Source organism: Protomyctophum bolini (assembly GCF_963924005.1).
Source record: "Protomyctophum bolini genome assembly, chromosome: 1".
NCBI classification, from domain to species: domain Eukaryota; kingdom Metazoa; phylum Chordata; class Actinopteri; order Myctophiformes; family Myctophidae; genus Protomyctophum; species Protomyctophum bolini.
Window position 1 is genome coordinate 25448530 of NC_137862.1, and position 62500 is coordinate 25511029.

At 42.4% G+C, this 62500-nt stretch overlaps 2 protein-coding genes across 5 annotated transcripts; one reads left to right on the plus strand and one right to left on the minus strand.

The window, feature by feature from the left end:
* Nucleotides 1-8633: 8633 nt before the first annotated feature.
* Nucleotides 8634-9152, minus strand: LOC308319792 (achaete-scute homolog 1b-like; the record flags this gene model as incomplete). Its single annotated transcript, XM_080769978.1, has 1 exon — nt 8634-9152. One exon carries the CDS (start codon nt 9150-9152, stop codon nt 8634-8636), a length of 519 nt encoding a protein of 172 aa, XP_080626104.1.
* A 2902-nt stretch (nt 9153-12054) lies between these two features.
* Nucleotides 12055-45244, plus strand: ttc17 (tetratricopeptide repeat domain 17). Of its 4 annotated transcripts, none has more exons than XM_080762968.1 (25): nt 12055-12290; nt 14345-14434; nt 15218-15387; nt 16412-16523; nt 18431-18562; nt 22334-22443; nt 24132-24279; nt 24451-24590; nt 26995-27155; nt 27689-27801; nt 28777-28920; nt 29661-29776; nt 31203-31365; nt 32175-32246; nt 33080-33304; nt 35659-35878; nt 36245-36388; nt 37244-37533; nt 37973-38117; nt 38944-39064; nt 39791-39950; nt 40527-40610; nt 41518-41637; nt 42960-43103; nt 43673-45244. In XM_080762968.1, exons 1-25 carry the CDS (start codon nt 12090-12092, stop codon nt 43814-43816), a joined length of 3669 nt encoding a protein of 1222 aa, XP_080619094.1. In that variant the 5' UTR covers nt 12055-12089; the 3' UTR covers nt 43817-45244. The 4 variants fall into 4 exon arrangements, with proteins under 4 accessions (XP_080619094.1, XP_080619095.1, XP_080619096.1 ...); XM_080762969.1 differs by having other exon boundaries at nt 36248-36388; XM_080762970.1 differs by having other exon boundaries at nt 18440-18562.
* Nucleotides 45245-62500: the final 17256 nt, after the last annotated feature.

Consider the following 62500-nt stretch of genomic DNA (forward strand, 5'->3'; position numbering starts at 1 on the left):
GAAATCAGCTGAATTTTCGGCAAAATGTATTCTTTTAAATCCCCGCTGGCGCTGATACGCATGCACGCACACGTTCCATTTTATATCATCACATCAGCTCACAAATCTTGCTGCTGTGTTTGCACAGAGCATATATGGAAGTTTTTTTTGTCGTTTGTCATGTTTTCAAACTCCTTGGGTGATCTGTGGGAAGTATGTGACTCTGATTGGTACAGTGGACAGATGGTTAGGAAATGTAGCTCAGTTTCCAATTAATCTTGTGTGCAGTGGCCTAAACAGTGTCCTACACGACACACACACGCACGCACAACCCGTGCTATAGAAAATTATATGCATGGTGCACAACCTGAATCTCTGTGCTTGTGCATGGATATACTGTACTAATACATAATGTAGACTACTTTTCTAGAAATGGCCAATGGGTCTTATATCACAACAAACAATTGGCCCGGTTTCCCAAAGGACACATAGTGTAAGCTGTATGGTGTTGGACATGCATGCTCATGCCCTCTAGGCCGCACACAGATCGAAGCCTGTGAACATAGACATTTCGTGCATAGATGTGCCACGTAATCAGGTCTCAGGTCTAGCATTCTGAAATTTAATAATATTTGGACTGCTGGACAGCTGACAATATATATATATATATATATATATATATGTGAGACAAAAAAGGGAGTCCTGCACATCCAAAAAGACCCGTAGGAGGTCCAAGTCTAGTTAGCTGTGTGTATATATATATATGTATATATATGTACAGCTGACAGTATATATATACTGACAGCGTGGCAGCCTGCCATTGCGTGGCACATCTATGCACAAAATGTCTATGTTCACAGGCTTCTGTGTGCGGCCTAGAGGGCATCTGAGCATGTGCAACACCATACCTCTTACGTCCTTTGGGAAACATGGGACAATAAAGGCAGGCACTGAATTGAAGGGAACTGAATTGAGGTAGATGTTCCTTGGCTTACATGTGCTTGCAAATGTTCATGCTGATTGGTACATCATGCTGCATGCCAGAGGTACCTTTTCACAGACTCACAGACACTGTCTGTGTGGAATAACGGGGTTCCACTGTGCCTCAAGCCTAGTTTAGGCTGGTCCGGGGCATCTCAGGAACAGGAAGGAAGCCACACGAGCAATCTTGGGCAATTAAAGCCTTTATTTGCAGGGTGCAGGCAAAACAACAACATTTCGATGTCAATACATTTTTTTCAGGTTATAGCCCGAAGAGGCTACAAAAAAATGGTTTAAATACAAATGAGAATAGGCCCTTCAATTAGCCAATGTCACACAGCTAGTGATAATGATACATCTTTTTACACGTGGAGAACTCAAGTGGAGGAGTTCTCCAATAGTGAACTAGGACCTGCAATTTAGACTATAAATATTCAATTATATAAATTGCAAATATCAACATTACAAAGAGTTAAAGGCATATATCAAATTCACATTTTTTCTCTCCACAGAAATGGTCATGATTCACCATGGGACTGGATTCTAGTCTTGAAATAATAGATTTAATATGTTTGGAATCTCTATGGGTATCCTATGCCCTTGAGTTGCCTGCAGCTAGCCCTCTAGCCAGTAGGCTACTGTATCTCTTTGCTATGAATGATGAAAAGAAGCACCTGCTTGTAAATGCATTTCCTGCCAGGCTGCCACTTATGTGAACTGTTCATGTATTTTGGAACTGTATACCCATACTAACAAGTTTTGAAAGGATGTATCTAGTGTTGATAATATTGACTCTGACTTCTATCTGTATTGGCAAAATGTGCTGTTTGGCTTCAGTAATGGTAATAAGAAGAAATATAAAGTATACATAATTAATTTGATAGTTTTTCTAGCTAAATTTCATATCCATAAATCAAAATGTAGTCATTCTAAACCTTCATTCATTGTCTCCACCAGGCCGAAGGCATGGGGAGAGAGTATCAATCAATCAATCAATCAATCAATCAATCAATCAATCAATCTTTATTTGTCACATATAATCAGGCAATTGTTTCAAAGCGGTAAGGCTAACATCTTAAGTTTCTCTGAAACAAAACTAGATGAGTCCACCAAGGACCCTGATTGAAATGGAGAACTATCATCAGAAACGACAGAAACAGGCATGGTGGTGGTGTGTGCATGTACATTCACAAAGACACTGAATATGTTACTCATACTGACTTACAGCATGATGAAATTGAAACCGTGTGGGTTGAATTAATTTTCAAAAATGTATACGTTTCTTTTCCCTTTTTACCTGAATGATGAATGATGAATTGAACATGGTGGACCCTCTTGTAAACAAGTGTAATGCTTAATTGGGTCGTCCACTCACAGTTAACAGTCTTTGTATTGAGTTTGTGCTTGAAACCAACAGGTGAATTTTTGCAAAACACATTTTTGGAACAAAATGCCTAGCTGTAAGAAGAAATGGCACCCTTTTCACTTTGGCTTATTATAGCGCCACAACCTGACCTGCCCTGGTGGACCTGTGCCCCGAGGGGCACTTTTTCTAGTTGAGATTGAGGCCAAGCAGTACATTAAAACAATGTATTAACTCAAAAAATAAGAAAGCTGCGAGAACTGTTGCTTTGTTAACTCTTTAATGTTTTCTTTTAGTAATCACCCCCCCTGGCTCTGATGTTGTATTGTTGTATTAATAACTTTGTTGTTTGTGTTTGTTTGTCTTGTTTTGTAATATATTGCACGTCATGACTGTTATTTGTTAATTAAACAAAACAAAAGCTGAACCTGATGCAGTGATATTCTGGGTCATGGCAGGTTCAAACTTCAAAGATTGACAGTGAACCTGCTGCCATCTGCTGGTGGCACCTTTTCATTACAGACTCAAGCATGGGGGGAAGGGGGTGGGATTCAATTAAATTCACCTCAAAGGGTATTTGTTTTTAGTGAAGCGTTATGTGAAATAATTTGAACGAAAACCTTTTTAAAATAAAATAAAATATTGTACATTGCATCATTCTTTAGATCATTTAGATCTAATTAACACATTCAATGTCACATTCAACTGGCAACTGGTGGGAACAAATCACAAAAGACCAATTTACATTATGGGACAAACTGCAGTTAAACTAATTAAGTTACTGTTTAAAGGGATATTTCACTTAAAAAAACCTGTTTCTTTATTTTATCATCTACTCAGGCTTATGTGAACACCCCAGACAGTTTTTATGTTGCACGATTGAGTATTTAGACATGTGATATTAATTTTACCTGCCCCGACCCCTTCCCATTGTAACTTCAAACTAAACTCCATTTTAACCATGATAGATTCATGTCTGTTTCACATAAGTCTGAGGATCAGGCTGAAATGACCCAAAGTTTTTTTTTTTTAAATAGTGCCAACAGTATTAAAAAATAAAAATAATGTGAGATCTAAAGGTCAGAGGTCAAAAGTCAGAGCACGAAAGTTGTTCGGTATGAGGAGACTCATATGTGTATCGAAGTTTTATTGCTGATGGTCAAGCGCAAGAAAAACATACAAAACAATAATGGACCATAGGCCCTTCAGGCTTGGCCAAAAAAGAGAAAAAAACTAACAAAACTAAAAACACAATGGTTAATTTGCTACAGTAAATGGTGTATGTTCCACAAAGTTTGTGGCTGGCCACAAGGGTGAGTTGATGAAAAGGTTGTAGCCTAAGACTTTGTTCAAAGACTGTATTAGTAATGGTATATCTTGTGGAGATTCAATCAAAGGGTACACCTTGCATATCTATTCTTTGGAACAAAAAAAATCGTCAGCATGAAAGATGAAACACGCAAGGAGCCTACCAGAGTGAAATATAATTTACAGCTCTGTTGTGGAGTATTGTTGTTGGGGGGCCCTGTGTTGGGGGCCCCTGTGTTGGGGGGCCCTGTGTCCCCTTCATTTCGACAAGCACAATAGACTCTGCAGCCACAGAGATGCAATTGATTGGCCAGCCGGGAAGGACTATTTGGTGTCTTTCACAGGAGATGTGATTGTCCTTCATACAGCAATTCACCACACTACAGCAGCTGGCCTTGTGCGAACACACACACACACACACACACACACACACACACACACACACACACACACACACACACACACGGACTCTGAAAGAAAGAAAGGAAGAAAGAAACTATACTGCCATATAATAATTTGGTTGAGAAAACATCAAAAGAAAAGTAAAGAGAAAGCGTCAAAAGGTGACATTCATGTTTGTTATCCGTTGCAATGAGGCAAAGGTTACTGGATTAGACTCCCTGCCTGAGAAAAGGCAGGTTGAAATACAAGCCAATAACGCAGAGGGGCTGAGATGGCCTTAGCTTTCACTGTGGCTCAAAGGCTCCTCGGCATGGCAGCTATAAGATAGATGAGGGGAAGATGATCGTGTTATTTCATTAACTATTATCACCCAGAGAGACCAGGGCCACTGCCTTTGACCTCTATGCCCTCCCGCTGGACGGGGAGTCACAGGGCCACTGCCATTCCTTAACTCCCAGGGTAATTTGATTGTGTCTACGGTCCATATGGTGGAAGACTTTGGCCGCTCTTCCAGGCCCATGGCCACCAACCAAGGAACCTCGTCGTCACAATGGCAGCCAGGCCCTCCCACCACCACCACCACCACCAAAACAAACAAACTGAATCTAGTTAGGAGGGAGAATGTCCAGACAATGACCTGCTGCTAACATATAGCCAAACACAGAACACTCTTCACTGGTCCATCTTGATGTGGCCTGTCAAGAGAAAGTCCTGGGAGTTGGAGATAAGAGTGTCAGCTTGAGGAAGGGAGGTGCCGTTTCATTCAGTATTAATCCCATGGCTTGTCCTTGTCCCCCTGATATCAATAGCAAGTCTGATCTTCTCTTAACTGTGCAGCACAAGGTGCATTCATCTTTACGGACTCTGGAGTTTCAGCAATGAATAGAGATTACTGAGACGTGTGTGTGTGTGTGTGTGTGTGTGTGTGTGTGTGCCTGCCTGTGTGCGTGTGTGCGTGCGTGTGTGTGTGTGTGTGTAAACAGTGATGTTCTCTGAGATAAGGCTGATATGAATATGTAACTAATATGTCCCTTGACCTGGGGCCAGCTGCATTAATACCCACACTAACTAAAGCACATATAGTTAGTTAGTTAGTTTCATTTATTGTCTATTTATTTGTCTTCGGTCTCAACAACAGTAAAAAAACAAACTGTTACAACAACAGCAACAACACTTACAGAATTATTTTTTTTCATGGCAAAAAAGTGCAGGACAACAGTGGCAAATACATTGAAAAACAACAAATCTAGCGAGTATCATTTAGTGCCTTAATAGCATTTGGGATGAAAAATTAATTACGGTTAGCTTTTGGTACTTTGTACCGTCTACCAGAGGGAAGTAGTTCGAACTCCCTGCAGTGGATGAGAGGGGTCATTTGCTATCTTGACAGCTTTTTCCTGAAGTACTTCCTTGTAGATACAACTTAATTGTTTCTGTCTCTTCCCAATGATTTTTGAGGCTATAGGTTCACTATTCGCTGCAGCTTGCTTCTTCCTTTTACATTAAGATTGCCATACCACATAACACATTGCCATGTTAAATAGCTTCAATCTAGTCTAGTGTTTTAGCACTGGACTATTAAAGACATTTTATGTTTACATGATAGAAAGTTACACTCCTGTTGAAAAGATCTGATCTACTGCAACTTTATTTACTACAGCTCCTGAATCCTTTATGCCTACTTGAATATTGTATACGGCATGTTGCCTAGTATTTCATCTGAACTGATCAATTCAATCTTTCAGTGAAAGCAAATAAGGAAACCGTTAGAGGGTGCTCCAAGTCATTAGGGCGGTCTTTAAAAGTACAGACAGGGGAGTCTGCATTAGCCCTGTTCAGAGTGAAAGAGGCTTAATTGTATAGTGGTCATGTTTTAAATAATGGGAACCCAAAGTCTGAATGCACACAGAGATAAAGGATCAAATTACCGTAACAACTTTTTCGTCCGGTCTAATGAATTGCATCTGTTTATTGTTTAAATATATAAGATAACCTTAAAGGACAACAACAACATGAAATTGAACTTGAATGTGAAACCATTAGTATAGGCTTACGTACACTCCTCTAGGAGAACACTATACTGGTTTTCTATTGTATTATTACCTGCTTTTTTGTATCATTATCTACTTCTCCTTTAGTTTGTCTGTTATTTGTTAACTTAATTGCTAGTTGAAACAGCCATATAAAGCTATACGGTGTCGGTATATATGAACATATTGTAGGAAGGTTATCCTGTAACCTATAATCCTGTATTATAGTGACATGTAGATGACGTCTATGATAATGTATAGTCTCACTGTTAGCATGCTGACACCAGACTAGAGGCTACCCCACAAAGGTGTGTTATAATGAGGTCAGCTTTATAAAATAACTTCAAACTTGCCTCATTGCAGTGTCATTCAAATGTTGTTTCTTCTTCTTCCTTTTTTTTGCACTCCTAGGAGATTCCATAATGCCTGTATTTATTGGGCCCCATGGTCATTAACACCCACGCTCATGTCCATGTTTGGGGTTATCCCCTTCCTAGTTGACAGCCCAGGTCTGCTTCATAATTGTGTGTGTGTGTGTGTGTGTGTGTGTGTGTGTGTGTGTGTGTGGGGGGAGGGGGTCTTTTGTTCCCTTTGACATCCAGGGGTTCCCCAATATGGCCCACTCAGGGATCAATCAAAACCCCAAGGTATACTGTATAGGTTTTCAATAACATTGATCCCACTGGAATAGTGGATTCAGAGTTGATTTGGAAAATTGTTGTGTAATAAATTGTGATTTGGTGAGGATTTGGTGGAAATCCCAACAGCACAGATTAATAGGCTATTAACATGTTTAGGTTATGCTGTTCAGTAATTGTGAAATTCACTTGTGAACCTGATTTCCAGGTGACATTAATATTACAGATCCTGCCAGCTGTTTGAATCCTTGAGTCCAAGAATAATAATATTGAAAAGGTGAAAAAGGTGTTTTCACCTTGCTTTTATTTTTTCTCTTTTAAAATACAAAAGAACGTCAAAGACTTACAGACAAATTTACCTTTTATATTCTACCTTTTCTATGTCAGGACTATCTGCAGTACATTTAGAAAACGGGGTGTTGGAGAGTAATGAGATTATCTTTTTAATTTACCTGACAACAACGACAAGTACCCCCTTAATATTAATAAATTAGACGATAAAATAGGTTTTATTGATCTATTTAGATCAATTCCACCCCCCTCCCCCTTTAAAATGCAACATCATCATGTTGGCTGGAAAATAAATAGAAGTTAAGTCTGTTTGTTGCAGGGTTTCACAATCATGTTACAAAGATTCTTATGGTGGCTGTCAATCACAACACCTGTATCAAAGTGTCTGCCTGGTGAGATGCATTCTGGTTGGTAGGGGCTGTATAACTATATATAAAAAGAGGATTTGTGCAGAGTGCTCGCCAGGCCATTCACTGACCCTTACCGATGAGAAGAGGTAGAGAGGCTCTGCAGAACTGTACAATAGTATTATGCAAATTGAATGCATGGCATATGAACAGTGGAACAGTGGAAGCAGCTTTACCCTGAGGCCACACCACACAAGGCTGAGGCCCAGCATTCACAGGGTAAATGGAGTATAAGCCTAAAACACACACGCACGCACGCACGCACACACACACACACACACACACACACACACACACACACACACACACACACACACACACACACACACACACACACACACACACACACACACACACACACACGCACGCACACACACACACACACACACACACACACTTGTCAAATTAAAAATAATGTCATTTATAAACAGCTATACAAATAAAAGTGTTTATTATCAATTGCGTCATACAAAATTCCACAGCTTATAGCCTACACATTTTAGACTATGGGCTATATCTTGTGACACCCCTTATCCTTAAACTTATTTGCCATTTTTTACTAATTAAAAAAATACTTTTATAGTAGTTAAATAGTTCAAATATAACATATATCTGATCTACAAGCTCACAACGTGTAGATGTAGATCGGATAGTTGAACTAGTAGTACTAGTGAAAAAATGACAAATACGTTTAGGGATAAGGGATAAGGGTGGCGCAAGATGGAGCCCTATAGCCCTTGCACAGTATTCATACATTTAAAAAAAAGCTGTTGTTGGTAACAAGAGTATACGGTATAAAAGGTAAATCCCAGAAGGTCCTTACAGGTCCCAGCATGGCTCTCTGTAGCCTTGATGCGAGACTGTCTTGACCGTCTTGATCCAAGGCTATAGGCTCTGTGTTGCTTTTGCAATTAATTAATTCATGGCCACTCCACTTATGCCGTTCAGGACTCAAAATCCAAATGGTCGACTTCAATTATCTTTTCAGTATCTGGTTAATGAAAATGAACAAAGCACTATTTAGAGAAATGGCACAAGTGCGCCACAGATTTGTTGTTTTACAGTGTTTACAGTATATCTAGGCATAAAGCCTCTAATAACCAACAGGTTCAAAAACTTGACAGTAACCTATATATATATAGATATAGTACACAGTACACCAACAAGTCGGCATAGTTGAGATTTCAGGTATAGGCCTTTAGACTATGAATAGGCCTTTAGACTATTTCACAACCTACCTGTGGAACCAGGTTGTGAAATCTATAATATCTTGTTCCTCTGGGCTCCAGTGTTCGTAGATGGCCCCCTCCTCCAAAGAAGATGAACAGGTGGAGTGCAGGGGTGACCCACTGGAGCCTGGGGATGGCACTCCACTGCTCTGAAACCCTGCTGACACCGCGTTGCTCTCGTCCAGGAGCAGCTGCAGGGCTCGGATATACTCCACGGCCGACCGGAGAGTCTCCACCTTACTGAGCTTCCCATTGGCGGCTCCGTTTGGCACATGTTGGCGCAGGGTCTGGAAGCCTGCATTCACCTGCCTCACACGGTTCCTCTCCCGCTCGTTTCTGCGCGTCACCGATGCCACTGGCTGCTGCCGAGGGACAAAAGTGAGAACTGCCCCGATTTGGTTTGAACTCTTTTTGCATCGCAGCTGCAGTGGAGACGCGGAGCGCTGTCCTTTCAGCACCATGGGTCTGGACGGGTGATGCGCTTTTGATCTGGGTGCGCAGCTTTCTCTGTGGGAACCAGGCATGGAAGGCTGGCTTTCTGTTATCATCAGAAGCGTACATTGTGCAAAATGTTGATTCAAAGTGTCCTTTGATGAAGCCATCTCCATTAGGCCTATACTCAGTCGAAGTTTGAAAAGCCTTTCTATTTCAGTTCTTCAACAAATTAAGTAGAGCAGTGGGGATCGAATGTCCAGCATGAGTCACTCCAGACGCAATGACAGTGGACCTAAAGTGCCCGACTGGTAGAAACAGCCTTCTTTTATATGAGATTCCTCACCCCTCCCCGCCCAGCCGTTTGGCAGAGCAGCAGAGTCGTGGGCCAGACGCGTGTCCTCCGGCGTTCTAGGGGCCACTCATTACCATCTCAATAGAGGTCCCCCTGAAAGCCAATTGGCTCATTCAAATTATGCCAAAGAGTGTAACTATGATGTAGCCTATAAACATCTTTGAAGGGTTCTTTATTGTCTCAGATAGCCAACAAAGTTTTGACAAACCACAAAATTGAACACCGGGCATTTGTATCCTGACTATAGGGCCCAGTTTTTGTTTTTTCTGCTCAGTAAGAAGGCCTATATTATATTCTTTGTTGTCCTATACTTTCCTTATCTATTGTTTTTATATGTTTTTTTGCTTGGATCTATAAGCCCAGGGGTTTCTTACCATTACCAACAACTATAACATGTTCTTCCCATGGAACATTTAGTTCTTCCCATGGAAAGAACTAACATACCGGTATTAATATGCATATATACCGGTTTACATTGCGTAAACTGCAATGTTCAGTAGCAGATCGATGTACACCAACCACACGTCATCCAACAATACACCATTATATCTACTGAACATTTTAGCTAATGCATTTTTGCATGATTGTATACTCATTTCTTATCTCATTCTTGTCTCATTTGTGTCATTCTTTATAGTGTAAATAGGCAAGTCTGAAATACAAATGTACCATGAGGCGTCAATTACAATTTTGATATTAGTACATTAATATATGATAACTTATAATATATTAATTTATTTATATTGACCCTATAAACAATTTATAGGCTTGGCTTTTCCCACTCATTTCGTAATGAAATCTTGTCATGGTCATGGTTACTTTGTTTCCTGCACCATGTCTACTTAATTGTCTCTCTTGTATAGATGTCTGTTTTTTATAGTTTTATCACCACTTTTGAACAGACTGCTCAGGAAAATTAGCTTCTGATTAACTCTGGCTCATTTACATGGATGTGAAAGCTGAAGTGTTGATTAATAATGTGCATTGTCCCAAAAACGTAATTAGGGAAAAATAACACCTGTGTGAAGTGAGTGGTGCAACTCTGTGTGGGGGTCCCCGGAACTTCCAGACCCACAGGAACGAGCCCAGGGTGCCGGCCCGGTTCCGGCGAGCCGCCCCGCATCTGAAATGGTTGAGTAATGACAGAGTTACCGTGTGTTTCCCAGGGGTTCCCTCTACTGTATACTGTCACACCCAAAATCAACATTTATTATGTAGGCCTATGTGTGTGTATTAGGCTGCACACATTAGGTTGGTCAGATCCTCCACCACCACGGCCTTCAATTTCAGTGCTACGCAGACGACACCTCATTCATCACTGCAGCCACCCACTCCACCCTCACCACCTGCAGACATAAAAACCTGGATGCAACAAAACTTCCTAAAACTCAAATGTAGCAAATCTGAAATAATCATCATTGGTCCCGACTCCCTCACCCGCTCCACCCAGGACTTCTCACTCACCATCGACAGCTCCCTTGTCACAACTTCCACACGCATCCGCAACCTACAGTAGGTGTCATCTTCGACCCTAAACCCTCTCATTCCTCCCCCACGTAAACCACATCACAAAAACAGCATTCTTTCACCTCAAAAACATCGCCCGTCTCCGCCCCTCCCTGACACCCTCAGCTGCCAAAACCCTCATTCACACCTTCATCTCATCCCGATTGGACTACTGCAACAGCATCCTCTATGGCACCACCGCAAAAACCTTCAACAAACTACAATACATCCAAAACTCAGCCGCCCGCCTGCTCACTTCCCCCCGCTCCAGAGATCACATCACTCCAGTCCTCCGTGACCTCCACTGGCTCCCCATCAAACACAGAATTGAATTCAAAGTACTTCTCACTACCTACAAGTCACTGCACAACTTGGCTCCCCCCTACCTCTCCGCCCTCCTTGAGCCACACGCACCATCCCGCTCCCTCAGGTCCAGCGACGCCGGTCTCCTTGTGATCCCCAAGAAGACCAGGCTCAAAACCTGGGGTGACAGGGCCTTCTCTGTGGCCGCCCCTACCCTCTGGAATAATGCCCTCCCCAAACACATCCGAGATGCCCCCTCACTCCCCACCTTCAAAACCGCACAAAACCCACCTGTTCAGAATAGCATTCCCTAGCTGATGTGTCTTTAACTTGTTACATGTACTGTTTTGATTGGTTTTATTCTTATTTTGCTTGTTTTTCTAATAAAGTTATCATTTTCTCATGTCCCCCCCCCCCCCCCCCCGGCCCCCCCACACATGTAAAGTGTCTTTGGGTAGCCTATTTGAAAAGCGCTATAGGCCTATAAAGTCCCAGATATTATTATTATTATTATTACAACAGTGGCACACTGACACTTGGTGTGGTGATGAAAACCAACCAAACGCTATTTTTGAACTCGGACACAGCCAGGGACCCTGGGACACACAAAGCTCCGTATATGCATTAGGCACTCAAAAACACACTAAAAGCTAAGGAATAAAAACATTAAAACAGTGAAAATAGTTAGATATGAGGAAAGCAATATTGAAGAGGTCCAGTTGGTGGCGGTAATACCCCTGTTGGTTCAGCACGCATGCATTAACCCCCCAAAGAAGCAGAACCAACCAGCGAGCAGTAAGAGGATGTAGCAGAAGAAGAAGGAGAAGAAGAAGAGCATTAAAAAAGGAGACCATACAGTTTAAAAATGGCGGAGCTCAGGAGGAGAAGCTATGCTGACTCTGGTGCTTCTCCGTGCCGCCGCGGCGGCCTCTCCTCTCTCTCCACGCCGCTGCAGACGCGCTGCGGCCCGGGCAAACTGTTCATCCTGCTCTGCGTGCTGCTGGCCGAGCCCGGCGGAGCCACGACGCACTGGGTCGTCACGGAGGACGGCAAGATCCAACAACAAGTGAGGAAAACAAACAAACCGACATGCTAACCTGTTAGCCGCACAATTGCTATTTGCTAAAAGGCTTCGTTTTCAACATCATCTCGCGAGAGGCGTTGATGGCTTGTAAAACAGACCTACAAGCTGTCAACGCGTCGCTTTCGAGACGCGTTGACAGCTTGTAGATCTGTTCTTTCTTTCCCAAGGCGACACCGCAGTACTAAGGAATGTATATATGCTAGCCTTAGCAGCTAACGGTGCAGCTATAGCCAACCTTGCTGATTATTATTTCAATTATTGATTAACCCACGTAAAAGATGAATTGTTGACAGTGTCACGTGTGTCTTTGTGGTTTATTAAAACAACGCCAGCAGCTTATGATTGACAGTTGGGGCCATATGCTATGTTATCTATATGATTCATTGATTGTATTTTAGTAAACATTTATACCATACTCCCACTTTGGAACTATTATACCACATACCAGTTAGACGCCTGAGGGCGAGGTTGCATACGCATCCGCCTGGGTGACAGCAGACTGCTGGGCGAGCGCTGGCACTTTTAAATGGGGGGGTCAGATCAACATATCCGCCTGGGTGACAGCAGACTGCTGGGCAAGCGCTGGTGCTTTGAAATGGGGGGGGGGTGGGGCATGGGGCCTTGGCATGGGGGTGGTCAGGTCAACATATGGAATTAATTCTGTACTGGCCATATATGGAGCATGTCTTGAGTGTACAGCAGGGTTTGATGAGGTCAGATCAACATGGAAGGTCAGCTCTTGAGTGTACAGAGTTTGATGAGGGCCCAGGTAGGGCCTGCACTAATAACTTTGGGCCAGGCCCGTCTAGAGTTTAAATGGACAGGTATCGGTCAAAGGGGAGACATCAAAGAGGAAGGATCAACATAATGGAATGTCAGAACAGGTCACCTCCATATGCATATCCATTATGCAGATCTAAGGGTTTGAGGTTTGAGGTCAGATGTAGTGTTACTGGCCAATATTGATGACATCAGGGATCTCCATCACTGATGATGTCACGTGATGTCACACCTGGGGGATATTCTCTTCCTATACGCCTGGGAGTGACCAACCAACAAACCAAACGACACACTGACAGGAAATGCACAATTTCATAGTAAATGCGGCCTGCCGTCGCAATAAAGATTCATGGTGGCAACAGTAAAACAATAACATAAATAAAGATGCGTATTTCATTATACAAGCATTTTTGAATAAGGCTGAAACATAACTAAATGTGACAAAGGGGACGAGGTGAATAATTTAATATGCAAGGCACTGTATATAGACATGAGCGAGTGACAGGTAATGTTACAAAAAGGGGTTCCTAAACCTTTGTAACAACAACGAAAAGGGTTTCAAGTCTAATTGGGATAATCTGTACGTGTCAGGGTATCTAAATTAGATGCCATGTTGTTTAGACAGATCCTGGTTGTGATGTTTACCTGGTATCCTAGTTAACTTGTAGCTACATGACGTGTCCATTTTACCCTGCTTGTTGACCAGGGTAGGGTGCACCGTTTGTGACACTACTCCGACCTCACACTTCATCTGTTGGGTGGGAAGTCTTCATTATGTCCAAAACTGTTGATTTTCAGAATTCAATAAAAAGTTAAGCGGAGCATATTTAGCTTGTACAGTATATCCATTTTTGCTACTTATGTGACTAGTAGGGCGTTTTATTATTATTTATTTTTATCGTTGGATAACAGGTTTCTAGCAACAACAAATCACTCTGATAATAAATGCCTCAAGAAAAAAATATTTATATTACATTACATGAATGCTTGGTCATACTAGTTACAGCATCACACAAAAGTAGCACATTCACAAGCTCGAAACGTGACACGAATCGACGCATTTTGAGCTTATAGATTTGCTACATTTGAATCCCGACATGAGCGACGATATGTTGCAAATGTTGCATCAGTGGATGTGTAAATGTCCTTGGCACTCATCTGCTTCAGCGAGGGAACGGAAGGTGTTTGTACAAGTAGTTTATTTTTGGAAGCTTGTGGTCTGATCTCTGATGATTATGACGTGTTTGTGGTTGCAGGTGGATTCCCCTTTGAACCTCAAACACCCTCATGATGTTGTCATCTTCATGAGACAGGAGACGCGTGTCAACTACCTCAAGAAACTAGAGGTTTGTGACTGTTTGTTACAACTGTCAGTGTCAATATATGGACTAGGCCATGGTTTCCCAAACAGTGGGATCCATTTCCATGGATCGCAAATTAATATCCCTTTCTTTTTTTGTTTCCTAAATAAAAGGATTTTCACACACACAAAGTTAAAAACAAATTCAAACATTTTTCAAACGGAATTTCATGAATACAAAAAAGAAATTACCTAAATTTGAAAACAAATGTTTTAAGTATTGAAAATTGCAGATCTGAAAGCCTGCAATGTGCTGTGAATCGACACATTGTGTAGACCTGCTTTTTTCCCACTAGTTTTATGTCCCAGGCAAGCATCTGATTTCACTTGGAACCACTGGACTAGGAAGTTGTATTATCACATGAACCAGCCAGAGCATTACAGTAGTTTTTGGGGTAGATTCAATATTTTTTTGAACTTGAATGCGAAACACTAGGTTAAAATAATATTGCACATACCAATTATGTTGAAGAGCAAAAATGTCCAATACTCTTGCATAATGTGTTTGGTATGCATGTATAGCTGGAAAATGTTGATCTATTTTCACCAATATCACAATTTGCACTTAAGGGGGGGGGGGGGGGGGAGTCCCTGGAACAACATATTTTCAGATGGGGTTCGGTGGCCAATTCAATTTTTGGGGTCCTTTACATGAACTATTGAGCACCACTGATGTAGAAACATGAGGTATTTCAGAAAAAATATATAATTTTTTCAACGGGTTAAAGTAACATTGTTTTGAGTATTTCTCTGTGTGTTGGTTGTGTAGAAGCAGCTAGTGGCTCAGAAGATCCACATCGAGGAGAACGAGGACAGGGACACGGGACTGGAGCAGAGACACTACAAAGAGGATGCTGACTGCATCATGGCCAAGGTTCCCCTGGGGGACCTGGACCTGTACGATGGCACCTACATCTCCCTGGAGAGCAAAGACATCAGGTAAGCTGCCACCATTACACTACACATTTAAGTTGACCATTAACAGGTTTTGTGCCCCAGATGTCAGACTACATCCGTAGCTAGGAAAAATAAAGAGGAAGGTGCACGGAGGTGTGGCCCGGTCTCCTGCGGGAGGTTTGCACATGTGCAGTTTAAACAGGAACTGCGATGATGGAGTGTTCCAGCAGAGGTGCTAGATAGAAAGCGCAAACCTTGTGATGTAAATAATGAGATCCAGAACAGTTGAGAATTAAACGGCAGTCACCCTTCCCTTTTCAAATGTTTTATATCATCCACAGCACTTGAATGAACAGTATCCATGTTCCTTTGTTCACACTACAATCAAAAGAAAAATATACAAAAACATTAACATTTAGTACATTCACTTGTCCTTTGTCTTTCCTTTTGTCTGTTATACACCATTTTTTCCACACAGTTATGAAATTCTGAAAGATTCTGGGCAAAAAAGGTGTCGATTGTCATACATAATTGCGATTTAACGATTTAATTGTGCTTTTATGGCATTGGAAATTGGATATGATATAATATGAATAGAAATTACATTTCTGTTTGCCTTTTAGGCTTCGTAATGAAAACGTGCACAGGGCAGATATGACAAATTGAAATATTCCAAGAAATTACTGGCATTTTTATACTGTAAAAAGGGTAAAAAATAGCAGATCTAGTAAGTAAGTAAATTTTATTTGTATCTACAAGCTTGCTCACAAAGTTTGATGGGTGAACAAATTCCATAAAGGATCTTAAATATATCAGAAATGCCATAATTTTAACAAATGAATTGGATAACATGAACAAGTAATGACTTGGCACTGTGATAATTCTATGCAACAACATGGCAGTTGGCACTTTGTAATTCCGTTTGACTTTGGATTGTTTTACTGCTGTGGTGGTGGTCTTTATGAAAGCAAATTGTCTGTCGGGTGGAAACCTCATATGTCCAGAAGTGTTACTTTATTACGGAATAGTTTACGGTATGTCATTGATTATTCATTTTTGACTGTAGTCCTGAAGAGTATGTGGATTCCCGGTCGCCCCTCCCCCCAGACCTGGAACGCCCTGACTGTTCCAAAGTGTTGGAACTGCCCTACAGTATCCATGCATTCCAGCATCTCCGGGTGAGTAGAGGACAGCCTCTAGCCTCATCTATACTGTACATTGGTTGTTGCATGATGATGGTGTTGATGATAATCTCAAATATAAGGGTGGAGGGGTTGGAGAAAACTACAAAAGAAAATCAACTTTATTAGTAAAAACTATGGCTGTCAATCGATATTATTTAATCCGATAATATTTAATCACATGATTGTCCATAGTTAATTGAGATTAATCGCAAATTAATTGCATGTTTTTGATCTGTTATAAATCTACCTCAAACGGATATCTTTAAAAAAAATTAAAGACTTATCAACATGGGTGTAGACAATTGCTTTGATTCATGCAAAAATGCATTTTCTTTAAATTATTGGAACAATGACAAAATGCTGTCCAGAATCTTTGAGTAACAAGGTGTGCATGCTGAAATGCTGAAATCCATTCAATTCAAGCCCAACACATAACAGACAGAATAAATGCTATGTATACTTGAGATTTCTCTTGATTGTTTAACATCAGACTAGGGCCGTTAAAATGTGCCGTTGTAGGAGTGCAAGTGCAAGCAGAGAAATGAAGGAGATTCATTTCTTATTGAAGAGCCACCGATGTTTGTTTTTTTGGCTTTCGCCTTTTATTTAATATTTTTTATGGAGGGACTGACAGAAGGCTGACAGGAAATGGGGAGAGAGATGGGCGGGGGGAAGACATGCAGTAAAGAGTCGAACCCGCGGCACACTGCTAGACTGGATTACTGGCCAAGGTGCCTGGATCACTGAGCCATGGCCCAGGCCACTTTTGTTTATCCTTGCTTGCTGTGATGAAAGTATAACATAAGTGTTGCACTGACCGGGGTCTGCCAAGCTGCAGCATTGGAAAACGAGGAAGTGAGTTGATCAAATAGAATCCATTTCCGTGTACTGCTTCGTCTATTTCTCGCTCAAATGTTTGCAAAAACATTTTTGAGAGCAATGTTTCAGAATCAGGTACATGGACCCTCTGGTTTACTTGAGGAGTTGAGGGGAGTCCAAATGGACCCTTAAAGGTATGTAACTCAAAGTGTACACATTGATCCATTTGTACACTCAGATTTACAGATGGTGATCCTTGAAATTAAAACAAACTCCTGGTATATATGGCAGACGTGAAGTCCACATGCCACCTATGACGGTGTGATAAACGGTTCCTCAATGTTGGACACAAATACTTCCGGTTCCAGATCCCATCATGGGTCAGGGTGTAACAGGTTTGGGTGTGTGATCACGGGTCCCCTGTGTCGTTGTGCAGGGTGTAACAGGTTTGGGTGTGTGATCACGGGTCCCCTGTGTCGTTGTGCAGGGTGTAACAGGTTTGGGTGTATGATCATCAGATCTTGGGTCCCCTGTGTCGTTGTGCAGGGTGTAACAGGTTTGGGTGTATGATCATGGGTCCCCTGTGTTGTGTTGTGTTCAGGGTCTGACAGGTTTGGGTGTGTGATCATGGGTCCCCTGTGTTGTGTTCAGGGTCTGACAGGTTTGGGTGTGTGATCATGGGTCCCCTGTGTTGTGTTCAGGGTCTGACGGGTTTGGGTGTGTGATCATGGGTCCCCTGTGTTGTGTTGTGCAGGGTGTGACAGGTTTGGGTGTGTGATCATGGGTCCCCTGTGTTGTGTTGTGTTCAGGGTCTGACAGGTTTGGGTGTGTGATCATGGGTCCCCTGTGTTGTGTTGTGTTCAGGGTCTGACAGGTTTGGGTGTGTGATCATGGGTCCCCTGTGTTGTGTTCAGGGTCTGACGGGTTTGGGTGTGTGATCATGGGTCCCCTGTGTTGTGTTGTGTTGTGTTCAGGGTCTGACAGGTTTGGGTGTGTGATCATGGGTCCCCTGTGTTGTGTTGTGTTCAGGGTCTGACAGGTTTGGGTGTGTGATCATGGGTCCCCTGTGTTGTGTTGTGCAGGGTGTGCAGGAGAGGGTGAACCTTACCTCCCCACTGCTCTCTAAAGAGGACCCCATCTTCAGCTCACTGTCACACAAGCTGGGCCGCAGCATGGACGAGGTGGGCCACCGCATACACCAGGCGCTACTCAGGGTAAGAAGAACTGTCAAAATGTTTTAACCCAAACATCAACATGTTCATAATTTAACACAATGAGTTGCATTTCAGTTTTTGGACTTGTTGGCCTCAGTCTCCTTTTTATGCTTAATGGCTCCCCGGAGTTGCTTTTGCTACTCCAACCCTGTGGAATGCACTCCCCAAATCTCCTAGACTAGAGCCCCCACCCCCCAAACCTTCAAAGCCCTCCTTCAATATGGCTAACTAGTAACTACACAGGCCCTTTCTTAGTGTTTTCTTTTTCCTAATAAAATGTATTTTCTTTTGTTTTCTTGTCATCGTCGCCACATGTAAAGCTTCTTTTAAAACGCTATATAAATTTGATATATTATTAGAAACTAAATAAAACTTAATTTATAGTCGTGATATTGCGTGACCATTTCGCTTCCCAAAAAGAACAGATTCCTACAATTTACTCCATATTAGCTCCTTGAGTGCTGAGTTTTTTGTACAAGTTGTTGGAAACTAATTGCATGCAGTGGGATTCATAAAGTTCCTAAAAATTCTCCTGAAAACCAGAAGTGGATGCGAGGCTACTTCCTCTGAGAAGTGGAACTTCAATCTGCACACTGACAAGAAACCAGACTTTCCGGTATTGCGGAACAATTACTTTTCCTGACCAACGTCTATACAAGGCTATACAAAGGCTATATATCTAGATCGTTGCTGCATCATAACTATGAATATACTGTATCATTGCTGTCGGGTGGAAACCTCATATGTCCAAACTGCCACTTTTCAGGATTCAAAGTCGCTTTTAAGCTGTACAATCTCAAAACGCATCGGCATGCAATGCGCTCTGAGCTTGTAGATCGGCTATTCTTTGCAATGTATGCAGAAGTAGGGCAGTGATGTAAATAGGTTTTCAATGTAATGAGTCCTGGGATGCAAGGATGGTCTTTTAGATGTGTCCCAGGGAGATATTTTGCCATTTTTACAAATTGCAGCATTTAACTCCCATTTCATTTTATATGGTTATAACGTGGTTATATTCATGTAGAAAACAGATTATTATAACTAAAGCTAGCAAAATAAACTAGAATAAAAAAAAAAAACAGTACAGTAGTGCATTCCGTGGATGCAGAGGTCGTTGTTTTATTGCGTCCCTTAACTATAAACTGTGTTTTGGGATACAAAATGCACCCTATTTTAACTCGGGCATCCATTTACGAAACATACACATTTTAAACATTGGGATGCGAGTTGTCCTGGCTGAACAGAACCATTGATAACGGTCAGCATTACTGATTATTGCATTTTGCACTCTGTCTTAGAACTGGGTTATGAGCACTTTCTTCTAAAGAGTGGACAGCTCTTACGATCCATTTCCTTTCTAACATGCGTTTCTGAGACGGTGGTATTCCATTACCAGTTTTTGTATTTTCTTTGTATTGATTGGATACGTTTGCAGAAAGTACAGAGGTGCAGTTATACAATAATGCTAAAAGGATCAGATAAAAAGACCATGAGGGCTTGTTTCCATTGTGGTCCTGTGTAAAAGACATCAATACTGGGAGCAGTAAAAGTGTATTTGCAGAAAGAAACGTAATTTCTTCTGCACTTGATTGCATGCTGAAAATAATAAATCTACAAGCTCACAACGCATTGCGAGCTTGCAGATCGTCTATTTTCAGAGTGCAACACCCATGTGCAACCAAACATGACTTGTCTTTTAGTTCTACTGTCTATCTTCTTCTAGTTTTTATTTGTTGATGATATAGAGCACCGAAGTCCTGACGTCACTGTCGGTAGAGGGCGTCAGTCCCCAGGTTCATGTATTTTTTATTTGCATTATAATCCCCATAGGGGGATTTTAGATCTCTTCATATAAGAACTGCGTTTGAAAAATAAACCGATCACCCCGGCCTTTTCACTCATATGGATATGAAGCATTGACTGAAGGTGGAAATGTACAAATATACCCAAAGAGTAACAAAATAAGCGTTAGAAACGAGTCAAATAACCCAGAGACTACATTTCCAGGTAGGCGGGTGGCTGCATCTGCCTGTCGCACAACATAAACTGAATGTTAATTACGTTTAATCTTTTTTTTTTATATTTATATTTAATGTTTCGTGGTTAGTATGAGTTGAGTCACCACCAGCTGAGCTTATGTCAGCGAGGAATCTCAGGAACGCAATGTGTTGACAGCTGGGCGTGACGTATATTAGCAGCGACATTGCCTTCATATGTAGTTTCAAGGCTTTTTTCGGCCACATTAATTCAATTTTCTCCAGAAACTGGCTGTATCAAATATTAATGAACATCATTAACGACACACAGCCACCCCCCTGACATACAGGCCGGGGTGGTCTGTTTATTTTTCAAACATAGTTCTTATATGAAGCGATCTAAAGAAGGTCAGTAGACCGAAAGCTTGCCAAATAATAAATTAGATTATGCGCAGATCTGAGTGTGCGGAGCTTCCCTTTATTTTTTCTTATATTACCTTTGTGGCTCCAGCACCTCCTTTAAGTTTTTTTCAGCAGATGAGCGGTGGTTATTTTTATATTTTTATATGAAGTGATCTAAAATCCCCCTATGGGGATTATAATGCAACTCAAAAAATACATGAACCTGTGTACTGGCGCCCTCTACTGAAAGTGACGTCAGACTTTGGTGCTCTATAGAGACCCGGAAAAGAAATCGCCGTTCATTTTTCTCATAGCCATTTCTTAAAGTATTTATTTAAAGACGGTTACGCCGCGGACAAAGCCAACTCGGATCGTGACAAATCATGACAATGAACACAATATTTTGGGCCGATCAAATCATTAGAAGAAAATAAAGGCAGGAGACAACACTATTTGTTTTGTTTTTCTTCTTATAAATTATTTGATCGGCCCAAAACATTGTGTTCATTGTCATGATTTGTCACGATCCGAGTTGGCTTTGTCCGCGGCGTAACCGTCTTTAAATAAATACTTTAAGAAATGCCTATGGGAAAAATGCATTGGGATTTATTTCCTGGGCCACTCGTTGTTCTGAAAGGGGGAGGGACTGCGACGCTCTATAGTCAATATATTTAGTATTCGTTTTTACTAGTCGTCATAGCTTAGTTTTTATTTAGTTTTCGTCAGTGAAAAAAGTTAGTCAAAAAAATGTTTCGTCATTGCTGGGTGCGAAGTAAGAAATAATCAAGATTTAGCTTTTGGGGTCACGTTTTAGATTTTTGGCGTGGTGTTTGGTATGGGTATACGGTTTTCAAAAAGCTGTGCAAGCGTGTTGGGCATGCCCCTAGTGGTCTGTTTACACAGACCAAATATTAGATGAGTATAGTTGTGGTTGAAAACCTAAATTATTGAAAAGAGTCCACGTGGCTAAAATGAGCTAAAATGCCTATAAACTGGGATTTAATATGTTGTTGTAAAAATCATAATTCTGCACGTTTTCAAAAACTAACTGTATGAAAAACTAACAACTAGAAAGGCATTGTTTTCAAGATGGTGTCCATGATAGCGTGCCAAATTAATTTGTGATGTTTTTTGAAAGCCTTATGTCCACACACCATGCCAAATTTTTAAAAGCAGTTACCAAGTGCATAAATGTTATGGTTTTTTATGTGATGGCTGCCAGGAAGTAACATTTTTATGAACTGGGATTTAATTGTAAACGATAATAATTATGCACTTGGTAACTGCTTTTTGAAGGCCAAAATTCAAAAACTCCAATAGCCAAATTCAAAAAACACCAATAGCCAAATCTTTACAGACGACATCAACACTGCTGTGTTTGTGTGTGTTCCAGAACTCAACATCCTGGGTCCTCTACAACCTGGCCTCGTTCTACTGGCGGATGAAGAATGAGCCGCGCAAAGCGGTGGACTGTGTGGTTCGAGCCCTGCATTTCTCCCCCAGGTACAGCTGAAATACTGTGTGGTTCGAGCCCTGCATTTCTCCCCCAGGTACAGCTGAAATACTGTGTGGTTCGAGCCCTGCATTTCTCCCCCAGGTACAGCTGAAATACTGTGTGGTTCGAGCCCTGCATTTCTCCCCAGGTACAGCTGAAATACTGTGTGGTTCGAGCCCTGCATTTCTCCCCATGTACAGCTGAAATACTGTGTGGTTCGAGCCCTCCATTTCTCCCCAGGTACAGCTGAAATACTGTGTGGTTCGAGCCCTGCATTTCTCCCCCAGGTACAGCTGAAATACTGTGTGGTTCGAGCCCTGCATTTCTCCCCCAGGTACAGCTGAAATACTGTGTGGTTCGAGCCCTGCATTTCTCCCCCAGGTACAGCTGAAATACTGTGTGGTTCGAGCCCTGCATTTCTCCCCCAGGTACAGCTGAAATACTGTGTGGTTCGAGCCCTGCATTTCTCCCCCAGGTACAGCTGAAATACTGTGTGGTTCGAGCCCTGCATTTCTCCACCAGGTACAGCTGAAATACTGTGTGGTTCGAGCCCTGCATTTCTCCCCCAGGTACAGCTGAAATACTGTGTGGTTCGAGCCCTGCATTTCTCCCCCAGGTACAGCTGAAATACTGTGTGGTTCGAGCCCTGCATTTCTCCCCAGGTACAGCTGAAATACTGTGTGGTTCGAGCCCTGCATTTCTCCCCCAGGTACAGCTGAAACACTGTGTCGTGTGAGACCAGAACACACTCATGTTCCCTAGTGTCTTTAACTGCTTAAAACCTGGAATAGTTTTTTTGGTAAATAAAATGTTATTTTTATGTAAAGCAGATGTTGCCAAACTTAACAAGTTGTGAAAATGTTCCATCTACCATTTATATGCAAATTCTTGCCGCCATTATCGAAAGATCTATTTCCACTATAAAGCAGCCAATGTTGCACCTACTGTACTGTAAGTGAACGAATGAGGTGTCTAGACCTACTGTATGTTTTGAGGGATCAAATGATCACAACTATTAAACTGATCACATGTACCTGTGGCATGCTGATGATGCAAATGAGTGCTGCCTTTACAATATACCGTTAATCACATTTTTACAATTATGCCAACATTTCTAGCCACCTATTTTCTTCACCAATGCGCACATTAGGTAGAGGGCTCATCAATGCTTAACGGCACAACTTGCATGAGTCAAAATAATCCCTAGTGAGCACTTCAGGACAGACTATCCCAAATACAATATCCTGGAGCACTCGACTGGTCTGCACGTGTTTTATTGTTTTGCAGGGTGTCTGGGTGACTGACGTTGTTACCAAGTGGGATTGTGGATCGGCTGTTTTGTCAGTAATAAAACCTTTAGAATGACACATTGGACATGAGGCAGACTTGCAGGTGAAGATACGTTTTTAATTAAGTTTCAGGCCTGGACAACATAGTGAAATAATAAAGAAAATAACTCAAAACAACTCAAACAACTTAACTGAGAACTGAGAGGTACTGGTGTCAACCTCTCCCCATGGCAGCACAAACTCTACTGAGCCATTTCCCCTCTATATAGACTCCTGACTCCACCCCTGGCTAAGCAGTCTTCGAACATCAGTCACCCTTGCTGCCTTGCATGACATGCCCAAAATGGTGTGTGTGTGTGTGTGTGTGTGTGTGTGTGCGCGTGTCTCTCTTTCTCTCTCCAACGCAGACAGCACAAGGATGTTGCCCTGGTCAATATGGCCAACATCCTGCATCGCGCCCACTTCTCGGCGGACGCTGCCATCCTGGCACACGCTGCCTTGGACCTGACCTCCGATCTGTTCACCAGCCACTACACGCTGGCTAACATTTATGCTGTAAGTAGATTTAAATTGACCTCATATCTGGGGGGGGGGGGTTTAAACTTTTGCACAGGTATCTCATTTAGCGAGGACCTGTGACTAGTATCTGTCAAATGGTGACAAAATGAAGGATTTCTACTGTACCACCACGTGCTGTGTTTCTGTGTCCAACAACCTCTCTGTCAGATGCTTGGGGAGTACAACCACTCTGTGCTGTGCTATGAGCAGGCGCTGCAGGCCCAGCCAGGCTTGGAGCAGGCCCTCCGGAGGAAGCATGCTGTGCTCTGTCAGCAAAAACTGGAGCAACGCCTGGAGGCCCAACACAGGTACTGCAGGACAGTGTCTCCCCAAACTGTTTGTCATGGCCATTTTGTATGGCGTCAGGAGGCAACGGGTGCACTGCACGGCCAAAAATGTTTAAGGACATTTGTTAAGACTACAGTATGTTAAGACTACAGAGTGTGTGTGGATTGTATATTCCTTTCTACGTATTATCTGCACCCAGTATATTCCTGAACTTTTCCAGACAGTCCTTGAGTTGAGCGCACGATATAGTAGTCGAGGTCAGATTTGTCTGAGGTCTTCCCTATTGCCCAAGGCCACACGGGGACGTAACATGCTTTTCTAATCTCACTTCCCATGGTCTATCACGACAAAACGTCCACACACACCACTGTGACAGTGAGTCATAAGCCCTTTTACAAAGCATCCGGTTGTATGGACATGGAGTGGGGCGGTGCCTCTTTGACTCATTGCTGTAATCATGTCGTCAGCGCCCGAGACCAATTGACGTCTATGTATAAGGGGATAGACAGACACCCACCCGCTGGGCCAGTGCTGACTAGGCCTGTCACGATCATGGCATTTTATTTGCCGATACCGAAAATAATGAAAGGCTTGCCCGAAAAAATGAAAGCAACGACCTGCTTCTACACTGTCTTCTAAATCCTAACTGTTTTCAGAAAAAAATAAGTTTTCTATGTCAGTGGTTTTCAAACCTTTTCATGTCAAGGAGCAGCACAATTATATATACTAGTCCTTACCGTTCTAATATATATAAACACCAAATTAGGTACAGTGTGGGTAATGCGATGTAATTGATCACATTATTGATTGGGAGGGAATTGGTAAGGGATGAACTTGGGAAGGGCACAAAGTTAATATTATTAGGCAAGTGGTCTGCGGAGCATTCCCTGGGGGGGGGTCTGTGTATTACTGGGACTCGCATAAATACGTGTCGGTGTGGCTGAGACACGCACACACACACGACAGAATGGAGGCGATGCTGCTGCTCATTGTATGACATTCGGTGCAGTAGGCTATTGTAAGTAACATTGTCCTTGGCTTTGACTACTTCAGAGAGGACATGACTATCTGTACCTGCATGTCACAAGGCTTTCTGCTGCCTGTCTGCCACACACCCCCCACCACAATGACTGTGCTGTTTCACCCGCGTATCGAGTGACATTCAAACATTGCAACGTTGTTGCTATGATATTGGGGAGGAATCGACGTTACTTATCAGTATGGCTAAAGCCAGGCTAGAGGCTTGGGGTCTGAAGGTGCGTTCGAACCTGAAGATATTTTTCAGTTGCTTCACTTTGGTGGCACAGGTCAGTGTTGTTTTTGAGCGGTGCCTCCGCTCCATTACGCAGCTATGTATGTGTATGTGTCCGAGCACGGAAAGTCGCAACACGGCTCACCAGAACCCCCCCCCCCCGGGCACGTTCCTGGGGGTCTGGATGTTGTGGGGACCCCCACGCGGTAACTCTGTCATTTCTCGACCATTTCGGACGTGGGGCGGCTTGCTGGAACCGGGCCGCCCGTTCCTGGGGGTCTCGATGTTGCAGGGACCCCCCGCAGAGCCCCACATGCTACAGTTGCACCGCTCACTTCACATGTGTGATTTTCTTTCCCCCCCTTTTTTTTTAAGGAGGAAAAATAAGTCCCTTCGTGCCAGCTCAGTCGTTTCCATGCAAGAGCTGTAGCTGTCTTCCCCCTCCCTCGAGTGGTGGATTATATTATCGATATATTAGGATACAACGGATATAAGAAGTACGCAGTAATTAAACTTTGGGAGTGTATTAAACCAAATGGACCTGCTCATTCCATTTTGTGGTGTCTAAACACCGGGAAAGTGATCAGCAGTGTGTTCTTGTCATCGTGATGCAGCAACATGTGGGGAATGCTCGACGCGTGCTCGCCGTGGTGGAATGTTACAGTCCAGTGCAGTAGAAGAATTAGGGGTGTCAGTGTGTTGGCAGTCGTAGCGCTGGGCCAGGCGCGAAATTGTATTGGCCACTGTTTGTTGTGTTGCGGTTGTCGCAGAGGAAGCATCACTGTGGAGTAACAGCGAGAACGGTGGCCTGTGATGCAGGTGTTGCTAGGGGTCGCGATGGGAAAGAAGTTATAATTTGTTAAATGGAAAAATTCAGACAGACAGACTCATTGATTCATTGTGTAAATTATAGTTAGATTTGGCCACAATGTTTTGTTCCATGGACCCCCAGAAGCAAAGATTTGAGTTACCAATGTTCCCTTTAACAAATGTGTATGTGTGTGTGTGTATATATATATATTACAATTTTCGCTATTAAATAAATAAATAGCCAAAGTTTAAAATATTGGTTAAAGTGGTTAAAAGCTAAAGTGACACAGATTCTTTCAAGCTCTTAATGGGTTTAATAAAACAAATAAAAACACGTTTTTAATTCCCACCACTGCCCACAGGTCACTGCAGCGTACGCTCAACGAGCTGAAGGAGTACCAGAAGCAACATGACCACTACCTCCGGCAGCAGGAGGCTCTGGACAAACACAAGCTGCTCCAGGAGGAGCAGATCCTCCGTAACATCATCCACGAGACCCAGATGGCCAAGGAGGCTCAGCTGGGTGAGAGAGAGGGACACCGCACAGCCGTTCACATGGTCGCCGTCTCATCTCCATATTTGAACTTTTTTCTTTCCTTCCGGAAATCAATTAGCGCCCTACTTGATCATACTACAGCAGGGGTATTCAACTGGATTAGGCAGGGGGCCATGACTGCAGAATGATGGACGCATTTGAGGACCAAAAATGTTGGGTCCTCAAAATGCATTTAGTTGTTAGTAGCATCTATGCCTTGGTTGTTCCACACGAGCCGCCACAATCTCATAAATCAGGGGTTTCGGGGGTGACCGTTCAGAATAACTGCCCATCAGAATCAAAGGGACTCTACTGGCCAATCACGGCACGTCTTTATGGCAAAACGCATAACATCTGTTTAGCAGTGAATGATTCTTCTGAAATATTGACTTAATCTGCTGGACTATTTAGGCATAATGTTTTTTTTTTTTTTGTTTTTTTTTAGTAATGGCATTCATAAAATGTCCATCAATGTCACTGTCCTCACAAGTGTAGTAATCCTGTGCTGGGTGTGTCTCCAGGTAACCATCAGATGTGTCGTCTGGGACAGCAGCAGCGCAGCCTGTTCTGTCCCTTCGACCTGCCCGTGCGCTACCACCGTGGAGACCTGTTTGAACACGTGCACTATGTCCAGGTGAGAGGGACATGCATGATTAACCCATTTAGACCCGACATCGACATTTTTTTTAATGTCTTTTTGTGAAAAACCTCATGTTTTTATATCGGTGGTTCTCAATATTTCATGTCAAGGACCCCAAAATGTAATATGCCACCGACCCCCATCTGAAAAGAAGCAAAGATTTGAGTTAAAAACTGAAACTCTGAAAGAATATATATTCAAAGATTTGAGGCACATTTTCACGATTTTTCAAAAATAGCAGACCTACAAGCTCGTAGCATGCCACTCGGTGGCGCGCTATGAGCTTGTAGATCTGCAATTTTTCAATAGCTAAAGCATAACATAATGCTAACACCAAAAGGGGTTCCCGCCCTGAATGGGTTAATAGGCACACACACAGAATAACTCTTCCTACTTCCTTGACAGATGTAGGTGATGCTAATCAAGGCTCTGTTCCATTTAGTGTACAGTGGTTCTCAAACCTTTCTTAACCCATTTAGGCCTGACGTCGAAATAAAAAAAACGTTCGCTCTGCAAGAATACCGGTATATATTCAAAGATTTGTGCCTCATTTTCACGATATTTCAAAAATAGCAGACCTACAAGCTCATAGCTCACCACTCGGTGGCGCGCTATGAGCTTGTAGATCTGCTATTTATCAATAGCTAAAGTATAGCATAATGCTGAGTTAAAACACCAAAAGGGTTTCCCATCCAGAAGGACCCCCCATAACTGAGTGTACAAATGTAAGAAAATTAACCCGTAAGGGTACAATAGAACCCCCCGAATCTGTTCCTTGTTTCTGAGGGTTCCTGGACCAAATATTTTTGAGATGGCTCGGTCTGTGGCCAAATAAATACATCAAATTTTGGGGGTACTTGACATGAAACCATTAGAGAACCACTGCTATAGAAACATATGTTTTTTTAGAAAACTGTGTGTGTGTATGTGTGTGTGTGTGTGTGTGTGTGTGTGTGTGTGTGTGTGTAGTTTGGTGAGGAGGTGTCTGTGGCGTCCAGCGTGGCTCTGGTGTCAGCACACAGCTCCAACCAATCGACAGACAGCCCCCTGCTGCACCGCACCATGTCCGGAGACCTGGACCCTGCTGAGGTCCTCTGGGACAGACACACAGAGGTGAGGGGTCAGGGGTCAATCTGACTGGGACAGACACACAGGTGAGGGGTCAGGGGTCAATCTGACTGGGACAGACACACAGAGGTGAGGGGTCAATCTGACTGGGACAGACACACAGAGGTGAGGGGTCAATCTGACTGGGACAGACACAGCGCACGGGTGTTTTCACCCCTCAACTGCTTCTGGCAGACATACAGTACTAGGGGTTGGACCATGGTTCCAGCAAGCCCATCCCAGTAGTCGGTGTCACTTTGAGTGACACCACACAAAGCCACGGGTGAACATGTACTGTATGTCAGACATTACTATTACAAACCCTAACCCAAACATAAACATAACCCCAAGCACGTCGGTGCCGTCGCAAAGTTGTTTGCGGTGGACACAAAAATGAAGGAGTGAGCAGGTTTCGAACCCCAGCCATGCTACGAGCTGGCTGCTGGAATGCTAAGGAAAAACCCTACCCAGTATGGAAAAACCCCACCAATATTTCTCAGATATAGCTCAGGGGTGATTTCACTCAACACCGACAGGGAAAACAGAGGTGAGAGGTCAATGTGTGACAGACACACATATGGTCAGGTTGATTATTGTATTCCTGTTTTTATTTTATTTATTTTTGCGGTGCGCTAGCCCCTCCAATACATGGCTATTGAAGATTACGTCATATGGCAGACACGTCTATGCACTTTTGTTTGTTTAAGGCACTAATGACATACATCGTTTTTGTTTATGGTTATCAGGCCATTCAGAGCTGGATGTGGCCCCAAAGGACGGACTGTGCCCAGGTGTATTCCAGCGTTCCCCCTGCCCACCTGCTGCCAACGTTCTACATCCCACCTGAAACCCAGGGCCTCAGGTCAGCCTGCCTCACTCACACTGAAACCCAGGGCCTCAGGTCAGCCTGCCTCACTCACACTGAAACCCAGGGCCTCAGGTCAGCCTGCCTCACTCACACTGAAACCCAGGGCCTCAGGTCAGCCTGCCTCACTCACACTGAAACCCAGGGCCTCAGGTCAGCCTGCCTCACTCACACTGAAACCCAGGGCCTCAGGTCAGCCTGCCTCACTCACACTGAAACCCAGGGCCTCAGGTCAGCCTGCCTCACTCACACTGAAACCCAGGGCCTCAGGTCAGCCTGCCTCACTCACACTGAAACCCAGGGCCTCAGGTCAGCCTGCCTCACTCACACTGAAACCCAGGGCCTCAGGTCAGCCTGCCTCACTCACTGAAACCCAGGGCCTCAGGTCAGCCTGCCTCACTCACTGAAACCCAGGGCCTCAGGTCAGCCTGCCTCACTCACTGAAACCCAGGGCCTCAGGTCAGCCTGCCTCACTCACTGAAACCCAGGGCCTCAGGTCAGCCTGCCTCACTCACTGAAACCCAGGGCCTCAGGTCAGCCTCCCTCACTCACACTGAAACCCAGGGCCTCAGGTCAGCCTGCCTCACTCACACTGAAACCCAGGGCCTCAGGTCAGCCTGCCTCACTCACTGAAACCCAGGGCCTCAGGTCAGCCTGCCTCACTCACACTGAAACCCAGGGCCTCAGGTCAGCCTGCCTCACTCACACTGAAACCCAGGGCCTCAGGTCAGCCTGCCTCACTCACTGAAACCCAGGGCCTCAGGTCAGCCTGCCTCACTCACACTGAAACCCAGGGCCTCAGGTCAGCCTGCCTCACTCACACTGAAACCCAGGGCCTCAGGTCAGCCTGCCACCACTGATTAGTCATTTGGGTGGTGCAAAAAGTACTCCCTTACAGTAAACACGTGCATTGTGTTGGATTCAGGGGTCATCGAATCCATGTTGGCTTGTGGTGGATAGCACTGAATGACCATAACAGGTCTGTAACTCATAGGCCTCACTCACACCTTCTCATCTAGCATACAACAGTGTTGGATGCTAGATGTAAACAAAAGTGTCATGGCCGCCCCAATGCATTTCCAATGGAAGTCACATGGTTTGACACAACATTTTTGTTGTACGGCTTTCGGCTGTGTTTTGACTGCCCCCCTCCCCCTCATACAACAAAAATGTTGTGTCAAACCATGTGACTCCCATTGGAAATGCATTGCGAGCTTGCATCGGTAAACAAGTCTCATACAACAATCTGTTGACTCGTACTATAAATACTATAGTGTCATACATATTCTGAGGAAAACCTGGAGACTTGACATTCAGTCATTATAATTGTGTAAAAAAAAAAGAACCAAAATCTTTGCCACGGACAAGACGAAGTCTTTGACCTCTGGTTGAATTATTGGGTGTGTTTTCTGACTGTTTTCAGCCCGGTTGCATCTGTCCTGTATGGGAGCAGCAGCAGCCCTCCCCAGTCTGTTTCGGTGCCAGACTGCGGCCCTACAGCGGAACCACCCCCAGCCCTTCTGCCTGCATCACTGGACTGGCCTCTAGAGGGCAGCAAAGTCCTGCCAGACATAATGGCCTCTCAGGTAAGGAATTCTAACAAGGATTTTCATAATTGATTGATTTTTAGATCAATATAACTCTGTACACTCTAGGGCAGTGGTTCCCAAAGTGGGGTCCGGGGACCCCCAGGGGTCCTTGAGGGAGTTCCAGGGGTCCCCCAGCTAAATGATAGTTTGGAACCAAATGGACCCTTATGGGTCTGTAACTCTGAGAGTGTACAATGGAACCAAATGGACCCTTATGGGTCTGTAACTCTGAGAGTGTACAAATGGAACCAAATGGACCCTTATGGGTCTGTAACTCTGAGAGTGTACAAATGGACCCGTTGGGGTCCATGTGGTTCCATTTGTTAAATTAACATTGATCCATCAGTTAAATTGATCCATCAGTTAAATTAACATTGATTTCACAATATAAATGGGGGTCCCAGAGATAGAAATGCCATTACATGGGGGTCCATAGACTAATAATGCATGTCAAACTGGGGGTCCTTGAAATGAAACGGGTTGAGAATCACTGCTAGAGCCGTGGATATCTTCTCTCATGGGGGTCCCTGACATATCTCTTCAAATGGGGGTCCGCGGGCTAATTGCTGTCAATTTGGGGGTCCATGACATAAACGTTTGGGAACCACTGCTCTAGGGCATTAACACATTTAGGCCTGTAAAAATATCAGACCTACAAGCTAGTGGCGCGCTATGATCTGCTATTTTTCAATAGCTAAAGTATAACATAATGCTTAGTTAAAACACCCAAAATGGGTTAACGTCTTGTGATTTTGGGGGGGAAATTTGTAATGGTGACAGCCCTACATGAGCTGTGTTGTTTCCAGGTGCTTGGGTCCCGCAGTGGGGGGATGCCCATGGAGCAGATTGGTTCCAGGATAGTGGAAGCTTTGAAACAAGTAAGAGAGAGACTTCTTCACAACTTCTCCCCTTTAATTCTCTTATAGTCCCCACACAAATCTGTGATCGTGGAATATGATATAACGCTGATTTCAAAGCCGTCCGTGGATTTGTCGACCATCTGCGGATATTATCAACGTCCATGGAATAGTCGGAAGCATCGCCGTTTTGGAATATTTGATTATTATGACCCATCCATAATTGCAATTAATTGTATCTATTTCATAAAAGATTTTACTTGATTATTTAAAAAATAAGAAATTTAGCTTGATAACTGGTCATTTTAGGTAGGTGATACCAGAGCATTTTTCCAAGTAGCACGTGCTACTAGAGAGACAGATCTTTGCCTTTCCTGTTAAGCAGATCACAATGGATGGACCACTGATGTGTATCCATCTAGATCGGTCACCTAATATCATTCACGCTGTTCACACGCTTTTGTAAGAGAGATGCAAAGGGTTATTGATCGATAACAATCCAGCCATGTGCGTCGTGTGTCGTGTGGGGGAAGCAAGATCTTCAAGCTAATGACGCATTGAGCCTCGACACGGTGTTAGCTTGTAGATCTACTCTTTTGCCGTACTACAGAAATATAAATTAAGGTATAGAACTGCGACTCATAGAATGTGCACTTGCTGTATCAGAGCCTTGTCTGTATCACGATTTGAACGGTCAAATTCTCTAGTCGCATGGGTCCTACAAATTGCATTTAACAATTCACACGGTACTATTTTTACTAGCAAATGCGAGTACCTACTCGCACTGTCGAGCCCTGGGTGAGACGTGTGCAGTCCAAATAAACGCAAATAAATAATCTTGTTTGTGCCTGCAGGATAGCGCCCCCCTTTGGCTGTTGCAGAATGAGGCGGCTCTCTTTTGGCGGGCCAAGGGCAACGGTAGCCGCGCTCTGCAGTGCCTGCGCCAATCGCTGGCCATAGCTCCACCTACCCAGCATCACCTGGTCCTCATCAACGCCGCCAACCTGCTGATGCATCATGGCGTGGCCGAACACGCACACACCCTGCTGCAACACGCTCTGGCACTGAACTCCTCTGAGGTAGTGATCATCTGCTACATGTCAACACACTGAACTCCTCTGAGGTAGTGATAATCTGCTACATGTCAACACACTGAACTCCTCTGAGGTAGTGATCATCTGCTACATGTCAACACACTGAACTCCTCTGAGGTAGTGATCATCTGCTACATGTCAACACACTGAACTCCTGAGGTAGTGATAATCTGCTACATGTCAACACACTGAACTCCTGAGGTAGTGATAATCTGCTACATGTCAACACACTGAACTCCTGAGGTAGTGATAATCTGCTACATGTCAACACACTGAACTCCTGAGGTAGTGATAATCTGCTACATGTCAACACACTGAACTCCTGAGGTAGTGATAATCTGCTACATGTCAACAAACTGAACTCCTGAGGTAGTGATCATCTGCTACATGTCAACACACTGAACTCCTGAGGTAGTGATCATCTGCTACATGTCAACACACTGAAGTCCTCTGAGGTAGTGATCATCTGCTACATGTCAACACACTGAACTCCTCTGAGGTAGTGATAATCTGCTACATGTCAACACACTGAACTCGTCTGAGGTAGTGATAATCTGCTACATGTCAACACACTGAACTCCTCTGAGGTAGTGATCATCTGCTACATGTCAACACACTGAAGTCCTCTGAGGTAGTGATCATCTGCTACATGTCAACACACTGAAGTCCTCTGAGGTAGTGATAATCTGCTACATGTCAACACACTGAAGTCCTCTGAGGTAGTGATCATCTGCTACATGTCAACACACTGAACTCGTCTGAGGTAGTGATAATCTGCTACATGTCAACACACTGAACTCGTCTGAGGTAGTGATAATCTGCTACATGTCAACACACTGAACTCGTCTGAGGTAGTGATAATCTGCTACATGTCAACACACTGAAGTCCTGAGGTAGTGATAATCTGCTACATGTCAACACACTGAAGTCCTCTGAGGTAGTGATAATCTGCTACATGTCAACACACTGAACTCCTCTGAGGTAGTGATCATCTGCTACATGTCAACACACTGAACTCCTCTGAGGTAGTGATCATCTGCTACATGTCAAAACACTGAACTCCTGAGGTAGTGATCATCTGCTACATGTCAACACACTGAACTCCTCTGAGGTAGTGATAATCTGCTACATGTCAACACACTGAAGTCCTGAGGTAGTGATAATCTGCTACATGTCAACACACTGAACTCCTCTGAGGTAGTGATCATCTGCTACATGTCAAAACACTGAACTCCTGAGGTAGTGATCATCTGCTACATGTCAACACACTGAACTCCTCTGAGGTAGTGATCATCTGCTACATGTCAACACACTGAACTCCTCTGAGGTAGTGATAATCTGCTACATGTCAACACACTGAAGTCCTCTGAGGTAGTGATCATCTGCTACATGTCAACACACTGAAGTCCTCTGAGGTAGTGATAATCTGCTACATGTCAACACACTGAACTCCTCTGAGGTAGTGATAATCTGCTACATGTCAACACACTGAACTCCTCTGAGGTAGTGATCATCTGCTACATGTCAACACACTGAACTCCTCTGAGGTAGTGATAATCTGCTACATGTCAACACACTGAACTCCTCTGAGGTAGTGATAATCTGCTACATGTCAACACACTGAACTCCTCTGAGGTAGTGATAATCTGCTACATGTCAACACTAACCAGGGCTTGTCGGGGTTACTTTTCCGGTTCAGGCTGCATAAGGCTGACCGTATTGTCAGCAGCACAGCTAATCAAATTAAAAATAATTGCCCATTTCTTACCTTAATCTTATGTTGTTATATCCAAGAACGGTGAAAAATGTCATAACTCTGGGTTTAAGGTCAGACCCCCACTAGGGCAACCCATTTAGGACAAAAAGAGTGAATGCAACATTATGAAAGACGGGCATCTTCTTTCTTTTTTTTTTAGCTTCAGTTCTTGGGATATAATATCATATTAAGTTTTATTCTCTATGGGATATCATATTAAGTTTTGTTCTCTATGGGTGACTAAGGGTGTGTTACTGTCAATGTGCATTGACATTGACAATATTGTTGACCAAAAGAAAAGGATTAAACGGCAATTCAAATGTACCTACCGTTTTACAATGGCCGATGTACTTTTCGGGCAAGTGGGCTCGACTTTTGGGCAAGTAGAACATGCCTGCCACATGACCTGTGCCAGGCACGTGCCTCTTGAGAACTTACGCCGAAACCCCACCAATGCAACTCCTTTGGGGATAACGGTTGCAAGGAGTTGTGTGGCAAATCATTGGTGCGGTTTGGGCTTGGTGTAAACCTCTTTTCCTCCATGGCCCCAGTCTTTAGTGTGTGTGTGTGTGTGTTCCTTCAGCCCCACTCTCTGTTCAGCGTGCTCAGCTTGGAGCTGTCTCAGGGCAACGTGTCGGGTGCCTTGGCCTTCTTCCGTGCCCTCCTGCAGACTGTGCTGAACTCGCCCGCCGCCGCCTCGCTGATGGCTGGCTGCGCTCAGTGTCGCTCTCTCCTCCCTCTGATGCGCTGCATTCAGTTCTACCCCTTCCTCTACAACCTGTCACACAGGCAGCCGTGCCCACGTGAGTCAACTACCTTACCCCTTCCTCTACAACCTGTCACACAGGCAGCCGTGCCCACGTGAGTCGACTACCAACACAACATGAGAGCGCATGCGGTACGCAGAGCTGTCAACCTGCACGCATTTTGCGTAGAAACCAAACAAATAATTGCGATTAACGATTGAATTGTGTTTTTGGCATTGGAGGTAGGACGAAGGCCCTACAGCAACAGTGACAACACAGAAAAGATTATTTGCTAATCTAAATTGAGGAAGAGAAAAATATTTTTCACATGTTTTTATATTTTGGTTCTTATCTGTCAGTCCTCCTGGATCCTGTGGATTAACAATCACATTAGTGACTGAGTGCACCGTGTGTTTTGTCCAGAAGGGGGCGCCTGTGTGGCAGAAGAGGAGCTGGGCATCCAGTTGGAGGAATGGGATCTGAACGCTGATACCAAACATGACTCTGTAGGCGGCGGAGCTCAAACACCTGCCGTCTCCACCCTGGAAGAGTCCCTCCTCTTTGAGAGTAAGAATCCAATACACTTTGACAATTGTGCCAATGGCAAATTTCCATTTCGTGTCGAATTTGAATGGACAAAGTTTTATTTCTCTTTTTTATTTTCACTATTTTTAAAGCGCTTTTAAAATTATAATAAAGGACATACAATGTTTCCACCTGTTTTTCAGTTTTAGAAGGCTTTTGGAAAACGGCCTCAGGCCTAAATGGGTTAAATGTAGGCATGCACCGTTATGGAAACTCTTGACCGATTAAAAAAGAAAAAGATTAGCCAATACTGATATCGATAAAAGAATATATATATGTATGTGTATGTATGTGTGTATATATTATATATATATATATATATACACCATACACACAATATAATTTCCCCCCTTTTGTGCCAGGGAAGCAAATGCATCTTCATTATAAGAAATTACAGAATCTGCAGCAACACAACCTACAGTAATTGCCTTTATGCAAGTTACAAAGTGTCAGCTGGACAGTGACACCTCTATTGAAAGTGACTGAGTTGGTTAAAAACAAGCCCTTGAAATATGACACGAGTAAAACGCTTGTAACTTAACACCAAAAAAAGCAACAAAATACCGATGTTGACCGATAATGGCAAATATCGGCAGATACAAATGGTGCATTTATCCAAAGCACTTTACATAGATTGTGCATTTCATTCACCCATATACACACACACACACACACACACATCGATGGCAGAGGAAACCATGCAAGTCACTAACCTGCACATCGGGAGCAATTAGGGGTTCAGCATCTTGCTCAAGGACACTTTGACACTAGCATCCCTAGTTAAATGTCTTCGCTCAATCCTAATATCATTCTTATAATATGTCCTTGCCCTCACAGAGGTGGTTCTGGACAGCAACGGTTCAGGGGAGGCGGCCGGACAACAGCGAGACCCTCCCTCTGCCCAGGGGGGGTCTCCTAAAACCTACGGCGCCGTGGGGGAGGGCGAGGACGAGTGGCAGCTCAAGGAGGACCTGATGGGGGCCTTCGAGGGGGCGCTGGACGTCGGGGGCAAGCGGGGCGACCTGCGAGGCATCCGTGTGCTGAAGAACGACCGCGTCATGGGGTCCCGGGCAGGGGGCGGGGGGCCCTGCTTTGGAAACTGTGAAGACGACGAAGGGGCAGAATGGGTATGTGTCTGTTGGGGCTCACTCACTTCCTGTTTTCATGCTAAATTACCGTAGGTCATAAAATATATAAATGATGGTAATAATGCACATGACAGGTGAGGAAAACGGTGCTCTGTGTCGTTGGCCTTTAGATAACATCTCTGTGTCGTTGGCCATTAGATAACAGCTCTGTGTCGTTGGCCATTAGATAACATCTCTGTGTCGTTGGCCATTAGATAACATCTCTGTGTCGTTGGCCATTAGATAACCGCTCTGTGTCGTTGGCCATTAGATAACAGCTCTGTGTCGTTGGCCATTAGATAACAGCTCTGTGTCGTTGGCCATTAGATAACAGCTCTGTGTCGTTGGCCATTAGATAACATCTCTGTGTCGTTGGCCATTAGATAACATCTCTGTGTCGTTGGCCATTAGATAACCGCTCTGTGTCGTTGGCCATTAGATAACATTCCAAGTCAAGAGGGTGAGGAAGAACAAGGTGGATGGAGGCGACGGTAGCGGCTCTGATGAGACCCAACAGCCTCTGTCTGGAGGGCACTCTGTCCTGGAGATCAGTGGGCCTACCATCCCCTCTCCTGGCCCTTCAGGTAACACGCACACACACGACATTCTGGGAACCCGTTTGGGAAAGAAAAACCTTGTGTAGAAACAAAAAGTTAGTCTGGCTCCTTCCACTTCCTCCTGGGTGCTGACGGAATCTGTTTTGAGAGATTAGATTTGTAAAAAAAAGTAGAGGGGAAAACATAGCCAATATACAAGCTCACTTCAAGTCGCAGTGAGACACGTGATCTTGTAGATATAGTTCTTCCTATGGCAAAAAATAGCCCATTGACAAGCTCACACCGTCTCGCAATGTATTGTGAGCAGGGGTCATCACATCACCATACTGCCTTGTGGTGGACATTTATGTCAAAATTCCTTTTTTGCCACAGACATACAAAATGAGCAGACAATCACTAGAAACGCACAAAGAGATAGCCTGAATGACCAAAACAGATCTGTAACTCTTGAGTGTACAAACATCCATATGGTATTGTGGTTCCATTTGTACACTCGGAGTTAAGGGGGTCCTTGCAGATAAAACATTTGAGAACCACTAGTAAATCAGCATCAGGAAGAACACTTGGAGACTTGACATTCAGTAATTGGGTCTTATGATCAAAATAGGAACATTATAATAGTGTGTAAAAAGAAAATCAAAAATTTGCCACGGACACATTTGCTACAGACACATTTGTTCATGTATGGACATTGATGACCCCTGGTTGATAGCTTGTACATCAGGCATTTTAGCAGCCTTTGTCTTTATAAAAAAAATGCACAGTTTGTCATATTTGTATGTGTTCTATGCAGCAACCCTGCACACAGCTACTGAACATGTAGCACTGATTGATGCGTTTGTGCTGTGAGCAGGCCGATGGAGAGACTACACCAGCCTGGGATGGCCAGGACCAGAGGAGTGCCAGCGGACTCGAAGGGTAGACCTCACCACTGTGGCCAGCACCTGGCTGGCTGTGTCTGCCAAAAATATAGAGTAAGACCGCCTGCCGCCGCTGTGTTCACCATTCGTTTATAGAATATATATTTTGAGCAGTATAGACATACAGTCTATATACTACTATAGTATGCTATATTATTATTTGATATCATTTTTGCAAAAAAAAAAAAGGACTTGTTTATCTTTTCTGCAATTGACCTTCCAGCTGACAGTGTCACATCTCTCCCATTTGTTTTTATTATCGATAAAAGATAATGGAAGTCGATGTGTTTTCGTTATGGATCATTAGAAAGCACTTTGTTTATAGTCACACAGTAATGGGGAAAGAAATCATGTATTGGCATCGCTAATCAAATCGTAATTGAATTGAAGCCAAATTAATCTGAATTAATGAAATCTGAATCGAATAGTCTGATACCTAGCGATATCCGCCCAGGCGCCCATACTGTATATTGTACTCCTGGAGTTTCATTACAGCACTGCTGATTTATCGTTTTATAGACTTCTCACAAAGTCCTTGTTTTATCATGATTATCTATGCAAGGTTCATTAAATTGTAAGTATAACCTGTGGCCGATTATACAATTGCCTTCTAAGTTCTCACACAAGTAAAACAACAAATGGCAGATGTACAAGCTCGCAGCACGGCATGAAGTAACATGTTGTGAGCTTGTACATATGGTTAAATGTAAAATGTAAAAAAAAAAGTGCTATTAATTGATTTGTGCTTGATTGTCCCATCACCCTCTTGTTGTGTTCCAGTATCACTGAACACATCGACTTTGCCACTCCGCTTCAGGAGCCAGCTGTGGAGCCGTTATGCAACGCCAACCTTCCAGCCAGCATGCACACCTTGGACCACCTGGCGGGGGTGGCCAACCGTGCTGCCATCCACTACACTGGCGAGAGCCAACTCCGGGAGGTAGGCAGTGGGCACGCACACACAGGATAGACTATAGACTAGGTTGAAGTAGTGTGTGCAGTAGAGACTGACACTCCCGTCCCATCTCACTCCCACAGAACAAATCCCATCCCGTCCCACTCCTGGTAGAATGACTCCCGATAAAACTTAAAACTTAAATCCTTCCAGGATACAACGTGAGTGCTGGTATTCTTTTCTACAGAATGACTCCCGATCCCATCCCCCTAAGCCCTCCTATACTCAAAATTACTCCCACTCCCATCCTGCTCCCGTTGTTTTGTTGTTAATAAATTAGTCATTAGGAAAGGCAATGGATTCTGTGTTTTAAAATTTCTGTGTTTTGATACGATTTTTTTTTTATTCAAAAGATACATGGCACCAGGAGCAGTTAATCTGTGGTAATATGAGGCTAATTGAAGTCATTCCCGCTCCCGTTTCATCCTCTAGTTTGCTGTATTTGTGTTTCAAAGTGTAACGACTACCAACATTTAATTTTGGTTTACTTCCACATCGCCCAGGGACGTCGGTGGCCATCTTAATTTTAAATCCTATGGTCTACTTTGCTCTTCCACCCAGGTTCTGCAGAACCTGGGCAAAGATAAGTTCCCTCCCCAGTCCTTTGAGCAGGTGGGGACGCGCATCGCCAAGGTCTTAGAAAAGGTAAGTCTTAACGGCTGTTGTGTTGGACATCTTGAAAATGTGTACTGGGCTCTTTTTGGAAATATCAAATATCTGGCCCAACTTGTATGGATAAATAGTAGCGGGTGGAAAATAAAATGGATTAATCACGGCGTGGACATGGACGATAATGTGCCTCAGGAGGTAGAGCAGGTCGTCCAATAATCCGTAGGTCGGTGGTTCAAATCCCAGGTCTTTCTGTCCACATGTCGAAGTGTCCTTGGGCAAGACACTGAACCCCACATTGTCTCCAATGAGTCGGTCAGCTTGCCGCCAGTGTTGTGTGAAAGTGGCATGCTGGTGTCGACTGTTTGCTGCTTCACCTCCCAATTTATGAATGGATGGACGGACCATTGTAAAGTGCTTTGAGCACTTGGAAAAGCGATTTATGATGAATATTATGATTAATCAATTCACAAATGTCAAAATATATATATTTTATAAGAAAGATGCTTAATGTTTTGTGGTGTAATAAAAGATAATGGAAGTAAATCGATCAGTTTTCATTATAGATGATTATGAATCCCTTGATTTGGAATCAAGATGCATCGGTAATCGATTTAATGGAATTTTAGCCCTCTGAATCGGAATGGAATCGTCTGATACCTAGAGATTTCCGCCCTTAATAAATAGGCTGGTAAACCATTCCGGTCACTAAATTCAATTTCCACGATTGAAATTTACCTGCTTTTGGTGGGTTTTAATGCCCTGCTTTCAATGAAAAATGTCTACTTAACAAAATGCATGGTCGTAAAGAAGGGCCTTACATGTTTTCACGTATAATCTCTAAACACCAGGTCTGTTCAACTACTGCTTTGTGGTTCATTAAATTGATTTGAGGCACACAAAATGACCTACGTTTTCCCCCCCAATCTTGGATTTCTTTCAGAACCAGACGTCGTGGGTGCTGTCCAGCATGGCAGCGCTGTACTGGAGGGTGAAGGGTCAGGGCAAGAGAGCCATCGACTGCCTGCGTCAGGGTTTAAATTATGCTCCTCATCACATGAAGGCAAGTCTCACACTCTGCAACCAACTAACAGTCGCTGATAGGGTTGTCACAATTATTATATAATCGTCTAATCGCAATTATTTGAGAATCGCAATTTTCTTTCATCATCGTTTCCATGTTGAAAGATGTTCATACATAAAAAAAAGCAGAAATAGCAGATCTACAAGCTTACAACACGTCACTTTCTGTCTGTCTACTCAATGCATGTCAACACGCACATGTTGAAGTACTGGTCTAAGCCAGTGGTCCGGGGACCACTAGTGGTCCTTGAGGGGGTTCCAGGTGGTCCCCAGCTAATGGATGGAGAATTTCTTATTGGACCTAGAGTTAAATTATTGTTCAACATCTGCATCACTTAATATTTGTTATGATCAACGTTTGCCTGTTATCTCTCCTATCGTACCAACATCAATACAGCATGCATCTTATCCAACGACGACAAAATATTTGACGTTTTCGGTCGGAGAGGCTAAGGTGGTCTTTACACGAGAACGGTGTTCATACTGTAGGAAACGGTAAAATAAAGTATCGTTTGCTGATTTCCCTTTAGACGAGAACGGCGTTTTCAGGAGGTGAAAACGGAACAAAGTGAAACCACCTCCCAGAGTGGAAATCTTTGAGAACGCCGTTTCCTATGATCTCCATATAAACAGACAAAACGGTGGATCCGCAAAACTTGTAACATCATGGCTCACGTTGGCTCACAGCGCATATGTTTATTAGTTCCTACAATGAACAAGCCTCTCTCCTAACGAGCGCCGCTCATCAGCGATGGTGAATGTAAAACCATGATGTAAATTAAATGCCTTGTGATAGGTGTTTATGTAGCCTAATGTATTATAAAATATATAACCATCCCGTTGCACGCCTGCATGCTCTGGGCTGCCTGTCAGCCTGTCTGTCACCTCGATGTGTTAGTAGAAAGCAGGCAGAGAGCGACGGCCACAACCCCGTCGTGGTCTGGAAGCATCATTCAAAACCCTGATAGGGTTGCGTGAAGGAGGGGCTACCTGGTTCTTCTTCTTGTACGTGGGTGACTGGTCTATTTGGCAGCCCATTACCGCCACCTAGCGACATTATAGCGTTTTCATAAAGTGTGCGTTCTCGTGTAAAGGGTCAATAAAAATGAAAACGCAACAGGACTTTGCCTTTTTATCTGGAGATGGTCGCCGTCTAAAAGAAGCCTTAATCTCATTACATTTTTGGAGGTCTGTGGCTCAAAAGCCCAATATGAAAAAGGTTGAAGACCACTGGTCTAAGCCATGGTTGTACATGATGCATGTGAATGAATGTTGTGGTGTGTCGGTGTGGTCACCATGCAGGATGTGCCACTGATCAGCCTGGCCAACATCTTCCAGAACGCGCGGCTGTGGGACGACGCTCTGACTGTGGCCCGCATGGCCGTGGAGATCGCTCCTCACTTTGTGGTCAACCACTTCACCCTGGCCAACGTCTACATCGCAATGGTAAACACACATTTTCACACTACCTTCCTTAGTATTGGGTATTCACACTACATAGTAAAGTATGCAATCAATCAAAATCAATGTGTTTAACACAACTAACAGTTTGTGGGAAAAAAATGGTGGCACAGATTTATACTAAATACTAAAAGGATAACCCAATAAGCCCAGGGCTTGTTTCCATTAAATTATCTTAATAATTAAGAATGTAGGCAGGGTCAAACCGGTGAACGTTGTGCTGCGTAAGCAGGAAGCGAAAGTGACAACATTCTGAGGAGTTATTTCCCACAACATCTACAACAGATCTACAAAATATATATTTAATAATTGCACGATTATTTCGTATTTCGTGTTTCACCTGCTGTATGCTCGGCATGGATTATTTTCCCCCACTACTTCCAGTGATCAATGGATATTATATCGTCATCATATTGCGGTAAGAAAATGGCTGGTCCGGAACTCCCCTTTTAGGTCCTGTGTTACCATCTGTCTCTTTTTTGCCCCCTTTACCGAGAAGAAGTGAATTCCAAACATGGCTGCTTGCTGTGCTTGTGGTGGTTCTTGTATTGTAGGAGGAGTTTGAGAAGGCCATGCGCTGGTACGAGTCCACGCTGAAGCTGCAGCCGGAGTTCGCCCCCGCCAAGGACCGCCTCCGAACCATCCAGTGTTACCTGCTCACCAAACGGGACCGCCGCCAGCAGCAGCAGCAGCCATGAGCCAATCACAAAGCTTCAGCCATGAGCCAATCACAAAGCTTCAGTCATGAGCCAATCACAAAGCTTCAGTTTTTGGCATGTGGCGCCATCATGCGACAGATTAGAAAATAGGCAGTAGCCCCATACACTACACACACACTCTCGTGCACAAATATGAGTGTAAAAGAAACATTTCAGATTGGAATTCATATGTTTAATATCCAACCGAATCTGAAAGAAAACGTTTAGTTTTTTTAATTATTTACACTTTCATGGAGACCCGAAACTCCTAGAAAAATAGGCTTCAAAAGTCGCTGCAAAGTAAAAGCTGTTGACAATGTTGTCACACCCTCCCCCATTTTTTCCGATCGGATGTACTTCGTCATATGCAATGCAAAAAAAGTTATAGCTCAGAAGAAAGTCCTAGTTTTACTTTGTGTTCATTTGATGAGAACAAAAGAAACTAAAGGGAATAACTTTGCAATAGATTGTAATCATCCCCCGCCCACACCTTCATTTTATTTATTGTGCTTTTCACACAAACAAGCAGTTTACCCATAACGGCCTAGTTTAAAGAGAAAACCTTTTTTTTAATTCAAGCTAAATAGTTGGAAGGATTACTCCAGTCTTATTCGCGTTTTTACAATTTCAGTTTAGGATCACATCCTGCACCAAAGGAAATACTGTTATAAAATGATAAAGTTCTACTTCTCTGGGACGATACTGCTGTGGTTAATGCTCAAATGTGGCCTGGAGATGGTGCCATGTTTTAATTTAACTTAAACTTGAGTTTTTTTTTTCTTTTTAATCGAGACGTAATGTAATATGTTGAGGGTTTTTTCTTTCTGCCTTGAGGAGGTAGGAAAGCCTGATTATGCTCGGTTTTGCACCAAAAATAGCCGATATACAAGCTCTCAGTGCTGCGACGTGTTGTGAGCTTGTAGATCTGCTAGTTTCTGCGCCAGACAGAGTATAAGTCGGGTGTAAGTGTTGCTACATTCAGTAATTCAGAGGTTAATTGTGTTGAATATTATAATTCATAGTATACTGTATGCCCACAGTATGTCTGGTTCATAAAAGGAACCGGTTCTCAGTTTTATTTGCACTTTGTCCTAATTTTACATCATTCCTATTTATGTGGGACCTATTAATAAACCTTTTGATTTTTGCTCCAAGCGAACTTGATTACATTTAAAAAAGAAAATAAAGCGGTGAATTGAGTTTTAAGTACTGCATTTTTCTACTACATGCAAGTAATCTGGCCGAGGATATCGTTTATCTTTGAACCATCTTTTAAAAAAAATGTCTAAAGTAAGATCTTAAGTAAATCAATGTACAGTGTTCAAGGCATTATTTCATCTGTCTAATCTCATTACAATGCATCCATTCATTGTCTCTTTGGGAAATAAAACCAAGGGCCTTTTTTGGCTCCTTGATGCTTAAGTTGAATAATAAATGTTGCCATATTTATTTTCTTTTACCGGTACTTAGAAATGTAAAATAGCAAATCGACCTTAACAGTTTTCTGAAAAACATAATTATGATGCTTGCTAAATATATCCGTGGTGCTCAAACCTTTCCATGTGAAGGCCCCTGCGAACGTTTAATCAAGATGGATCGATATATATTGTATCGTGGCCTCTGTATCGTGATCTATCGAGATTGCAAGCAATATCCACTACTAGTTTTGATCAAAGATCCCGGGAGAAGATAGATTTGATCTGTTTTTCATATAATTCAAAATGGCGGGTGATCTAAAGGTCAAATGTAAGAGCACAAACTTTGTTCGGCATGAGGAGACTCGTATGTATATCGAAGTTGCTTTGCCGACGGTCAAACGGTGGTCAATGGTCGTGGGCTTCCCATTGTCACCGTTTGGCATTGCTGAGTTTCGAAAACTGAATGCACGGTTCAGCCAGAACTAATGCAGAAGAAAAAAAGACACAAACAATAAGGGACTGGTCCCTTGATAAGTAACTGTTTTGGACATGAGTTTTTCACTAGACAGACAGACTATAGAGCGCCGCAGTCCCCGCCCCCTTTCAGAAAAGCGAGTGGCCCAGGAAGTGGAAGCCCCATGCATTCTCCCATCGGCACTTTTAATATAATTTTTTTAAAGACGGTTACGCCGCGGACAAAGCCAATTCGGATCGTGACGAATCATTACAATGAACACAATATTTTGGGACGTTCAAATCATTAGAAAGAAGAAAAGAAAGTCAGGAGACAACACTATTTGTTTTATTTTTCGTCTTATAAATTATTTGATCGGCCCAAAATATTGTGTTCATTGTCATGATTGAAAGGGGGCGGGACTGCGGCGCTCTATAATGCTGTACATGTACACCGAACACAAACTCATCTCAGCTTTGTGCGTGCATTTCACAACATGGCCTGCAGGTGTCGGTGTCTTTTTTGTTTTAGCTACACTATCAAAAGCAATCCATGGGTTTTACATTTTAATGCATAAATCGATTGATAATAATTGATAATCTAAATGCAAACAAAACATTTTATTATATATAACACATTATCTTCCTGATATTCATAATGAGACTGGCCTTCAATATTCAGTGTGATCCAGGTGATTCTGCCTAATTTATGCCTTTTTGTGCCGGAAAAAGCAAATGTACAAGCTCACAATGCTATCTATATCTATCTATACAAACTCAATGTTCTTTTGATGCATGTGTGAAGCTATAGCATTAACCCTAGAACACTAAACATTTTTGTTACACCATCACTAAAAACGGGTATATTTTATCCAATGTAAAATATGGAATATGTAAGTACAGCAAGCAATACATGGCAACTTGAGGTACTCTTCTTTAATATTGTATCATGACTTTTCAGAAAAAAAATTGATCTCATAGATCTAGAATCTGTGAAAAACGTGCATATTTAAAAATATTCCTAACAAAACAAAAAAAATTGAGCTGTGAACTTCTCGTTTGGTCCACCCATTCCTGGGACATGTGAGAATGGTCCACTGAAGGAAAAACACAAAAGTCCCATTGTGGGTGTATAGGATTTTTCTCTATCACACCATCACTAAACACAGGTGAAATTCAGCCGAATACATGCCTGTAGAAAAAACAGGGATGTGGGCAGGGAAACTTACCTTCTATGATGTCACTGAGCATCATGAAGGCACTGAAAGACCCTCCCACCTCAGACATCAGCAACGTTATGAGAATTACAAAAAATATAATTGTCTGGGTGAAAAAACGAAAAAACACAAACCGTTCAAATATGGAGAAGAGGTTTCTGCCCGAACACAACGATATATACTTCACATTCATTAATTATTTGGAAATGTATACCATTTGAGCACATAATGGTACCTGCATTCCATATTCTATCCGTATGTAGTCTTAATGTAACAGTGAACCAGTCTGCCATATTTATAATGCAATCTGTTTGGTAATGTGAGTGATACAGTAAAGCTGAAAAAATATGGTTGGCCCAGTAGTCTTATCATGTCTACCAAATTTGTGCAGTTTTAACTTAATTCATGCACTATTGTATGTATGTTTCAATCCAATAGAATAGTCCATGTCCTTCACTTGAGGTCAGTATGGGTAGTGTTTGTACTGTATGTGTGCGTATGCATATATCTAAATGTGCACATGGTTTCACCTCAATGCTTTGTAGTAAAAAGCTACTTGATGAATGAAGCTTGAATCATCTATACAATTCATTAAATGGTTGGAGGCACAGCAGTGGAGAAAGAAAAAAAAAGTCCGGTAATCAAAATTGTATTGAGTAAAATTGCAACAACGTACAGTTTTCAGTCACTGTGATTCTCAAACCTCAAGGACCCCCAAAATTATATGTATTTGGCCACGGCCCCCCGTCCTAAATAAAGATTTGAGATAAAAATGAACACGTTGCAATTAATGTGACTTTTAGATTGGTGGTTTTCTAATCTAAATCTACAAAGATTCCAAATAATTGTAGTCGAATAAAAGTACAATATATGCCTTTCAATGTTGTGGAGTAGAAGTAAAAATAACAATTGGAAATACTCCAAGGGGAAAACAATGCCTCAATTGTACTTTTAAGTACAGTATAAGTAAATGCACTTAGTTACTGTCACAACCATTGAGTGACACAATGAAGCACAGCACCTTGCGTAACGATGCTTTCTCCGACAGCGGCACAATCAATCAAAATAAGATAAACATCGGCGGGCGTTAATTAAAAACTGGTAGAGCATGAAAGAAAATGCATCCACCACGTATCTGAGGAGCTGCATGATCCCACAGTGCAGCCGTGCTATATATAGAATCCTGCAAGGCAACAGCGCAGCTGCAGAGAAGGCTGCTGTGCAGTGTGCATGCATGCATGGCTTTCTATAAATACCAGCGCATGACATCAGGGCTGCAACTATAAAGCATCCATTATTTTCTTGCAGCAATTGTTATATTGATTTAACAATTTGCATAATCACGAAGCATGTTTTTAATAACTTATTTTTATATATCAACATTTGTGAAAAACCTTATCAACTAAATCAGTGGTTATCAAACCTTTTTTCAAGGCATTGAAAACCATTATTTATTTGGAATTTGAGCAACGGACCACCATTTGATGAGATTTAGCCAAAACTTTAAATATTTTATTATCATTGGATACGATTTTGTCCACAATTCATGCTGTATTGATGTGGTAACATTAGGAGAGATAAAAAGGCAAACGTTGACCAAAATAAAAGCAATTCTACATTATCTAATTTTGTAGACTTCTTGTAAATTAAGTAATGTAACTCTTGAGAGTGTAAAATTAAACCAAATCATTTTAGTTTTACACTCAAGAATGAAAGATCTACAAGGGTCCATTTGGTTACCAACTCCATCATTTAGCTGGGGACCACCTGGACCCCCTCAAGGACCACTGGTGGTTCCCGGACCACTTACTCCCTTGTATAGCTGAAATAGTGGATCTACAAGCTCACAGTGCATTACATCGCAAGTGTATAGATCTGCTATTTGAGCTATTTTTGCCATTGTATATAGCCTACTAAAAAGAAGAAAACACATTGTTTTGTTTTTAAATTATTAAGTTGAAACTTGCGGGGCAAATAGACAAATAACTTAAATATAGACATGACTAACATTCATTTTATACAAAAACTAAATAGCGGAAATAGATGATCTACAATTTGACAACATGCGTCAGTGATGCATTTTAAGTTTGTAGATCAGATATTTCTGCAAGTTCAACAATTATGCAAAAAATAATTGTGATTATCTCAAAGAATTGCGATTAGATGATCATGTAATATTTGGCAGCCCTATCAAGGCATCACGTTTGTCCTGTGTTTCATTGAGCAGAAGGCTATGCTGATGCTGCTGCATGGCTAATGGACGTGATCATTCTTAGACATTCATTCAGTCTATTCCTGGCTGTACTGGGCTGACTGCAGCCACTCTGTTTTGGAATGTTTCTCAATGAATAATTGACTCCGGTGGTATTTCTGAGCATGCAGCCATGATGTCTTGGGTACAGTGTGTGTATAAATAGATCATGTGCAGCAAAGCGTGCATGGATTTGTCAGAGGCGCTAGGAGTGTGTGTGAGAGGGAGAGGAAGAGAGAGCCGTTATGTAATAGACATGTGAGTGAGCACACCACCACTTGTGTGTGTGTGTGTGTGTGTGTGTGTGTGTGTGTGTGTGTGTGTCATCACAAGTGTAGTAGAATTGAAGAAATAGACAATGGCCCGGCCTAATTTATCAATGGAGTGTACGTTCTGCCATAATTTTGCTATTTGTCTTTCTAAATCTAATTATTTCAAATCACAGTGAAAGCAGGTAGCCAGGTACATTTCCCTGTCACGTCCTTGTTATCAGAAAGGCCCAACTGGACACAACCGTACACCACACACAACCACAATCATTACAACCGGGTCGGTTGTATATCTCTCAAGGGGTGGCACTACCTACCTACCCCTTTCGTATGTTGTAAAACCTTTTTGACTTTTATTCGTGCACTGGAAAATAGTCGTTCTGCAAGATAACATGTTGCAATGTGCTGCGAGCTTGTAGATCTGCTATTTTTGGGGTTCTAAGCTTAACAGAATCCCAAAAACGTTTAAGAATGGGATCCAATCCATATTGTCGTCCTAAAATGTTATCGCCTCAAGTATAGTAATACAAACGTGTGTGTGTGTGTGTGTGTGTGTGTGTGTGTGTGTGAGCGCGCCTGCGGCTTAGCATCCATTGAGTGGGTTTGGAAAACGCTCCACGTTCAAATCCTCAATGGAAGGGTCCATTTTACACTCAGTGAAATGGAAGGGTCCATTTTACACTCAGTGAAATGAACAGAGGATTTGTACACAGTGTAGCACACAGCATTGATTTAACTCTCAGGGTTACAAATGGATAAATTAACACTGAGGATCTTTACTGTGTACGTTATTATTATTTTTATTTACATTATTTTAAACCTTTATACCAATGTATTGGTATATGAAAACAGAAAATGGGGGACACGCTGGAACAATATCCTTTGTACAGTCACAAACACAATCATATTGATTTAATTATTTATTAAAGGAGTAGTTCACCCAAAACATGTTCCATCAATTACACACCCCATGAAGCTTTGAGTTAATGGAGATTTTGTTTTTGTAGCATTCCTAAGCCAATAGTCTCCTACTGAGTTTCCTATACTGACCGATGATCCGGACGTGGGATGTGTAATACTACTCCTTACCAAGTTTGTTTACTGTACTATGTACAGTACTAATAGTATACAGGTGGTAGTAGTACAGTCAAAGGTTATGCTAAAATGATATCACATGGTTCATTGTACTCAGTTCATCTATAATAATGTATAACTGAGTCATATGCTGCTACGCATCTGATATATTTCGATTTTTGTTCTAATGTAATGTTTTTGTGTGTGAATTTTGTAATGTTTTTTTTGTGTGAATTTATGTTGTAGGCCTACTGGTATATGGGTGCTTACAACAATGGTACTTTACTCTGAGAGTGTAGTGTATGTACACTACACTCTCAGAGTTAAATGAACACTGAGGATTTTGCAGTAGTTTGGGGTACTATAGAGATAAGAAAATGGGGCTCAAGTGGTTCATGTTGGTTTTGCAATAAGTGAAACTGCAAAGTAACTAAAGTTAAGAGTTGAATACCAAGCACAAAGAAGACTTTGGCTCATGGGGCTGACAGCTGCAAACAAGCTGCTGGTCCTCCCCATGAACTCGAGATTCCACAATGGATCCTCTCACCAGTAGTGGAAAAATATAACATTTTAGTACCACTACTAGTAGTATCACTACTACTGTAGAAATACTCAAAATACTCGTTATGAGTAAAGATAAATATATCTAGAAAATATGGTTATGGTGATAACCAACATGAAAGCAAAGACAACAGGGTGGCCGTAGCTGAATGGTCGGAGAGCTTGCCTCAGCAGAAAGTCCCAGGTTCGATTCCTGGCCCTGGCTAATTAGTGAGGGGTCCCTATGCAATACACCTAATTGAAAACTGAATCTCTCCCACGGGATCTAACAGGTTGAATTATTATTGAAGGTGATAGCCATCTGTAGCTCAGCATTGGAAAAATCAAACATGTTTGTTGACAACAAGTGTCTGGAATTGAGCCCCACCTCAGCATACATCTAGATAGGACACTGTCCTTCAAGCAACACTTAGAATAAGTTAAGACCAAGGTGTCATCAAGGGTTTCACTGCATGACCTTCACGGCGAGTCGCTGCCAAGACACTGGATTTACAAATATCCACTCAAGCCCTGGGTGTTCTCTGCAGCTAAATGCAGCGCCCCATCCAAGTGCTGAAGTCCACATGTCAAAAAGGTTGTGGTTGCCATCAACAGCTCCCTCCACATCATAGCTGGTTGCTTGTAGTCCACCCTGTGTTCAACCTGCCAGTCCTGGGATGACACCAGGCAGCCATCGATGGGAGGCTGCTACCCTCGCCCTGGCAAGGAAAGCCCAGAAACCTGACTGGCACATCCTGCATGCTATACCACAACGACAGCAGCACTTCCATCCCTACTATAAGACAGCACAAGAGATGTTCTTTCCATGAGGACATACTGTATCTATCAACGCATGGCTGACGAGATCTTGGAAGCAGGAGTGGGAGACGGCCGGTCCCACACAAATCCATCAGTACATTTGGTACCCAGGGGATGCCTGAAGGCAATGGACCCTCCTGAACCGCCTACCCACTGGGGTTGAATCATCAATGAAGTGGGGCCTGGCAAACACCTGCATAAGCCTGCCTCTTCGACGAATAGGACCAGCAATGTGATGTTAAGCTGGACATCTGACATATAGCCTACAGAAATGGCACTTCACTTGGTTATACTTTATTTTTTCACAAGCTGCATCCAGTATAGTTTCTGGTGGATTGTGGACAGTTCTGAACCTTTTGTGTGGAAAGAAAACATGTATGTGCATGTGCGTCAATGGGGGAAACCTATTTTGGGCATTTTTCAATTATGTTCCCCTACTTGGATTTCCTAGGACTTTTGATTAGTGACATGTTTATGAAACAAAAAAAGTTGAAAGAGTTTGTATTGCAATTTGTTTGAGGTTAAACCCTAGATTGCCTAGGTTTGTGTTGTTCAAATATAAAAAAAAATACATTGCCCTTTAAACTTGTAGATCTATGTTACTTTCAAACAGCTGATGTATTTCGGTGTGAACTGGTTGCACTGATTTAGCCATGCAGGCTTGCAGCCCTGCAGTGACAACCATGGAACATCCTCCACTTTGCACTGCAGTTATACTGCCTTATATACCTTTGACTGTGCACATTTCATTGGCATGTTGTAGCTAGTGCACACCGATGCTATTCTTTCAGTATGCTATGCACCTCGATCGCTGCAGCTCACAGTGCTATGTTAATACCAATAAGACACCCTGAGGGTGAGACGCGACCTCGCCCTGAAACAACAGAGCTTCTTAATACGGCACAGTTAAGAAGCAGGAGTTAAACTAGGCTACTAATCTATTAATCACTGGGTTGTTGATAACGCACGCCCTGGACGTCCTCAAAGGGGCCTGCCAAGCCATATATGGAGATCTATAGGGGTTTGATGAGGTCAGAATGAATTCTGTACTGGCCATATATAGCGTTGAGTGTAAAAGAAGGGCCTATGCAAATATCTCTCTCTCTTTCTCTCTCTCTCTCTCTCTCTCTCTCAGTCTCTCTCTCTCTATATATATATATATATAATATCACGGACATATACGTAGCCTACAACCTGAAGACTGCAGCTTTAAAGTGGGAGATTCTTCCTGTGACGTCAATGCCTAACAAGTGAGGCAGCCATCAGGAGGAGAAGCCAGCGATCTCCCCCCCCCCCCCCTTTCCCCCTCTGAATATGAGTCCATGTCAGTCCACACAAAACACACACAGGCTATTATAGTAGCCTAAACTGAATGAAATGGCGTCCGGGGCTATGGTGTTTAACATAAAAGAATAGAGCAGTAATAATTAAGCTACAAATGCATGAAGACAGACTATCCGATATGAGTGGAGGTTCTTTGGAGTGTGCGATTTATTTCGTACGCGCACGCCGTAGCCTATACGCTATCAAGACATTGTTGCATAAATATAGGCCTATGCACACCTCTGAAATCAATGTGCAGCAGGTTATGACGGCGAGCACGCGCATTACCCTCCCCCCCGTGCGTGCATGTCTATGAAAAGTAGGTTATTCATATTTTTACTTGAGCAAAACCATTGCAATGTAGAAATAGGCTACTTCATTTATACGTAAAAGTCCGGATTTCAAAATATGCAAAAGTAGGCTACGTCCTATAGCCTACTAAAAGTAGTCTTATCTATTAAACTATAATAGGCTACTCATTATGCAGAATGTCCCATACATTCCACACGTTTTATTTTCCTTATTATTATAAACGTGTCATATTTACCTTTGAGATGTAGTTAAAGTAGGCCTACTGAGAACTGGCAATTAATTAAAATTCAAAATTGTACTTGTAGGCTACAGCATTGCCCATCTACCTACAGTGCAGAGAGATAGACGTGCACACGCATGCGGTATGCACGTGCACGTACGCTCGACATTCCTCCCGAGGAACCTCTGGTAGTTTTTCTTTTTTTTTTTCATCACGCTGCGAGTTAAAAATAGAAACGTGGGTTGGATCGTGATCCAGAAATAGATAGCGGGGGCATCTCTCCTATAAAAGCCTCTTCCATTCAAGAGTACAGTGGATGCAAACCGCTTGAGCTGCTTTGTGTTGGAGAAACATAATATACCTTTTTTAATATTTTTTATTTTATTCTTTTTTGTGGGGGGGGGGGGGGGGGGGGGGGGGAGACTTTTTGTGGGGCTTTAACGAGACCATCCGTTTTGCTACAATGGTGAGTTGTGAATCAATACCCTGCCGTATATTTATAACTGGACCTGTTTGCTACAAACATTAAGGCTTCTTTCGTTTTTTAGTGTTTGAAATGTTCAACTAGCCAAGGCTATACTGCGAAACGTTGCCGGTTCAATCTGGTGGCCTGTGAAGTGAAGGGAGAATGTCTTATTGGAACAAGTGTAGCTATATCAGCATTTCGCGACAAGGATGTTTGCCTAAATTATACTCCGTGCAGGCTTTAATGGTGTGAAGACAGTGTTTCTTTCTTTGCAGCTGTAACAGCTAGGGAATCACCCTCATATGAGATAGTAGCCTACGGTATGGTGTGTAAATCGATTATTATTTATTTTTTTATATCCTTTTGCTCACAATACGAACCTTTCCTTCTCTCCGGAGTGGAGACACATAGAAACAAAGCCTGTGTTATTCAATGGTTAAAAAAAATTAAGTTGAACATGAAGTTGGTGTTATAGCCTCCTAGGCTCCTATAGTCCTGTGTATGTGAGCCTCATCCTGCACTGTAGAACCACGGAGCTGTCCTTCTTGCCGTGGAACTGACTGCTGAAGTCCTTCGCCAGAAGTAGTAGGGAGCTGTCTTCTCGCGGTCGTGCTGAAATTAACTGGGACGTAGCAGGGAGCTGTCCTCTCGTGGCTGGTGCTGAAACGCTGAAGGGGCTCAGGGCAGGCGACTCCTTTTAGATGTAGACAGTAGACACTCGTGTCTCCCGAATCTCCAGGCAATTAACACTATTGGTTTAGCATCATTATTGGTCCAGAACGTATGTTGAAGTGCAATTCTTTGCTTAGTGATGGATTGTGAATGTGATGTATTTATTCATTTTAACACTCACAGGTTTAGGGGGTGGGTGTGTGTGTGTGTGTGTGTGTGTGTGTGTGTGTGTGTGTGTGTGTGTGTGTGGGGGGGGGGGGGGGGGGGGGGGGGGGGGGTGTATAGCACTGCTTTTTCACATCCAGTGCTGTGAGAAATGGACAGATCGCATCCTAGATACTATAGTACCTACATCCATAGCTTCGAATAATTTGATTCCTGCTTGCGGATTTCAGTGCAAAGAGCACCGCTGTCTCGAGTCGTGACTCCTAAAGTGAGTGTAACGCGCGTTGCTGCGTCAGTGACTCCGTCTGGCTCCGTGCGCTCGAGACAGATGGGGGAATCGTGACCGAGTGGAAACGAAGGGAAGAAAAGGGAGGATCAGCCAATGAAAGACACAAGAGGGTGGGGTCGGATACTTTGAGAAGTCGAGGTTTAGAGCCGTATTTTGCAATCCTTGGCAAAACGCGCAAAGTTCACCCATTATCAGTGATTGACTACTACCACTACAGGGTAGGCCTATATAATTGGATGCACGATTAGTCTGTCATTATCTGAAAATGCATTATCACATTAGCATATTTCATTGTATTAATTTATTTTTAAATGTGAAGCTGAAAATAACCTTTTTGTAGTGAATGATTGAATGCTGCTTCAAAAGGGTCTACCTGTAGAACAAATAATTATAATGTCGAAAGAAAAAGAAAGACATATCTTTAGTACATTTAAGTTAACTAATATGGGCCTAATAAATCAGGTAATCAGAATCATAGTTATTGTTATTTTGACCATGCAATGTATCAGTTATAGGAGATACCGTCCAAAATGTCACTGTTGTGCATCCATAACCGATATATGTTAATTACCCTTTTTCATGTTTATTGTTGCATGTGGCATTTTTCTATTATGGGGTCCTGAAGGTAGCCTGGGAGGATTACTCTGGTTAATCCTCTCCAATTAAAGGAGTATAGTTCACCCCAAAAAAATTACTTATTTTCTATCAGTTATGCACCCCATGAAGCCTTGAATTCATGGAAATGTTTTGTTTTTGTCACATTTCTGAGCCAATAATTTGATGACCGGTGGAGACTCGAAGAGTCTCCTTAAAGAGTATAGTCTCCTATATTGACCGATGACCAGTCATCAAATTATTGGCTCAGAAATGTACCCGTGCGAACTGAGCGGTGGAACTATAGTTACTGTGTTACTGTGTTATAATACTGTGTTATAGTGTGTGTGTGTGTGTGTGTGTGTGTGTGTGTGTGTGTGTGTGTGTGTGTGTGTGTGTGTGTGTGTGTGGTGCCTTGGAGCCAAGCACAGTTGTTGACTTAAGCAGCTGCAGGGTCAATAGGTCCTACTCAGACAGGGGTCAAAGGTCCATACTCAGGCCGACATCCGGACGGACGGAAAGACACACACATCGCTGAGCATTGGAGACAATGTGACACCACTCAGAAATCTCCATCAATTCAAGGTAATTAATTAAGGTAAATTAATTTATATTTTTTTGGGTGAACTCCTCTTCTAATTGGAGAGGACATTTAGTAAGTAATCCTTCCAGGCTACATTGGGACCCCATCATAGAAAACTACACGAGAGATACGTTTGAGTGGAAATGAAGTCAGAGGTGTAAATAAGTACCAATGCAACATGGCAAAGGGCTATTCATGTATTCATATACCGATATATCAGTTATGGATGCACATAACTGATACTTTTTTAGAAGTTAGGCATCTCAATAAAGTGTCATTTTAATCACATCATACCTCATTCTTATCGAGTAGGCCTACACATAGAATGACAGCTTTTTGGTAACATTGATTTGTCTTTCCCACTCCCTTACATTTTTTTCAAACCTTCAGATAGTAAAATAAATATAAATTTTCTCCCTTTTATATATTATATCCCAATTTGGTAATAAGACAATTCCCAGCCCCCCTGATTCTCTGAGTGTCCATCCCCGCTAATCCCCACAGTAGGTCATTGGGAGGGTGAAGATGGTCACAAGTCTTTTCCGATACCCGAGCCATCAAGCCACCAGCTTCTTTTTACCTGACAGTTAAGAGCTTCACTAGGGGGGGCGTAACGCATGTGGAGGAACACGCTATCCCCCCAGTTACAATAGTGACTTTTTGGACTTTTTGTGGCTGCCCCATTCACTGCGTATTACATGTAGATAGAAGCAAAGCTGGAAAGATCTTCTTCAGGAATTACACAAAACAAAACAAACAGAAACTGCTTCGATTAACCATGAGTTCAATTTATTATCATTATTATTATCATTATTATAATTATTATTGGTTCTAAATATGGGTTTCGATATAATGTAAATGCCGTTGAATTGCATAGCCCTATACATAAGTGCAATACAATGGTATAGTGTTCTTGACAATGGGATTTCACCTAATCCTGACATCCCAATTTTGTATTATAGGTGAAAATATACAATTTAGTGACAATAAACAAATTTAATGAATTTGTGAGTTTGTAGATCTGTTATTTTTTAAATAAGTTAGATATCTATGTGGTTACGTCAAGTGGCTCAGTTGTTCCATTCAAGTAGAATGCGTGTTACTGCAAAGCAGTGTCAATCCAATGGCTGCTTCTTAAATGTTTTACTGTCAGCACAAATAATTAACTACAGAATGCTTCAAAAATATGTTTTTCTTTTTTAGCACGAGACACAAGATGACTTGTGGCTGCGATGGATCTATTTTGGATGGTGTAATTGACTGGATCTGGAGCACAATGTCTGTCACGACTCTTTTTGCGGTCTGGGCTTGCTGTGCATAACGTCACTCTGGGAAGCCCTTACCCCAAAAAGCATTTGTGGAGGACTCACACGTCCACTGGTGTTCACATGTTGCCAGCATACGTCAGAGGCAGTGTAAGAAGTGTACTGACATTTACTTAGGTAAAAGTATCAATATCGCCATGCAGAAAATACATGGTAAATGGACTGCATTTATTTATTTATTTTTATTATATTTTTTATCCCACGATTTTGTAACCCATTTTCACCCCTGTGTCAATCATCTACTGTGATCCTGGGCTCTACACACTCTCCGCCAACCTGGGGAGAGCAACGGACTTAACTCATGCTTCCTTCATGCTTGAGTGTCCAAGTTGCTCCTTTACACCTGACAGGGGGGAGTTTCCCTGGTTGGACGTAGCGCGTGGAAGGAACACGTTATTCCAACCAGTTCCTTTCCCCTCCATCAGGCGCCCCGGCCGGCCAGGGGGAGGCAGTTTAGAGACCAGGATTACTGCATGTTTTTGTGAGGGTACCTACCCTAGGGGACACGGGGAGAACATGCAAACTCCATACAGAAAGGCCCCTTGGACTGCATTTTTAAAGTGCTTTACAATGTCTCTCCCCCCCCCCCCCGATAGGGAAAACCATGCAAGGCACCAAGCTAAGCTGCTCATCGGGAGTTCATTTTAGGGGTTCAGTGTCTTGCTCAAGGGAAATTCGACACTTAGCCCGGAGGAGCCAGGAATCAAACCTTTGGAACCTTTGGATTCCAAGACAGTCGCTCTACCTCCTGAGCCACTGATAACCTAATTAGCTTAATGTGCAGCATTGTTTTCTCACTCAACAAACAAACCAACATACAATGTGTATCTGCACATGCTCTAAATATAAGTAAAAGGTCTGGTATTCCAAATTAAAGTACTCATCATGCAGTATGTCCCATTTCACAAGTTTGTATACCATTTTTGTATACCATTTTAAAAGTAAATAGGGTTGAAGTGTATGTACTTGAGTACACCACTGGTCAGTAGGTTGATGCAATAAGGGAGTACAGATCTCCAGTGCATGTAGCCCTCTGCATGGACTACACGTGTGGCACACGTGTAGTTTCAAATATGTCCCTATCAAGTGGCTGTGCACACGTCGTGTGCACACGTCGTGTGCACATGAGCCACTTGATAGGGACATATTTGAAACCAGGTCCCCAGGATGTGTATTTGGTTTCTTTTTTCAGGCCAGTTTTGAAAGAAACAAGTGATACACATCCTTTAATGGATGTGTCAGGGCATTCCACATTTTGATGGCAGAGTAGTAGAATGAGAATTTTCACGTTTGTTCTCAATGTGGGTGATACCAGATCAAATATGCGACCCAATCCAATGTAATCATATAGGCCTATACCAGGGGTTCCCAAAAGGTAGATTGTGATCTACCAGTAGATCTACCAGTAGATCACACAGGCTGTGCAGGTAGACCACATGACATGCCCCTAAAAACTATAATTTTAATAAAAACAAAAACTATTTTTGTCATCTCCCACTTGAATTAAAGTGACTTATTTTAATTAAATTCATTTCACCCTCTATTTCCCATTCCAAGTGCGTTTGCCTAATATGTAACTATTTTCAGCAATGGGATAATAGGCCTATATATTTTTTGGTGGGTAGATCTGGTTGAGCTGGTCATCTTGAAAGTAGCTATCAAGTCTAAAAAGTGTGGGCACCCCTGGCCTATACTGTACATATACCACCCTTCTAAACTCATCTCATGTTCTCTGTCTACATTTTCAGATTTCCTTTCCTCTAGGCCAGTGGTTCCAAAAACTGGGATTACCCACATTATTGTGGGCAGTCCTCAGGTGATTAGCTTAATGTGCAACATTGTTTTCTCACTCAACAGTAAACAAACCAACATACAGTGTAAGTGTATATCTGCACATGTCCAAGATTACTTTTTTAATAGACCATTATCAAATATTTACGTACGAAAGAGGCAAACGTTGCAAAAATGTGCTAATATACAAGCACACAACACTGAGTGAGGCGTTGTGAGCCTGTAGTTTGGCTATTTTCACAATATTTATCTGTGGAACAGAGTAAAAAACTAAATGTAATGTCTACAAGTCGGGTTGTTAGTGTGGGGCATCCCAGTTCAAATATGATTATGTTGGGGGTCGCGGCCTCAAAAACTTTGGAAACCCTGCATGGCTCTAGGCTATGAAAAAGCCTAGAGAACGGGGGTAAAATAATTGCCAACTTTATTTAAGTAGCCCATGCAAAATGTATTAAGTTAAAAATGTATAAAGAATCTTTTTAAATTAGATCTGATCTGAAAAAGGAAAATAATTATCAGATAATTGTAGTGGAGTAAAAGGTACATTAGTTGCTTCTGAGATGCAGTAGTGAAGTAAAAGTATATTGAAATTTGAAAATGCTCCAGTTAAGTAGGTGCATACCTCAAAATTGTACTTAAGTACAGGAGGCTACTTGAGTAAATGTACTTATTTTTACACCACTGGTTCAAACCCGACCGCAACGATATTTTAGATTTGGTATTTATGGTTATTATATTATATTATGCTCCCTTAAACAAGGTTGATCTCTGTGTTGCTGCATTTTATTAACTTAAAAGCACCGTAAATATTTTACACTCAATAGGGACCACTCCCGTCGCATGTTGATGATGTCATATCTCCATTTATTTTGATGTTAAGAAAATAGGAAGTACAGTAGATATTTCAGTATGTTCTGTGCATGGCTCCCCCCTGGCATGAAAACGTCTTTGTGAGGATAGTTGGAAGTTCAAGTGTTTACATTTGAATGAAACATTTATTTATTTTTGCATTTTAGCACACACTCTAATGATGTGTTTTACGAACCTATTAGTTGAGAGTTAGACCATCTTTCAGCCCAAGACGCTATTTAGGACAAATTATACTGTGCAAAATCAGATGCAGATGAAGATGGAGAAGATATAAGATCCACTCAAAACTAAAACATACAAGCTAATGGCTGCAGAAGTAGAATCTTTAATATAATGGACATTGGACATTAACATCCTCTCAAAACTCAGAAATACTACAAATTGATGGAAATGTGATGGATGAGCAGCATTCAAAACTAATCTTTTTTTTGCTTTTACTCAAGTAGGCCTATTGCTTTGAAGTACTATATAAGCTGCTATTTATTTCTCCAAGTTTAACACATTCATACAATTTCCAAAGTCCAAGAAAGCTAAACTAACAAAAACAAGGTGGCATTTGGGATTATATGGAACCTGCTATAATTCAACTAATTGGTTATAATTATGTCCAGCTTGCTGTTCAGCCTGTTCTGGTGGATTTGAAGTTAACAATAAAGATAATACTAGAACTGCACTCTGTCGAGTATGTATGGTATGCGTAGTATACAGTATATACCGGATGTTGATGGTGACGTAATTAGGATATGTTTCAATGTCGGGTAAGGGTTATAACTGGCTGTCGATGGTGACGTAATTACGATATGTTTCAATATTGGTTGGGTATCAGGTAACGTATGAATGTATACATGTATACAAGTTGAAAGTAATATACTGTGGTCGGCTTTATAACTGGCTGACGATGGTGACGTAATTACAATACGTTTCAATATTGGTTGGGTAACAGGTAACGTATGAATGTATACATGTATGATGTATGTAAGTTGAAAGTACTACTGTATACTGTGCATGTACGTATGTACGGTATGCGTGGTAGGTATACTGGATGTTGATGGTGACGTAATTAGAATTCTGTTTCAATGTCTGGTGGATAAAAAGTAATGTCTGCATGTAAACAATAATGTATGTAATCTGAAACCTATCTTAATTACGTCACCATCAACAGCCAGTTATAACCCGACATTGAAACATATCTTAATTACGTCACCATCAACATCCATTATATACCTACCACGCATACCATACATGCATACGTCCAGCCGACCACAATACTTGCGCGCTCTGCTTGCGCAAGTAAAAAATGCTCCTCAAAGATTTCGAGGCGAAGAACAGGTCTCTCCGCCAAGTCAGGTAGGTTATTGTTGTGGGCCAGCAATGTTCGAAATTTGCCAATCAGGCTCAAGTATGAAATATCGGACAGATCCATCTTGATCACATACTGGTGGCGGTATGACAGGACAATGTGAAAAGGCTTGCATGTGTTCCTCTGCCTAATGGGAATGTGCATGCAAAGTTTTACAGCAATCGCTGTGATTTGAGGCCTTAATTTTGTTCCTTACATACCTTGTCATATGAATCATACCAGTAAGACGCGCAAACGCGGGAAGCGAACGCAGCTCGTACATATTTGGGTTTTTTTAAGATTTATTTTTAAGTTAAGTTATTTTTAAGTTAAGTTTTTAACTTAGCCATAACCATATAAGGAGTCCCCAAAGCAGCTATACGTCCAAATATGGAGTGTGTTGCATCAATCACAAACAAATCACTCAGCTCCATATATGGGCACAAAGGGGACACACACACAGACACACAGACATGATCTGCTAGGTCTCATAGTAAGTGCTCACTGCATTCGCAATGATCAGCTCGGAAACACCTCCAGTAAAATCACTTCACTATACTGTTTATCTCAATTACTGCAGCTGTACTTCCACATTGTCAAATTATTCATATAAGTCAATTAACACTGAAGATTTTAGTGTGTCACACTTACTGTATGACACATTAGGCGTAGTAGGTGTTTAGGTGCCAATTAG

Excerpts from the sequence above, each read along its gene's own strand:
- ttc17 (XM_080762968.1), top strand. The coding sequence starts at position 12,090 with ATGGCGGAGCTCAGGAGGAGAAGCTATGCTGACTCTGGTGCTTCTCCG. Across the intron at positions 36,389-37,243 it reads AGAGTCCCTCCTCTTTGAGA|AGGTGGTTCTGGACAGCAAC; the intron begins GTAAGAATCCAA and ends TTGCCCTCACAG. Across the intron at positions 38,118-38,943 it reads CCCCTCTCCTGGCCCTTCAG|GCCGATGGAGAGACTACACC; the intron begins GTAACACGCACA and ends TGCTGTGAGCAG.